Source organism: Musa acuminata, chromosome BXJ1-11, assembly GCF_036884655.1.
Source record: "Musa acuminata AAA Group cultivar baxijiao chromosome BXJ1-11, Cavendish_Baxijiao_AAA, whole genome shotgun sequence".
Taxonomy (NCBI): Eukaryota; Viridiplantae; Streptophyta; class Magnoliopsida; order Zingiberales; family Musaceae; genus Musa; species Musa acuminata.
In genome coordinates, this window is record NC_088337.1 from 14,158,804 (window position 1) to 14,230,892 (window position 72,089).

General features: G+C 39.8%; 1 protein-coding gene across 1 annotated transcript; it reads left to right on the forward strand.

Moving 5' to 3' along the window:
• The first annotated feature begins 12,611 nt into the window (after positions 1 to 12,611).
• Positions 12,612 to 45,120, forward strand: LOC135597222 (zinc finger protein BRUTUS-like). Its single transcript, XM_065089888.1, has 14 exons — positions 12,612 to 12,969; positions 20,294 to 20,599; positions 35,543 to 35,737; positions 35,848 to 36,203; positions 36,567 to 36,795; positions 36,874 to 37,042; positions 37,138 to 38,391; positions 38,518 to 38,689; positions 38,765 to 38,986; positions 41,068 to 41,205; positions 41,982 to 42,216; positions 42,340 to 42,399; positions 44,501 to 44,572; positions 44,638 to 45,120. Exons 1-14 carry the CDS (start codon positions 12,685 to 12,687, stop codon positions 44,764 to 44,766), a joined length of 3,822 nt encoding a protein of 1,273 aa, XP_064945960.1. The 5' UTR covers positions 12,612 to 12,684; the 3' UTR covers positions 44,767 to 45,120.
• The last annotated feature ends 26,969 nt before the right edge of the window (positions 45,121 to 72,089 follow it).

The following is a 72,089-nucleotide window of genomic DNA, read 5'->3' on the forward strand; positions in this document are numbered from 1 at the left end:
GGTAATAAGGAACTAAAGCATGTAAGAAGGTTTGCAGTAATGTAAATAGCAATAATAAAATGCAAACCAGAGATTACGCCGATTTTAGAGTGGTTCGGTCAAATGACCTACATCCACTTGCGAGGCCCCTCTTCGATGAGGCTCCCAACTTCCACTAGCAAATCTCTTGAAATGGAAGGGTAAATACCCCTCTTACAACCTTTTACAAACAGTTCAACCTCTTACAAATTTTCAATAAGAAAGAAGGAGGAGAACTCTCTAGCAAATTGAACACAAGACTTGCTAAGACTTTCTAAGACTTTTCTCTCAATCAAAATGCTTCTCAAAAGTTGTAATCTCAGCTGAGATTTGAGGGGTATTTATAGGCCTCAAGAGGATTCAAATTTGGGCTCCAAAATTTGAATTCTCTTTGGGTGCTGGACGGTGCAACCGCCTAGCCCAGGACATGTCACCGCCCAGCTCTCGGGTGCTGGGCGGTGCCACCGCCTGGCTCTCCGGTTCACTGGTTTGGCTTAATTTTAGCCCAAACCAAATCTGACTTTGGGCCCAGTTGGCCCCTAACCAGGATATAGGATTATCTCTTAATCCTAATCCTAATTACAAGTGAACTACATAACAAAACACATCCTAAGCAAGTTTTCAACCGCGAACGTCGAGTCTTGTTCCGGCGAGCTTTCCGACGAACTTTCTTCCGACGGACTCCCATCAAGCTCCCGATCTTGTGATGACTTTAACGAGTAGCCGAGCCTTCTCGGTGATCTCCGTGAACCTCCGACGATCTCTTCGGCGAACTTCCGAAAATTCCGATAGGTTCCCGATTTCTTCTCGGTTGGTTCCGACAGCATCTCCGACGATTCTTCGGACTCTTAAACGTCCATCGATCTTGACTCCGGTATTCTTGCTTTGTGTTTTCTGGTTATCGTAGTTAATCCTGCACACTTAACTCAATAATATGGATTAGATCAATTAACCCATCAATTGATTTTATCATCAAAATCCGAGATTCAACAGCAATCAGATCTTATAACTTCATTAAGAACGAAGATGAGCCTTGTGCATACAAAAGGATAAGTGGGAGCGTTATCACCTTTTTGGTGTTATATGTGGATGACATCCTGATCATTGGGAATGACGTAGGAATGCTATCCATAGCAAAGGCTTGGTTATCTAGACATTTCTCCATGAAGGACTTAGGGGAAGCATCCTATACCTTGGGGATTAGAATGTATAGAGATAGATCCAAGAGGATGCTTGGCTTGTCCCAATCCAGATACATAGAAACCATTGTCAAATGGTTTGGCATGGAAAATTCCAAGAGAGGTCTCATACCGATGAGACATGGGATATCGCTTTCTACGAGTATGTCCCCAAAGACTCCAGAAGAAAGGGCGAACATGAATATAATACCTTATGCCTCAGCAATAGGGTCTATCATGTATGCCATGCTATGTACTAGGCCTGATATAGTGCATGCTCTGAGTGTCACGAGCAGGTATCAGGCGGATCCAGGCTTGGAGCACTGGAAAGCAGTAAAGTGTATCCTTAAGTACTTGAGAAAGACTAAGGATCTTTTACTAGTATATGGAGGTAATAGTCTTAAGGTTGAAGGCTACACTGACTCAAGTTTTCAATCTGATGTCGATGATAGCAAGTCGAATTCAGGGTATGTGTACACCTTGAATGGAGGAGCAGTGTGCTGGAAGAGTTCCAAGCAAGATACTACTGCTGACTCGACCACAGAGGCGGAGTACATTGCTGCATCAGATGCAGCAAAGGAGGGAGTCTGGTTGAAGATGTTCATCACAGATTTGGGAGTCGTTCTGGATAGTGAGAAGTCGACTTTCTTATATTGCGACAACTATGGGGCGATTACTCAAATAAGGAAACCCGGGTCTCATCAGAAGTGTTCTGAGGAGGTTCCAGCTTATTAGAGAGATCGTAACCCGAGGAGATGTAGCAGTGGAAAAAGTTCCATCCGAAGATAACATTGCAGATCCACTAACAAAGCCATTGTCTCAGATTGTATTTGAGCATCACAGGGGTCTGATGGGGATCAGACACATAGGTGATTGGCTTTAGGCCATGTGGGAGATTGCTAGTCATAAGTGTCCAGCAAGCCAATCACGTGAGTGATGGCACGTGTGACTTGATACAAAATCTTTTTGCTTATTATATTTTGGTGTATATCATTTTATAACTATTGCATAAATACATATATATATTGTGATGTCCTTGGATTTGTGCAATGGGAATCGGATCGTGATGAGATCACGATAATGAGATCGATTCACCTTTAAACACATATCCTAAATAATCCCGGTCATCGGTTACTCGAGAGGGACATCGTGATAACTGGACAGACTAGTGTGCTATATACCCGTCCATATGATGGATACAATTGGTCTCATAGCTGCTCGTGTAGGGACACTAGGGATACAGTACAGGTGCTCATTGGAGAATGAGTTCACTGATTGATCCGCTTACGGAATGCTAGATAGTTAATGATGCCTTATTGTCAGACAGCGATTCCGTAGTCCTAGTGGTGTATCTAGTCCTTAGACTTGAGACACCAAGGATGTCATGTATGAGTGCTCCACTCTTTGACACCAGACTTATAGGTTTAGTTGTCCCATATCTAGTACAGCTGGTCATTGGGAGTGGTAGTTGACCTTACGAGGGCTATTGAGTGTCGATAGAGGATCATCCACTCTCGGCGTCATGAGAGGAATATCCCATGTGTTCTTACTCAGACAAATCCCTGGCTAGGGTCATTCGGGTTGAGAGAGAAAGAGTTCTCCGAGAGAATCCGATTAGAGCGAGACTCGAGTAGAAACCGTATGGGTCTGACAACACCATGCTCGATATACGGTCTCTAGGATATTAGATGGATGAGAGACTATAGGTACACGGTAACTGAGGACAGACAGGTCCAATGGATTGGATTCCCCTGTATCGTCTGGGGACTACGGCGTAGTGGCATAGTACGTCCGTAGTCGATGAGTCAAGTGAATTATTACAGAGATAATAATTCACTGAGTTAGAAGGAGTTCTGACGGGTATGACTCACGGCCAGCTCGATATTGGGCCTAGAGGGTCACACACATATGGTAGGCATTGCGATGAGTAGAGGTTCGAATATGAGATATTCGACGGAGCCCTTGTCTTATTGGATACAGATCCAATACACACTAGGGGAGGACCCATTAGGGTTTAATAGGGGACCTCTATAAATAGGAGGGATTCAGAGCCTCATATGCTAGAGTCTTTGCTTGCCTTTCCTATTCTCCTCTCCCTCTCCACCTTAGAGCAGGCCTGGAGTTTTGAGGAGCGTCATCGCAACCCTGCTGTGTGGATCACTGCTAGAGAGGAGGACGCTTGACCTCCTTCACCCTCTCCTAAGGATCTGCAAGGAAACAGGGATATATGATCTCCCTAGGTAACACAATCTACTCTATACGCAGTTTTAAGTTTCGTGGATTTTACGCACCAATCTTCGCACGACGACGAACATCTCTTTGGGAATCGGGGATTTTGTTTTCTTGTTCTTCCACTGCGCATATGATGTCGCCCCCAAGATTTCCCAACAATGTGTTTTTCGGTTTTGAATGAGGATGCTTGGCTATGGCATAGAAAATTAGGTCATGCTAGCATGAAACTAATCACTCAAATATCATCTAAAGAACTTGTAAGAGGAATTCCTCGTATTAAGTTCATCAAAGATAATGTATGTGATGCTTGCCAATTAGGTAAACAAATTATGGGTAGTTTCAAATCTAAGAATCAAATAAACACCTCTAGGCCCTTACAATTGATCCATATGGACTTGTTCGGACCAATCTCTACATCAAGCCTAGGAGGTAGCAAATACGCCTTCGTCATTGTGGATGACTATAGCAGATACACATGGACTTACTTCTTAAAATAGAAAAATGAATGCTTTAGATATTTTACCAAGTTTTGTAAACTTGTTCAAAATGAGAAGGGTTTTATGATTTCGTCAATTAGAAGTGATCACGGTGGTGAATTTCAAAATCATGATTTCCAAGAATTTTGTGAACTCAATGGATACAACCATAATTTCTCTACTCCTAGAAATCCTCAACAAAATGGAGTAGTAGAAAGAAAAAATCGAAATTTATAAGAAATGGCAAGAACCATGTTGAATGAACATAGCCTACCCAAATATTTTTGGGCCGAAGCCGTAAACACTACATGCTATATTTTGAATAGAGTTCTAGTAAGACCCTTACTCACCAAAACTCCCTATGAGTTATGGAACAACAAAAAACCCAATGTTTCATATTTTAAAGTCTTTGGGTGTAAGTGTTTTATCTTGAGTGAAAAAGATAACTTAGGAAAATTTGATGCTAAATCCGATGAAGGAATCTTTCTTGGTTATTCTTCGGTTTCTAAAGCTTTTCGTATCTTCAATAAAAGAACTTTAATTATTGAAGAATCCATTCATGTTGTTTTCAATGAGATTTCCGAAATCAGGAAAAACGATTTTGATGATGATGTTAATTTTGATTCCTTGAATTTAAATGAAACCCCATCTCCAACTAGTAACTTGGATGCATCCACTTCCGAAACATCCTTACCCAAGGATTGGAAGTATGTAGATGCTCATCCTAAGGAGCTAATCTTAGGAGACACATCAAAGGGGGTTCAAACACGTTCTTCTCTTAAAAATTTTGGTGCCAACGCCGCTTTTCTCTCCCAAATTGAACCCAAATGTGTTGACGAAGCCATGAAAGATGATTAATTGATTATCGCAATGCAAGATGAATTAAATCAATTTGAGAGAAATGAGGTGTGGAAGCTTGTTCCTAGGCCAACTAACCATTTAGTTATTGGTACTAAATGGGTTTTTAGAAACAAGCAAGATGAATATGGTATCGTGGTTAGAAACAATGCTAGATTAGTGGCCAAAGGTTTCAACCAAGAAGAAGGTATCGATTACCAAGAAACCTTCGCTCTTGTGGCTCGATTAGAAGCCATAAGGATGCTCCTTGCCTACACTAGTAGTAATAATTTTAAGTTGTTTCAATGGATGTTAAAAGCGCTTTTCTTAATGGCTTTATTTCTGAAGAAGTCTATGTTGAACAACCTCTTGGATTTGAAAATAATAGCCTCCCTAATCATGTGTTTAGATTAACTAAAGCTCTCTATGGTTTAAAACAAGCTCCGAGGGCTTGGTACGAGAGACTTAGTTCTTTTCTTATTGAAAATAATTTCACAAAAGGCAAGGTTGATACTACATTGTTCATCAAGAATTTTAAAAATAATTTTCTCATTGTTCAGATTTATGTTGATGATATTATCTTTAGTTCTACGAATGAATCTCTTTGTGAATCTTTTGCTAAAACTATGAGTCTTGAATTCGAAATGAGTTTAATGGGAGAATTAACATTCTTCTTAGGCTTACAAATCAAATAACTAAGCAATGACATATTTATTAGTCAAACTAAATATGCTATGAATTTGCTAAAAAGGTTTAATATGAATAGCTCAAAAGCTATTAACACTCCTATGAGCACCTCCACTAAGTTAGAAATTGATGAAAGTGGAGAAAGCTTTGATCAAAAACCTTATAGGGGCATGATAGGAAGTTTACTTTACCTCACTGCAACTAGACCAGATATCATGTTCAGTGTAGGACTTTGTACTAGATTTCAATCAAACCCTAAGATATCTCATCTCAAAGCAGTTAAAAGAATACTTAGATATCTTAATGGTACCATAAATCTAGGATTATGGTACCCAAAATCAGAGAATCTTAAGTTAATTGCTTATGCTGATGCGGACTTTGCTGGCTGTAGACTAGATAGAAAAAGCACGTCAGGAACATGTCAATTTTTAGGACATGCCCTTGTTTCTTGGTCATCTAAGAAACAAAACTCGGTTGCACTATCAACAACCGAAGCTAAATATATTGCAGCAAGTGCATGCTGTGCACAAGTTGTATGGATGAAAAACACCTTAGAAGATTATAAAGTTCATCTTAAAAATATTCCCATTAAATATGATAACACAAGTGCAATATGCTTAACAAAGAATCATATACAACACTCAAGAACAAAACATATTGATATTAGACATCACTTTATATGAGATCATGTTACTAATCATGATGTAATCATAGAGTTCATTAATACTAAACATCAACTAGCTGATATTTTTACAAAACCTCTAAGTGAAGAACAATTTGATTTCATAAGAAGAGAATTAGAAATGTTGATGTGTCCGAATACATAAACTAGTTAAAATTATTTTTTGGACTTTATTGAATGATCAAATCACTTGATTGTCATTACATGCCTAAATAACATATTGGAAGTTATGTGTTGAATACAAAAATTTCCATAACAATAAGCATGTTTTGTCTTCATGATTGTATTTGAAAATCTATAGCATAGTCTTGTCCGACTGCATGAAAGTGTTAATTTCAATTTCGGATTCACTTAACAATTGGTATCCTAACAATCGGATTTTCTCATACACTTATTATATGAAAAATATTTTTCTGAAATGGATTTGATGAAATGATTCCTGCTTATAAATTCCATCTTGAAATATGGATGATAGTGTTTTTACTTGCAAAGATTTGTTTCACATACATATCTTGATCCTTGTAAAAATGAAGCATGATTTAATCTCTGATCGATTTTAACTTCACTCAAAGTAAACTCACAAATAGCCTTCCTCCTTCATGCAAAAAGATTATAACAAATAAAAAGGAAGAAGTACTCAAAGCGATCTACATATCATGCTTTCCTTTATATCCTTGTATAATTGATTTCCTATCACTCACTATTGGAAAATAACATGAACCTAGTAAAGGCATGAACAATTATCACACTTATGCTCAAAATTTGTTTATATTATTCTCCTGGTATCATAATTACCACACTTTTTGTTGATGACAAAGGGGGAGAAATATATGAGTATTAATGCTATGCTATGCCTTGTTTGTATCGTGTTAAGATATCAAACAAAAAACTTGCATCGTAATTTTACGTATTGATATATTACCATGTGATGAAATGCAATAATTGCTAAAACATTTGAAATGTGTGCATCATGTAATGATATCAAAATCTTACTTTGCAGTTTTATATGTTGACATCTTACAATATGATGAATTGCTACTATTACCATCATTCAAACTTGTAATGTAAAATTTGAAAATGAATGTCAAGCCTTGACATCATCTTCAGAGAGAAACATCATGATGGGAATCATGATGGGAGTATTGATAAATTTAAATGATTTTAACTTATCAATATGTCTCTTGAATTCAAAGGTTTTGAATTCAAGAATGACTTATCTCAAGTATGGCATATAGACAGGGGGAGTTAAGGTTAACTCTATTATTAATTGATTGTCATCATCAAAAAGGGGGAGATTGTTGAATCTCGAATTTTGATGATGAAGTCAATTATCATTTGTTATCTAATCTATATGTTGAGATAAGTGTGTAGGATTAACTACGATGAAAGTAAGATATGCAGCAGGAGTTACGTCGGAATCAAGACAATGATCACGTTGGGAGTTCGAGAGTTCGACGGAAGTTCGGACAGTCGTCGGAGGTTCTACGTGAATAAATCCGAGGAGTCCATGAGCTTGCCAAAGAAGCTCATCGGAACTCGCCAAGTGGATCGTCGCAAGTCTAGGAGTTTGCCGGAAGTCCGCAGGAGCATCACCGAGGGTTCATCGGATGATCGACGGAAGTTCGCCGGAAGCTCGCCGGAAGAAGCGATTGACGCACCGAAGCAAGTTGCAGTAAATGTCTTAGGAAATATCGTAGTTAGCACAATGATTAAGTTGGAAATGGGAGGTGATCCCATTAACTTAATCTTGGGGCAATTGGGCCCTTGAAAAACCCAAATTAGGCCGAATGGATCAACCCATTCGGACCCTGATTTCTGCCAGGCGGTTGAACAACCCCAGCCAGGAGGTGGCACCGCCTGAGCTCGATCTTCGAGCTCTGGTAGGAGGTGCAACCGCCTTAGTCAGGCGGTGGCACCGCTTGAGCTCGATCTTCGAGCTCTAGCAGGAGGTGCAACCGCCCCTGACAGGAGGTGGCACTACCTAGAGGCTCAGTCTTCGAGCTCTACCAGGCGGTACAACCGCTTCAGTCAGGAGGTGCAACCGCCAGATCTCGGAATTCTGGGAATTGACAGTTTTGAGCTCCAAATTCAAACTGGGTTGGGGCCTATAAATACCCCACCCTTTCAGCACTGAAAGAACACCAAAAACACACCGAAATCCTGATCTTATTCTGTGATTTTTAGAGCTCAAAATTGTTGTAAAGGCCAAAAGTTCTTCTCCCTCTTTTCTTCCAAGTTATGATCTTTAAAGAGAGGAGAGAAAATTCTGTAAGGGTTGTCTCCTAAGCCCGTCAAAAGGAGTGAAACTGTAAAAGGGTGGTTGGCCTTCGCCTATTGAAGGAAGGCCTCTAGTAGACGTCGGTGACCTCATCGGTGGAGGAAGCCAAAAGTGGATGTAGGTCAAGATTGACCGAACCACTCTAAATCTCGGTTTGCATTTACTTTGAGCATCTTATCCTTACTGCAAACCTCCTCAATAGCTTATTGCCTTCTGCACATTTATGATCGTGTTTTAAAGTTCAGTATTTTCCGAATCGGCGTTTAGACGTAAATCAGTTTTATCGTACGAACATAATATTTCAGTTTGCGCTTACATTTTAACTTTCATCATAACTGCAAACTGCCTTCATAGATTTCCTTTAACTACATCTCGCTTGATTACGAGTTAAAGAGATTTACGAATCGGCTTTTCTACCGAAATCACTTTTATCGTACGAACACCTTTTTAATCGTCGAAAAATTTCCGCTGCACTAATTCACCTCCCCCCTCTTAGTGCTCTTGATCCTAACAATGTCCCCCTTATATTTCCCTACAAAGTTTTCCTAATTCATGCGCTTCGGGCATATCTTACCTTATGACTTTGTTATGATGGATTTCTTCTCACACGGGTCAAGTTTTCCTGATTCATGCATCTCAGATATATTTTACCTTGTGCCTCCTCCATTGTGACAGATTACTCCTTATATGGGTCCAATTTTTTTAAATCATACGTCTTGGACACATTTTACATTATGCCCATGATTTCTCCTCATACGAATTTAAATTAGTTTAATAAAAATTGACTCTATTATATTTGAAATTAAATTAAGTTATACTTAATCATAAAACCTCTCCAATTTTAAATTTTGAATATTTGATTCATAAATTTTTTTATCATTTATAAAAAAATACTTTAGATAAAAATAAATATGAGGGATGTCATTCCATAAAAAATCAATAGTTTGAAGGATCTCTTATCGGGGTTCATGTCTTTTCTAGGTTTCTTTCTGCGGAAGAACTTGGGAAACACATACGAATCTAATGCTTTGGATACAAGTGGCGCGGTGCAACATCTGTGGCCTCACTGGCGACCACATTTCCTGCATCGCTAACTTTGTCTGAGATGAAACAAAAGCAACAATCGTGAAATGGCAATTGGACCATTTAGATGAAATGGAGATGCAAAAGCTTAGTGCATGCAACTATGTAGCATATCCAGCGCAAGGTGGTGCTTGGACCAACAATGTCACCGAAGGAACCCTCGAAAGTTATCCTCCTTTGAGAATGACCGTCAAACACCTCACTTTGAGTTCAAGAAAACATAAAAGAAGTTCTGTATGCTTACTGAAATGCATTAATTGGTCACAATTTTATTTATCTTTAACTAATAATAAAACAGAAATCCAGAAAAACAAACTTTGATTGACACTCCTTTCTTGTATTTATATAGGAAATTAAAATTTTCATCATACCAATATATCATATTAATATACATCTTTGTTTGGAAAAGAAGAAAACTGAGATGACAATAAGATTAAAATCCAAAAAAGTGTATATAAGATTTACATAAGAAACAGATTAATTTATTATTACACGAGAAAAAATTTAAAAGCTTCCGAATGTTAACTCAAACTTAGATAAAAACATCTTTTTATACCTTCTTACATACGTATTAAAGATTTTTCCATATATTTCTCTCGTTCTCTCTATATATACCAAAGAGAAATTTTATGAACGCTCAAAATATTTTTCATATCTTTTCTAAAGATATACTATGCATTTATAGAAGAATAAAAACCTTATTTTTATGAATATTTTCTTCATTTTTTATCCTTTAAATATCGTAGTTTCATAGATCTAAAGATACTTGTCATCCCCAATAATGTCAACTATATGACACTGATTATAATGATCTTTTTCTATTCATTTTCTTAATCAAACTTAGAATGGTCTCAAATATTAATTTAAAGATAAAATGGATATCATGGATCTTTCATTCGCTTCACTCCACTCAGATATTACAATGTAAAGGCAAAAGTCCAGATATATAAAAATTCTGTTCTATGTTGATCCATTCATGTGAAGATAGAAGAGTGGCTGAGAATTACGTAGCTCCAAAGGTGCAGGTGGGTTCTGAGGCAGCAACAACACTTTCCATGCACAGGGAAACACAGATCAGTGGCCATATTTGGTGAATGGAATGTGGCCTTTAGGACACCCAAATGCTCACTGCAGAAAACAATAACAAGTGCTGCAAAGCTGCTGCCTTTAGTGGCCTTCTTTCAATCATCATTGTGATGTTTCTTCCCATTGATTTGGGTGGCAGACCTACCCATGCTGAAAAGCTGTGGTTGCGATCCCTTGCCAAAGCACATACAAAACAATTAATTAGTTCAGACGATAAAGATTTTATGACAATATCTTAAATTTAAAGATTCATCATTGTTGTTTAATTTTTTCATTAAAGAAAACCTTATATGAGTGATGTATTTTCGTCATTGGCCATCTATGTTATCCTGAAGTCCTTCAGATAATAAAATAAAGCTTGGATCAGCTGACATTGAAGCTGAGTTCTTGTGTTCTTGTCCATAAAATTATGTAGTCATGTCAGTGAAATTCTTCAGCAAAAAGAAAAAAAAAGGAATTATGGTGTTATCTGGAGAACTTATATTATAATAATATATGTTTTCCCACTGAAACTTTTTAGTATATATATGTGCCACTTTAATTTTAATATTTGGAAATATATGTCAGTCGAGTAGGTTTTGCCTACACTATTAACACAATCGTACTTAATTTTTGGTTTGACATCTCTATATATTCCCAATTGAGTATATGGATTGTTTTTTTTTTTTCGGAGAAAGCAAAAGCACTAAATGGTAGACAAAGATTAAAAAATTTCAAATACAAATGTATTTCTCATATATATATATATATATATATATATATATATATATATATATATATAAAGATACGTGAGATAGACGAAAATTGATATTAGGACTTTGCTATCAATTACACAAGCTAAACTTATTGTTATTTTCTAAATTTTATTCGATGAGATAAACAATTTATGAGATGACATTTCAGACCCTCAGCTTTAAATTTTAAATAAATCAATCATGATTTAATTTTTCTAAAAAAATAATATAAAAAATCTGAAATAAAAGTATTATTATAGATTTTAATAAAATGTTGATTGAAATTAATATCCAAGATTTCTAAACCAACAGTAATAATAAAATAAATAAAAAAGGTCGGAAAGGCTTCGGCAGTACGTGCTGAATACGGTCCCACAAAGCGGGGCCCAGCGAATTTGACTCCATGTCAACGTACCAAAACCGCGCACTACCTTCGGCCCCACGACGGACCGCCGCGTGGGAACGCCACGTGTCTTCCCGGACTCGGCACGCTCTCCGGCCCCCGCCGCGCGTGCCCCGTCCGTGCTCGCCTATGCGTGAAAAAGGAGAGTTCTTTTTACATATTTATCCTTATATAGTTTGGAAATGCATTCTTACGCCCAACATTTTAATATTATACTAAAAGGAAAATATCAATACCATGATACATAATAATCGACACCAATAAAAGGCTTCCACATGGAGCAACTTTCATAAGCTGAAGCTCCTATCGCAAAGTCGATACAACTTAGCATAGGTAGTGCTCTCTCATTCGAGAAGCACGTGGGAGACCTTAATATAGAGTAAAAATTATGTGGACTCCGATCCTCCACTCGAGACGGACGGTCGAGATCTGATCTCACGGCCTATGATTTAGTACTATTTATGATGAGCTACGCATGCAAACTAACATTTAGAGGTACCAATGTGAAAATAAGTGATTTCGGAGGGATATTTATGCGATTAATAATCATGCTTCGTGTCATGGGTTTCTGAGGTCCACTTGGAAGACAATCGGGCCCATTCACTTGACACGGTCGCTTAACAAAGTTGATCAGCAGCTGACGAGGACGTAACCGCGAAACCTCTCACACAACAGGGGCGTTTTGGTAAGTGGACTCGCTGAGTATCGTGGTCTCAAAAGAATTCCCGCGGCGGGGAGGGGTGGAAGTGAACGAAACTGAGGACTTGAAATGTCCATAGTGCCCCAACATGAGCCAAAGTGGAGCACTCGGTGGGAAACACGTGCGATGCCTACGCTGCCCACTCGGTGGCCACTTCGCACGTGCCACGCTTTCCTTATCAACGATGGTAGTGCTCGACGCGAATGGGACGTTCTAAATCTCATACGAGAGAGAGAGAGAGAGAGAGAAGAGAGAGACAGAGAGAGTAGGCTGAACCGGGGTCGGTTGCCATGGCGACGCCGGTGGCGGGGGACGGGGTGCTCGCCCTGATGCCGCAGGAGGTGGTGAACTCGATCGATCCGTCGCTGTCGCCGTCGCCGTTCAATGGCTCGTCGGAGAAGTCCCCCATCCTGATCTTCGTCTACTTCCAGAAGGCCATCCGGACGGAGCTCAACCGCCTCCACCACGACGCTGTCGAGCTCGCCACCGCCGGCAGTGGCGACGTGCGTTTCCTCGCCGAGCGCTGCATCTTTCTCTTCGACATCTACCAGCACCATTGCAACGCCGAGGACGTGGTACGGAGTAATGTGTTATGCATACATATATATATGTAGTTGCCCGTTCTTTCTATCTTGAAATTATCGTGGTTTGGGGGCTTGGTAAGTGGTCCGATATCGAGTCAATTAAAGGGTTTGGGGTGAAAGGTTTTGATCCGTGGCAGAAACCTCTGAATTGGGTGGTGGGTCCTGGCAGGAATGAAAACGATGTAGATAACTCGAATACGACAAATTAGTGCGTGTTGACTGTTGTTGTCTCTCAAAGTTTTGGCGAATAGGGGAAGAGTGACGTTTCTGATTTATTCGACTGATCTCTTGAGGCATACTAAAACGTAGTGCTGATAGGTCATTGATTGCATACTTGCAGAAATGCTTTTCCTGTTTGCATCATTCTTTTCCTGCTATGCTGAAAGAATTATTTCTCATAAGATTGAAGATTTGCCACTACAAGCTATTCTCTGTTGCTAATTGTGTATTTTATTCAGCAAGAGGGGTCCATTTCATGTTGTCATTATTGCGACTTCCTTCACGTAGAGAAAGACGAGTAGCTGAAGTTTAGTCACAAAATCTTGACGTAAGTTAGTTATGTGATTGCTTCCAGCAAACTAGATTTTTCGTTGGTATTGTGACAGGGATCCATGAATGCTGAGTCAAGTCTTGTCAGTCTAATACAATCACGTTGCTATGATATCAAATTGATGCAATTACCAAACTGAAGTAAGCACAAACGGTGTTGTTAAACAAAAAATGAAAGGCAAGGGAGATGACAGCTGTGGTAGTGTAGATGGGATGAGAGCTAGGAGGGAGTCTCACAAGAGGTAGGGGCCAGAAGATAAACATGGCCATGAAACTCAAACTAAGAAATTCTTGTAACTCAAGACATTATCCAAGGCCAAGGTTCTACATATTGCATGGACCAGTTCGTACCAAGCGAACCAAGACACAGACTACCTCGTTCAAGTGGTTCACTGGCAGGACAAGCCTATCCCACCTTGTCCCTCTTTTTAATATGGAATGTACCAGTCCGCTCGTGAATTGAGATGTAGATTGCTCGGATCAGGGCAGTCCATTGGTAGGACCAGCCTATCCCACCTTGTCCCCCTTTAAATGTCTCTTGAGCTATATAACAGCTTCATAGAGACTCTTTTGAGCTTATGTCCTCCCTTAAAGCTCATGGCAACACACAACACATTCATGCATCTGGTTATCATGACAAGGGAAATGATTAGGCTCGTACTTGGTTGTTCTACTTGATGCAATTGACGAGCTACAAGTTCATTTCGGTGATGAGACATCTTCTCCCTCACACTCAGCTCTTGGTGGGATTCATGGAGAGAGTAGCAATATGGATAGTATTGCTCCAACTAATGATGGTGGCCAGGGCTCTTGCTACTCAGACACAGGTGGGTGATGCATGGACCAAAGAGGAGTCTTTTATTCATGCCATCTAAGATCATAAAATATGAGGATCTACACGACTTGTTTATGGTCATAATGGAATAGGAAATTCTGCCGATGATTCGTACAAGGATATGAGACCAAGCCTATATGATGCCGAGTCATATAACAAATCCTCATCCTCAGCATTCCGATTATCCTGGATCTTATGGCCAACTGATGCAGAATTATAGTTAGTCATTATTTTTGGTGTCGGATACATTCTACAACACACAAAAATAATATAATGATGAGAGCCACAATCCAGGTGCACTACATCTTACACAATCGTATTTGCCATGATCGTACTTGGTCGAGGAGCCTCCTACCATATGAGTGATTCACTGCTGTGACATTGATGCATCAATGGCATAGTATGTTACCAATATCAAATGTCATGGGTGAGGCATACAAATGTACTGTGTCGCAAATTTTCTTGTAGTTTTATGTACTTTTGATGAGAAATGAGTTTCCCATATTGGTTTCCATGTAAATTGAAGTTGTTTGGTTTACCTAAATAAGGAGGTATGATCAATGTCTTGTTTTTTGGTGGCACCTTCATGCTTCTCAGCACTAGTCCTTGTGCTGGGCACACTAAAAAGAAATAAAAAATGAAAGGATTGTATATCCATAAGAGTACATTTTATTCAAGAGAAAAGTAGGTGGATTTGTTAGGTCTTCCTATTACATAAAAGATAAAAATAAAAACAAATCATCCTAGACTCTTACCCTAATAATATTAAGAATTTCACCTCTTGTCAATATATGTGAGAAAATGCACGAGTGTATATTTTAATATTATGTACTAACAAATTAGCCCAATACAAGTGATTTTTAGGTTTGGTTTCTCATCGGAATGACACATGCTACTTAATATTAGCATAGTATGCACCGAAACATAAAATCTTGAAAATTATTTCTTGTACATTAGGGCTGCATTTGTTTTAGGGTTAAGGCAACTTAAGGCATTTGTAACCCCCCAAATTTCTAGAGTTGAGAAAAAATAAATCAACCTGATCAAAGGATTTAATATGGCCGATTAGAGATGAGATAACCTATCGAAAAATCAATTCTAGTGATTTCAAAAGGTGCTCGGGCGAGGTGAGGCCTGAGCGCCTCATAACAGGGTCGAGTGAGGCGCTTGAAGAAGGCGTCGCTCGAGTGTGTGCCTGGGCCCAGGCGTTGCTCGAATCAAGTGAGCACCCGAACAAGTCCAAATTAGGTTAATTTCACATAGGTGGCTCAACCGAACTGACTAGACACAACACTTACCCTCCTTCCCCCCTACGTGCTTGATCCATTGTAAGGACTAGAAACCCTATCGTGAGCCGCCTTCTTCCTATGCTGTCGGATGCTATGAGCCTCATCGTCCTATGCTGCTTAATCGCAAGTGTACATCGTCAGACCACAAGCCCCCTTTGCCCTACGCTGCTAGACCACGAGCCTCCTCCCCTTACGCCACCATCTGCAACTTTGTTTCTTCGTCGTGTGTACTTATATGATCGACCAAATTTGTTTTCTGTTGGTTGCCAATATCCTCTGCCCTAACCACCACCTTCCTCCATTGGTTACTACTCCATCTCCTCCTCTTTCTCAGTGTATAGGTAACAGAAGCTTTGTTAAATGATCTCTTTCCTGCACTATTAATGATCTATTTCCTATTTGTATTTCCTACACTTTGTTAAATTTCCAACATTAACTTGAGGGGGGTACCTTATTAGGAGTTAGAAGTTAGAACATAACAGAACATATACTGTTAGGTAGGAACATCGCAGATATCTGCTCTTATTTCCTGCAATGTAACTTTACTTTATATGATTGTGTCATTTTTAATTTTATGATCATATTTATTAATCATAATATATATTTTTTAAATTTTAATATATGGGAGTGTCTTGCTTCACTCAGGTGGGCGCCTAGCACCTCAGGCGTTTTGGCACCTAGCACTTTTGAAAACACTGATCAATTCTATATTGATCAATATGATATCATAATTATGTTGGTATGTGTCGGTTTTGATTGGTATCACCTGAACCGCTATAAGCATAGAGAGAGAGCAATATGTGTCAAGGAGGAGGTGGCAACATGGACAAAGGGTGGCAATGCGGATGAGAAGAAGAAGATGAGAAGGTGGTGTTGAAGCAAATGAAGTGGAGGGTGGAGAGTAGAAAGAGAGCAGGCGAAGAAGAAGAAAAAAGACAAGGAAAAGGTGGAGAAGAAGGTGGTAGTGGAGGAGGAGAAAAATAGGAAGAGAAGGTTGAGAAGAAGAGAAGGCAAAGGAGGAGAGAGGCAAGTAGAAAAGAGAACAACTAGTGACGACTAATCTTTAAATATTTGACCAATATCATTGTATCTAAAAGCATAAGTCGGCAAATTGACCAAAGCCTAACAAGTGAAACATGTTACTTAGGGATTATATATATTTTAATGTGTGACCTAGAGAAGATTTGAAGACAAAATCTTTTGTTCTAATACCGTTTAAAATTTTTGAGCAATGCCATATTTTTATTTCCTTAACACCATCGAACATTTATATTTTTATTTCCTTAAGCTAATAAATAAAACATAATCTAAAAGTTTAAGCTTATAAGTAAAACATAATCTATATTTTTGTTTCGTTAACATCATTGAACATTTGTAAATAGAAAAAAAATGGGGACTCAATAGCAATATTGGGTGGTAGGTTTGTTGCATAATACAATTTTGATACTTACTGTGTGGAAAGTTTGATTTCGAGTTGGACTTGGAAAAGTTGTCCATCACACAAGCCGATCAATGGCCGGACCAATAAATATCAATCTGCACTGACTGATATAGTTAAAACAAAAAATGAAATTAGTTTTATTAAGATATCTTAACCAACTAATTTTGATCTCAAACGAAACACAACTTATCAAATGCATATACACATTATGGAGACATTATTTTATTTGCTTGTTAGTGTTTTGATATTTACAGAGAGAGAAGGTGAAAAGAAAAGAAGAAGATCTTACCATTTTTGGGACATTTTCTTTTTATATTCTTGGAAATGGTTTGTAAAATTAGCATGGATTTGATATCACCATATTTGCCATCTAAATTGAGTTATCTAGAAAAATGAGTGTATGAATGGTTATTTGATATCATCATTCTAGTAGTCGATTTTGTTATATCTAATTTCTTTTATTAGGATGGTGGTGTCCAATGTTTATAATGGTCAAGAGGAATAAAAGAAGAAGAAGAAAGTAAGAAGAAAAGGAGAGGATTATAAGAGAAAGGGGGAGAGTAGGGGAAAAATAAAAAATCCATCAAATGCTTTCTACAGTGCCATTGCTCGTCAAAAGTTGTTGTTGCTCATACTAATGTAGCACTTGTCACGCACTTCTTGAGACTAATTTGGATACATCAAAACAAACAAGGGTCTATATGTAGGGCAGAATTTCTTTTTTCCCCTAGGGTTAGAAAGAGAGGAAGAGAATGATAATAATGATAAGATAATAGTAAAAAAGAAAACTATTAGATTCGCTTCATCTTATAGAAAAAACTCCCAAGATGAATGCCTCACACCTCTGTATGTCTTGCACGTAAAAGTTGAAATCATTCTATCAAAAAAATAATTGTAGTCTTGCGCTACTCACATATAACATTAAAAAAAAAAGCTCAATTCATTAATTTATTCTCTGATGATGTATTACAATATTTAGCCCCTTTTGTAGGCCCAAGTACAAGAAAAAAAAAAAAAAGGATCAAATAAAATATATTCTTGATTTAGTATTCCAGATGTAATAAAAAAAAATATTTCTGGCTTAATTTGAAAAATAATCTTCTCTTTTGATGATATTCTTAATTGATAAGCTTCCTTTGATGAATAATTAAGGAATTCAATCAAGATTTGTAATCTTCTATCAGAATCAAATCTGATTTCTTTCTTTTTTATATTTATTTCCTTTTTCTCCTCCTTGAGTAGATGTTGCCATTTGTCCACTTATGACATATTCAAAATACCACTAAACTAATTAAATTTATTTAATAAGAGAGTAACTAAATTGGTTCCACATCAATATGCATCATGTGCATATGCTAATGCTAATATATGGTACCATTATAGGGCACGATATACTATTTACATATAGAATCCAGATGTCAAACATGGATGATGTGTACCTTGACCTTTTTAAATTATTATGTGTGATGTATTTGAGGTATTTTCTGATTGGATTTTAGATTTTTATGCTTCTTGTAACATATATTTAAAAAGAATGCATATCGTATGAAATACATCTTCATATTTAAGATTATCATTGTATAAAGTATATAAAATATAAACTATATTGTACTATAAACCAAGGTATTCAATTTCGAATAATACCGTCCGGTACGTACCGGTCTGTCAATTGATCGGTACATGGACCGCCCGTTACCAGACGGAAAAAAAAAAAAGAAAGATATATATATATATATATATTAATATATATATTAATATATATATATTAATATATATAAATATTTATATATAAATATTTTTTTAAAAGGTGACGTCACGTCACCTTTTTCAGCGACGTCGCCTTTTATAAAAATATTTATAAATAAATAAATAAATAAATAAATAAAATAAAAAAAATAAATAAATAAATATATACATATATATATATACATATATATATATACATATATATATATACCGAGTGGTATACCGAACGGTATATCGCTCGGTATTCAATATCGTACCGTTTCGAACGAACGTCAAAACTCCGGTATGGTATGATATTGCATACCTTGCTATAAACTATATACTTACTAGTTTGTCCCTATGTTACCTCATGTCATTCTTGAAGATAAGCCATGTACCATGTCCGTGTTTGTGCTTGCTAAATGTGATGAAGGATTTGAATATTAGTATGATATTGGTCTCCATAACCTGTTGACCGATACTCTACAAATAGACCAACCTGTACCATCAAGTATCATTGAATGAAATAATTAAAAAACATAAAACAATGAAAAATAGATCGATACACACTAGTGTCGAGCTATATGTTTCGACACCAGTACTTGGTTGACAAGTATATACCAATCATGTACTGATCCGACTAGTATTTGAAACCTTGGATGCAACCTTCTTTCTCATGTTTGTTACTGCCATACCTGTAATAACTAGCCTATTGCTAAGACTCCTAGGCTGATTGTTTTATCTCTATGGTAGTTGAAAGTTGAAACATATTTTCAAGATCATGGCAATAGTGAGGGCCTAGATGATTTTACGTTGCTTTGATGCTACAGATGCCTAAGAGACCTTACATGTCATTCTTTACATGATTCTTCTCTTAAGAGAAAAGGCAAAAATGCATTGTGCATTGCATCTCGTAAAGCTCCTGTTTCAAGAAGTTGAAATTCATGTTAAGTGACTATTCTTAGGTCCATTTTGGAAAATTTTGGAGTTTCTTTTTAACCTTTTGCAAGATTGTTGGTTGCTATTATTTGGATATAGAAGGAATTATTCTTATTTGTTTAATCTTTATTTATAACCTAACTTGAGATATCTAAAGCCTGGATTAACATACCTATCCATTTGGTATGTATAGACCTTGGCTTACCAATTCAATCAAGGACTATGATCTGGTAATGGTCAATAGTATTATTTTTATCACTTTTTAATTGATACAATACGATATGGGTAGGTATTTATTGCTTGGAGTTGGTGTGCTAGTGCCACACTGGTTTGGTAGATTACTGAAACTGATATCTGATCGAGATTTAATCCTTGATCTGAATTGGGTGTCAATTGGAATATTTCTTGGATTCCAAAATCTCCTTCTTAGAAATTACTTGTATTTTACTTAATAAATACATGATAAATATCTATTCTCAATAATGGTAATTTTGAAGAAGGCTGATATGATGTAACATGTTTTTATCTATATTTTAGGTCATCTTTCCAGCTCTTGATGTACATGTCAAGAATGTGGCTAGAACATATTCTCTCGAGCATAAAGGGGAGAGCCATCTCTTCTATTATGTGTTTATCCTGTTGGTATCACATGTGACAAATGAGGAATCTCTTCGGAGAGAACTTGCTGTTCGTATTGCAGCAATAACATCATTTAGCCATCATATGCCTAAGGAAGAAAAGCAAGCATTTGTTTCAGAGGATCATTTCCTAAGAGAACTGGCTTCCCACATTGGAGTCATAAAAACATCACTTAGCCAGCATATGTCTAAGGAAGAAGAGCAGGTCTGTGTTACTGAGATTTTCTTCTTTAGATTGTTTTTATAACAAAGCAAATTGTTTTATCAATTTTTCTTGAACATGATCAACACTAGCAATTTATTGAACTTCTACAAATTTACTTACAGTTTAACAAGAATTTAACAGACAAAGTTCTTGACTTGGTTATAATTATTAACACCTCAGACACATAGATGTTTAAATTTATGAAGTTTAGCATTAGGAAGCTTTTTCTTGTATTCAGTAGTGTTATAAAGTAAGTAATTGAGAGATATTTGTCTTCGGTTCCATGATTTTTTATTTCAGTTGAACCATTATGGTAATAGTCACAGGATACATCCAGCAACAATGAGATCATCATGTTTTCATAGCATTATTGCTAGAATATGTTCTTCCATGGAAAAATTTCTTTTTTCCTTTCTGAAAATCATCAAAAAATAAAATATAACAAGCTCTTTAATGTACCTATTATGACTATTGGTCACATCATGAAACTCGTACAACTGGACCAAAAAATATTCTATAAACATGGCAGATCACAAAAACCTAATAGATGTTCTAATGGAAGGACAGAATTGTAGTATTGTAACTTGTAAGAAAGATGACTGGTTTTATGTTTTCGCCCTGAGCCACTTGATCTTCCAACTGCAGTGAAAGCCATTCTGAGAAATTTGGTCAGATGATGGTCATTTGTGGAAGGTGTTTATGCATGTAAATTTAAAATAATGAGGCCATTTGCTTTCTCCTTTCAATTTCTTTGCTATAAATTTACTGTTCAAATATTGTTGACTGTGACCAACATGAACCAATTTCATGGCCTTGACATGCAGTACATTGATGCACTCTATAGGTGGCTTCATTTTACAGTTTTTGTGCAATTTGAAGCCAAAATCGCCAATCAGCATATTTTTACATGATTTAGAACCAACATCAAATACAAATGGTTCGATGATATACCTGAAATAGCTTCTTTCCCTAGGTTAAAGAGAACTGAGATTTTTGGCAATTGTGTGGTCTCATATTATCAATTTTTCTTTGATATAGAATTATCCTCCTTTTCATGCATACCAAGTTTGTTCTTGGGGATTGAACCGCACATAGAATAAGCATTTTTGAGTTTGTTATTGCATAGTGCAAGTGTTTAGTGCCTTTAAATGTGAATATCTCTTTAAAATAATGCAAGACATCAATATTAAATCCACAGTTGTGTGATCTAGAAGTATATATTCAACTTAGTGGTCTGTGGTAAAATACAGTTGATTAGAAGCAAAAATTTGACAGCTAAGATTATTGAAGTACTTGGGGAGTTGTGGAAACATGGAGATTGATGATGCTTTAATATAATATATTATCTATAAACTAAGGTGACACGTCGTGTTGTCACGGTCTTAGCTGGAATTGCCTAAGCCGTGAGGCACCCTTGCAGCCAAGTCGCGAACTTAGCTTGAGTTGCCTAAGTTGCGAAGCACTCTTGCGCTAACTTCTCGGACTTAGTTAGGATTGCCTAAGTTGTGACGCGCCCTTGCGTTATGCGTCCGCAAAGGGTCAGCTAGTTTGCAACCTCACTCAGGTCCCGAAGGACTTGTAAAAGAGAAAGTTGATTAGTTCGAAGAACGAGCGACAGACAAGTCCCGACGTCTCGCGGAAAGGGGAAGCTTTACAAGCAATTCAGCAAGCACCTTGAGTGCAAGAGATAAAAGAGAGGAAGGAGAAAACAAGGACTTTAGAAGGTAGAACGAACAGTTGCAAGTCCACAAACAACTGCTCATCGGGTGCCGGGCGCGAAGGCAAGTTCCCGTCAAGTTAACGTTCGAACTTGTGAAGATTTTTCAACTCCCGATAATACACCGAAGCCCCATCTAGTCCTGTGCCACCCAGGGGGTTCCAGGGTGCTGAGATGACTGACGGTTTGGGTGCTGCAGCGGTCTGCAAAAAACAGCCCGTGGCACACGAAAACGGAGCCATTTTGCGGCTTTTTGGCCTGGCGCGGTGACCTGTTCGAACATGTAATTTTACGAGCAAAAGCACACAAAACCAAGGCAAAACAGGGTGCCATGTCTCTGTACAAGCATGCAAAAGCGACGAATGGTTCGTTGAACGAAGTTACTTGATATGATATGCCCAAGATATTCCACCTTCTGTTGAAGAAAGCAAAAATTCGTAGTGGTTGTTGTGTGTTCAAAAGGTGGTTTTCGGTATGTCTTCTACGCACACTCATATTTGATGATACCCGGATCAAAGGTCCAGCTTTGTGAAGATTTGTGCTCCCTTTCATCTAGCAATTCATCTGCTATTGGAATAAGGTATTTGCCCTTGATGGTTATGCCATTGAGAGCTCGGTAATCAACGCATATTCGCCATGTTCCGTCCTTCTTGCGTACAAGTAGCACCGGTGAAGAGTAGAGGTTGCAACTTGGCCGAATAACTCCTGTTTCGAGCATCTCTTTTACAATCCTTTCTATTTCATCCTTCTGGAGATGTAGATATTGATATGGCCGAGTATTTGCTGGAGGTTTGCCTGAAAGAATCGTTATATAATGATCATGCCGACAGGTAAGAGGTAGGTTGTATGGTTCGTCAAATATATCTGAAAATTCAGCAAACAAAGGAAGTAGGTTTGGATCTTCAAATTCTATTGGCTCTCCCTTAGGTTGCTGCTCAAGTTGTACCAAAAATCTGCTGCATGCTTTATGCAAAACCTTCTCCATTTATTGTATGCAAATCGTTGTTACGTCGCCCCCACGTTTGTCGTTCAGTATCACCTGTTTCTCCTTACTGTAAAATTTCATAATTAGTTGTATAAAATTCCAAGAAATATCACATAATGTCGTCAACCATTTAATTATGAGCATGGCCTCATGATCATCAAGAGGGAGAAGGAAGAAATATGCAATTATCTCTTGGTAAGGCCTCATAATCAGCAACAGTTTCACTTGTGGGCGCCTACGATCATACTTCAAAATCCATCCATCGGCGACCTTAACGTCAAACCTGTTGCAATTCTCGATAGGTAAGGCCATCTGGATAGTAACCTTACTGTTTAGAAAGTTATTAGTACTGCCCATGTCGATGAGAACAGTGATCGGTTATTGTTTGAGAAGGCCTCCAACTTTCATCGTTTGCGGGTTTGAGTAGCCGGCTAGTGTATGTACCGTAACTTCGGTCGGTTGTGGCTCTTCTTCTGCATTTTCTTCTTCATGTTCAAGGCTCTCTTCTGGATGTTCAATGACCTCTTCTTCTATTGGTTCAATCATAAGAAGTCTCCCTTTACTACAGCGATGCTCACGGCTCCACGGCTCGTCACGGCTCCCTTCGCATATCGCTCCCGAAGCTCTTCTCTTGTTAACCTCTTTGGTGTAGGGACTTGGTCGATAGTAGGGGGGGCTGAGGGCTTCAATATTACTGGTTGAGGAGCGACCCTAGTCTCTGAGCTTCATGGTTCAAGTGCTCCTCTTGATGTTGTGCGAAAGAGATGGCTGCCATAAGCGTGTATGGTTGTCGCGTCTTAACTTCCCCCCGGATCTCCGGCTTGAAGCCCTCAATAAAGGTCCCCAATAGCTGTTTTTCAGACCAATCACGAGTTTGATTAGATAACCTTTCAAACCTGGTTTGGTACTCCTGAATGGTGGAGGTTTGTCGGATCTTTGCTAGTTGTTCGTCAATGTTCTCGTAATAAGTTGGTCCGAAGCGGTTCAGCAGTTCTTCTTTGAATTGTCGCCATGAAAGGACTCCATAAGTATGTTCAAACCAGTCAAACCACTGTATGACATCCCCTTCAAGATGTATAGCTGCAATTTCCACCATGGATGCATCCGCAGTTTTATGGTACTGAAAATATCGCTCGGCGCACGAGATCCAACCAATTGGGTCTCCTTCTTCCCATCTAGGGAAGTCTACTCTCATGCGGGAATAGTTGGGGTTGGTCATAGAGCCTCCTCTCTCTTGGAAGTCATCTCTTTGGGCATGATGTAATTGGTTAGAGCTCTCTCCTTGATGTGATTTCTTCGGGCTTGGTGGTCGGCCCAAACTGAATTCGGTAAGGAGTCCAAATCTTATCCTCCATTCGTGCCTCGAAGGCTTCAAATTTAGCATTGATTGCCTCGTCAGATGCCATAGTATATGACTCCAAATCTGTGATGTTAAGATCTCTCTTTTGTTGACGGGTTAAAGGCATGTATAGGTTGAGAGAAGTGATGGTTGAAAGGGTTGGTGGATTGGTAGATGTAGGCTGCGGTTTAGGTTTGTTTTGTGGCTTTTTTGGGTGCAGTTTGAGGGTGTGGTTTGGTGCAGTTTTAGGGCTGTGGATGAAAGTTTTCGATCTGTGGTGGATGGCAGCAAAGGTTTGATAGAAATCAGTGAAAGTTTGCTGCAGAATTGTGTTGTCTTGTAAGAGCAGAATTGTCGTCGAAGAAACAACGGTTTCTTGACGAAATCTCCACAAAAAATTTGAGAGATTTGAGGAGGGAATTGACAGTAATATCTTAGTTTATATGACAACAACGATTTCCAATTTAATCAAGAAAATTTTGTAGAGGTTTGGACAGAGAAAATATAGTATCAAGATCAAACAAACAGTGCTATGCGGCTGAAATTCTGCAATGTATCTTTCGTTGTAGAGATGAAAATTTTATAACTAAAAGTTTATGCAGCAATATAGGAACAATTTTTTCTTTTTTTTTTGGATTTTCGGATAGGTATAACTAAATTGTAGCAGCAGTAAAGTAGAAAACCAGAACCTGTTGCAATTCACGAGGAGATCAAAGGATGATCCGCGGTGGTGGAGATGATGGCGGAATTTGGCGACGATATTTTAAGCAATTGTGGGAATTGCTTTGGCGGCTGTGGAGGGCTGATGGATGGCTATGGAAGGGCAGCGAGATGCCAAGAACGCTGCTCTGATACCAGGTGTTAGAACCCTTGCAGATTCTAAACTTGGGGTTGATCTCTTTAGGGGATCGGCCTCCTTGGAACTCTATAGGGGTTCCTCCCTCCAAGTTGCTGCTCAAAGGCTGTAGAAAAGATTCATCTATTGCTTATCAAAAGAGGAGGAATACATGGCTCTTTATAGGGTTTCTAAACCCTAACTCCTAATAGGACTCCTACTCAAGACTCCTACTTCTAACCAACTCCTAATAGGACTTCTACTCAAGGCTCCTATTCCTTTACAACTCCTAATTCATCTCTAAGAAACAACCTCCTAACCCTAGTCGGCCTCTTCACCTCTTTAATAGGGGTCGACTTAGGTAGGTTTTACATGAATGTCCCTCTCAATTAGGACTCTCCTAGCTAGAGTCCTAACACATCTGTATGGACTTCGAAGGGCTCCCCGTAGTCCGGCAATTTGAGCACCTGTTTTTCCAACACAACAGCTTTCAGATCTTGGAATGCAGCTTCACATTTATCAGACCACCTCCAAGGCTGCTCCTTCAGCAACTCCGTCAGTGGAGTTTCACGCTTCGAATACCCCGTTATGAAGCATTAATAGTAGTTGACGAAACCAAGGAAGGATCTCAGCTTTGGCACCTTCTTTGGAGTTTGTCATTTCGCAATAGCTTGCACCTTTAATTTGTCCATCCGAACGCAGCCATCACCGATTCGATGCCCTAAGAATAAGATCTCCGTTTGAGCAAAGTAGCACTTCTCCCTTTTCATGAACAAAGTGTTCTCCCTGAGAACCTTGTAAATTGTTCAAAGGTGCTCGACATGCTCCTCGAGCGTTTGGCTGTAGACGATGATATCGTTCAAGTAGACGACCACAAACTTATCCAAATACTCCTTGAATAGTTAGTTCATTAGAGTGCAGAACGTGGCCAGAGCGTTGGTTAAGCCGAAAGGCATCATCACTAAGAACTCAAACGCTCCATACCTGGTCACACAGGTAGTCTTCGCTTCGTTGCCTTCAGCAATGCGCACCTGCTAGTACCCTGACCGGATGTCAAGTTTGGAGAAATACTTGGCTTTGCCCAATTGGTCGAACAAGTCCGCGACGAGTGGGATGGGATACTTGTTCTTCATCGTCACTTTGTTGAGGGCTCGATAATCGACGCATAGTCGGAGGCTCCCATCTTGTTTCTTTTAGAATAGAACTGGAGCTCCGAAGGGTGCTTTAGAATTGCGGATGAGACCACCGCTTAGCAGTTCACCTAATTGCTTTTGGAGCTCTGCCAACTCTAGAGGGGGCATGCGGTAGGGTGGTTTCATTGGAGGCTTCACTCCTGGCTCCAACTCGATATGATGATCTACGCCTCTACGTTGCGGTAGAGTCTTCGACAACTCGGGTGGCATAACGTTTATGAACTCCTTCAGAACGTTCGCCACCACAGCAGGTTTATGAATGACCTTCTCGTCGAGTGGCTCTAGTTTCATAGCAGTCACGAATGTTAATTCACCTTTTCGTACCCCTTTCATCAGTTGTACTGTCGATATCTATTGGGGTCCTTGGTTCCTCTCCGAGAGACGGGAACCACACAGGGGTCGTCACCTCCCATTATACATAGGGAGTTTAGGAACGACATTGGCACCAACTTTGTTGCCTGTATGAACTCCATTCCAAGAATCACTTGGAAGTCTTCCAATGGCATCGCCATCATGTTCGTGCTCCCGCTTCATGTTTCGATCTTGATGGGGACTCCCTTTGCCAACTCGGAGACCCGCTTGGCCTCTGAGTTCACGACCTTCATCCGGCTTGGGTTCTTCTCCAAGATTAGCCCAAGTCGCTTTGCTTCTCGATCGATAATAAAGTTATGGGTTGCACCCGTGTCCACCATTGCACGGGTTGTTTGGCCATTGAGCTTAATGTCTACATACATCTCGCTACTCCCTGCTTTCAATGGCTTTGCTTTGATGTTCTTCCCCACTTGACCTCGCAATGCATTTAACAAACGCATTGCTCTCATTCGGGGACCTTGCGACTCTTTATCGTCGTTGTTAGATTCTGAACTGCTTGAATTGAGGGCGACGACTTTGCCCTTGTCTGATTTGGGGGGATGGATGGAAGTTGTTAAAGCATTGAGTGCTTATTTCTATAGGCACTCCCTCACCATGTGCGGCTCTCCGCGCAAGAAGCATCCGTCAGGTTTCGAGGCCTTGCCTTTTGAGCTTGGCCCTTTGTGGGAACTCTTCTTCCTTTGTTCGCCTCCGGGCTCCTTCCCTCGAGAATATTTTGGAGGGCAATTTCCTGAAGATTGTTTCCTTTTTCCTGGGTCCTCAAAGGAAACAAAGTCGGTGAGCCTTTCTGCGGCAGCAATTGCCCTGATCACATCGGTGACATTCCTTCGATGTAGTTTTTATTGAGCCCATGACTTCAAACCATCGAGGAAGCTGAATAGCTTATCTTTTTCGGACATGTCTTGTATGTCCAGCATTAGTGCAGAAAATTGCTTCATGTAGTTTCAAATGAAAGTACTTTGGCATAGTTATCTTAGTTTCCTCCTTGCGACGAACTCGGTGTTCTCAGGTAGAAACTGAGTTCTCAACTCTCGCTTTAAGTCCTCCCATGTGTCCACCCGACACCGACCTTGTTGGATCTCCTCCCAACGGGTTCGCCACCAAAGTTTTGCATCCCCATTTCAAATACATGGTTGCCATCAAAACTTTAGTTTCTTCAGAATCAGGCCTCATAGCTCGAAAGTATTGTTCCATGTCGAACAAGGAATTCTCGAGCTCTTTAGCATCTCTGGCACCCCCATAACAATGTGGCTCAGGTGCCCTAAAGTTTTGTGGCGGCGCAACGCGAGTGTTGCTCCCTCCCGCATTTAGTGCCCTTGTGAGCATTGTCGCTTTGGAAGTGAGTTCCGCCACGACTTCGTGCAGATGTTGCACGGAGTCTTTGGTGTCGTCCGACAGTCGATCGACTAGGGCCTCCACCTTGTCGATTCGGGATTCAGCTTCTTCTTATGAGCTCTCTACCCCAAGAAGCCTTCTTTGGCTATGGTAAAGTTCCTCCAAGCTCGCTTCAAGAACATCCAGGCGGGTTTCCGCCGTTGTGAACCTCTCCTTATGGCTTTTTTTCTCGGTTGGTGCTCCAGATTGTGCCTCCTCCGCTCGCGGAGAGTAGCCAACTTCTCGCTCATCATATTCGCTGCCATGCTACTCTTGAGCAGCTCCAACAACATGAGAGCGAGTTTGCACTTGCAGCCCACCTGCGGCTGCTTGGGGCAAGGGTCCGGCTTGCCCCGTCTTGCTCGATTTGCCACGATGCTTTGCCATGGCGAGATTGCGAAGTTTCTTCGCTGCTTGCTCGAATTGCTTGCCCGCTCTGATACCATAATGTCATGGACTTAGCTGGAATTGCCTAAGACGTGAGGCACCATTGCGGCCAAGTTGCAAACTTTTCTTGAGTTGCCTAAGTCGCGAAGCACCCTTGCGCTAACTTCTTGGACTTAGCTGGGATTGCCTAAGTCGTGACGTGCCCTTGCGTTATACGTCCGCAAAGGGTCAGCTAGTTTGTAACCTCACTCTAGTCCCAAAGGACCTGTAAAAGAGAAAGTTGATTAGTTCGAAGAACGAGCGACAGACAAGTCTCGATGTCTCGTGGAAAGGGGAAGCTTTACAAGCAATTCAGCAAGCACCTTGAGTGCAAGAGAGAAAAGAGAGGAAGGAGAAAACAAGGACTTTAGAAGGTAGAACGAACAGTTGCAAGTCCATAAACAACTGCTCACCTAGTGCCGGGCGTGAAGGCAAGTTCTCATCAAGTTAACGTGCGAACTTGTGAAGATTTTTTAATGCCCGACAATATACCGAAGCCCCATCCAGCCCTGTGCCACCCGGGGGGTTCCAGGGTGCTGCAGGGGTCTGCAGAAAACAGCTCGCGACACGCGAAAACAAAGCCATTTTGGGGTTTTTTGGCCTTGCGCGGTGAGCAGTCGCACTGTAGCACTGCAACCTGTTCGAATTTGCATTTTTACAAGTAAAAGCACACAAAACAAAGGCAAAACAGGTTGCCATGTCTCTGTACAAGCATGCAAAAGCGATGAACTATCACCGACTTAGCTAAAATTGCCTAAGTCGTGAGGCACCCTTGTGGCGAAGACGCGAACTTAGCTTGAGTTGCCTAAGTCGCGACGCACCCTTGTGCCAACTTCTCGAACTTAGCTGGGATTGCCTAAGTCATGAGGCGCCCTTGCGACATATGCGTCCGTAAAGTTTCAGCCTAGTTGCAACCTCGTACAGGTCCCGAAGGACCTGTAAAACAGAAAGTTGATTAGATTGAAAACGAGCGACGGACAAGTCCCGGCGTCTCGCGAAGAGGGAAGCTTTACAAGCAATTCAGCAAGCACCTTGAGTGTACAAGAGAAAAGAGAGAAAGGAGGAAAACAAGGACTTTGGAAGGTTAAACGAACAGTTGCAAGTCCACAAACAGCTGCTCACCGGGTGCCAGGCGCGAAGGCAAGTTCTCGTCAAGAAAACGTGTGAACTTGTGAAGAATGATCAACGTCCGACAATATACCGAAGCCCCATCCAGCCTTGTGCCACCCGGTGGGTTCTAGGGTGCTGAGATGGCTGATGTTTTGAGCACTGCAGCGGGCTGCAGAAAACAGCCCGCTGTCACGGACAAACTTCTAAACAAGATGTTTGATGTAATGTTTATGTATGTCTGTGTCTTTTGGTATGTTCATGCCTTGTACAGCATGTAGAGGGACGACCGAAGGCTTAATGGTCTCATTTTAGTTAGGTTAGTGGCCTCTTTAAGCTTGTAAATAAAGGTTGTGTCATGTGGACACGTGTGAGAGATTTTCGGTCTGTAATGGACCATTTTACCCTTTGTTGTGCAACTGTTCAGAGCTTGTAAAGTCTGTTTGTAATTTGCATTGTCTATGAAGTGTTTTTCGGAGATGTTTGCTTGTGGATCCCGATTGAGGCGTTCTCTTTAACCCGTTCTCTCTTTTGTTGGTCCTAAGGGACAATGAGAGGCTTCGGGGAGGCTGGCATTTGCGGACGGACACGCAAGGGTGCCGTACGACTTAGGCAAAACCAGCTAAGTCCGTGACAGATGGTATCAGAGCGGGACAAGCACTCATAGAAACACTTAGCATGCAAACGTGGGAGACCTAGCGGGGCTACGTTGAGGGCAGTCAGCACACGCGCGACCGTTTGGGGGAAAACGAGCATGGAGATGTAGGGAAAAGGAGTCGCTCAGAGGAGCGGGCATCTGACATTGGCATTCAGAGGAATGACCAACCCTTCGCGCAAGAGGCACCACGAGAACAGACAAGCTTGGAAGAATGAGGAGCGCACAAAGGTTGGGATGGCTGAGTTTGAGCTATGACTCAACGTTGACAACCATACTTGATGGAGCTTAAGGCAAGCGAGGCGCTTGGTAAAGGGTGAGACCATGCAAGGTGGAATGAGTTGCTCAACGACCAAAAGAGTTATGCAAAGCTCACAGAGGTGAGGGGAATTGCTAGCTCGAAGAATTTGGTACTCATACATGGGCTTGTATGCGGACGATGGAATGTTCGTGGCCATCCCAAGGCGACCGAAACTCGGTGCCATGGAGCATTGAAACTTTTTCTTCGGCATGTGAAGGATACGTCCGTGGGAGGCTGAAGTGTGCAACGAGTTCAGCATGTTGCTAGGCCTTGAGTGGTGCAGCGGGGGCTGTATTGACGTGGAGTCACAATCTAGCAAGTGCGTTTGTAGGAGGCAGAACAATGCACAGTTTGTTCAGCAGATCGGAGTAGTCCAAGGGGATGGTGGTCTCCGAAATGAAGAGAGATGTTGCTCAAACGGGACAGTTATCCAGGAGGGATAAGTCTCGGCTCTCCAGATGAAGGAATATGTGGGACGGACCTCACAAGTTGAGAAGGAGTACCTCAACAAACAACAACTCCACGAAGCTCAATGGACTGAGCAAGCGGCGAGGAGTTGTTGCATGATCTCGTTCGAGAGAATGCATTGGTGGATGCATTGCGAGATCAAGTGGGGGAGCGACCCAAAGGGGGAGCGACCCAAAGCAAATCAAATGAAGACACACTTGGAGTCGATATGGAGATCAGACTCAAGGGAGGGCTGACCCGTGGAATGGTGGGCGCGAGGGCCACCATCGACTCAATGCAAAAACGAGGAGCGGAGCAACTTGGGTGTAACTTGGCGAAGTACCCAAGCCGCATGAAGGGAGCCAGCATAGAAGTTGAAACATGGAGCGGAGGCACAGTGCTTTCCTTAGACAGAGGTCAAGGACATGAACTCTTGCAGAGGCAAGAGTAGAATCATGTTGTTCCATGGGTCCTTCATTCTGACGGAGTGGACTCATCTTGCATGGTGCCAAAGACGAAAGGAGCTTCTGGGCACATGCACCTTATCTCGGAGAAGCATTTGATGGAGGAACTAAGGCGACTCAATTTGCGGAGACGAAATTGGGTTCAGAAGGCCTTAGCACGGGGCAAGAGGACTTAGAGGTGGGTACTCTTGAAGAATATGCCACAGTGTTGCCATTCAAGTTGCCATGAAGGAAGCGGTGCGCAGCGGAGATTGTGCTGGTAGGGGCAGAGGCCCAGGATCCAGACAATGGTGCACAAATTACAGTGAAGTCGATGGACTTCGGGAGCTACTAGGCGACGGACTATTCTAGAGCGGTGCTTTATCTAGGTGTGACCCAAGAGTGGGTGAATGAAGGTCGATTGCCAAAGGAGCGAACAAAATCGAAGGTAGAAGAGACCCTGTGATGTATTGGCAGAGGCCACACATGGAGGGTTCACAATTCGAGTTCATCCCACAAGGATCAGAATGCAATAGAGATGTCACCAGGAGTCGACATGGTGCAGCGGATCGTGGTGTAATAGTTGGTGGCAAATGCGATACACACGATCTAGTCCCGTGAGGGACTAGATCATATGGAGGTATGATCGGGAGCTACTGGAAGCTCCACTTCGGTGAACAACACGACGGCAAGAAGGGCTATGGATTCAAGGAGTGAAGGCCATGGTACCGCAGAGGCGGGTCTTCCGTGCGTGCATCGAATTTTGTATCGGATGAAAGCCTTGGTCATCAGCATATGGGGGGTTGTGTTCCACCAAGGGAAAAGTTCGAATGCAAGTACCAGTGAGTCCCATGGGAGGGACTTGATCATGCAGAGGTATGATTAAAGCAGCTGGAGAGTTGGACTGCTCCAGAGCTCATATTCGCTTAAGGGAGCCCGGCAAGTCAGAGGACTAGGTCGAGTAAGCGAACGTTGCTACTAAGGAAGCTAAGGAGAACAGAATCGGTGCAAACCCTACAACGTGATGGCAGAGGCCATGCATGGGAGTTGTAGTCTGTCTTTCCATCGACCAAACAGACTGCTTGGAGAACACAGAGGTGTTGAAGCAGGGGGTCGAAAGGGGCGAGGAAGCGACGACGAGTCCAGAGGGACTTAGCTTCCCAAAATCAAGCATCAGTTAGAATGGAGGTGGACTCGGAGGAGTGCCACAGAGGCATATCTACTGATTGTGAAGAAAAGGGATGCAGATGCGAGGCGACGGATAGTAGTGCCATGGGCATGGCAGCGCCATGGTACCGCAGAGGCGGGACTTCCGTGAAAGTCATTGATCCCTTGCTCTCATGGAGGGAGAGCGCTTGGTCGTGAAAGGGGCCGAGGAGGTAGAGCATGCAAAGGCAATCTCCAAGTACTGAGACAAGGCTGAAGGGCAGAGGCCGAGGAACTTCGTAAGACTGGTGTCAATGAGCTTATCATCAAGATAGCCGAAAGTGAAGGACTTCGGGTCATGCAAGAGTGCATAACTAAGGAACGAAGCAGGCAGTACGCGGTGCTGTACCTTTGCTACTCAGTGGAGTAGGCGACAGGGTTGATGGAGAAGACGGTACAATCCCAGAAGTTCGATGACATTGAGAAGGTGAATCACAGTAACTAACTCAACGCAAGGAGTGCAAACACTTCAAGTGCTTCAGAAGTGTGAGCAAAGAGCAGGAGCTAGTAACCAGCTCGATGCATGGAGTACAACCTCGAGGAGGCGGGCAAAGTCAAGTAACCTTTGCCTTCTCAACCCTTAAGAGAATGGGCGAAACCGAGTACCCCAATTCTCTTATCTATCCAGCAAAGGAGCTCTGCACAAGTTCAAAGACCCTTCGAAGATAATGGAAGACAATAGTTGTCAAATCCTCACCAACGGTGATCAGTGCTACTGAGAGTAGATTGTCCGTTTCATTTCCCAACGAAATGCCAATCGAAAGCGGAAGTGATGCGAACCTATTTGGATGTGACAACTAAGCGAAAGAAGAGTCAATGAGCAAATGTTGTGGAGGAAGGATCCAAAACTTCAGAAGTTTGCGAGACGATGCTCGTTAAAGCTCTAACAAGCATCCACCCAGTTCAAGCAGCATGAGGCATTTGAGAGACTAGCGTAGTAAGAATGGTCTTTTCCTTCATTTGAAGGATCCGCATGAACCAACAGGGATCAATACAACTCAGCCAACCCCATACTAGAGTCAGAGTCATTAGCGAGTTGAAGCAGCATGGCGGATCAAAGGTTCGACTACTCAAAAAACAACAGCGGAGAGTAGCTGGGAGCCAAGAGGCGCATTGTAGCTGGAGCAGAAGATTGAAGACTCAGCAAAGGTGAGGAGTTGCAGTGTCGACAAAGGCTTCAACGAGGACGTCGAAGGAATAAGCAGGGGAGAATGTCACGGACAAACTTCTAAACAAGATGTTTGATGTAATGCTTATATATGTCCGTGTCTTTTGGTATGTTCATGCCTTGTACAGCATGTAGAGGGACGACCGAAGGCTTAATAGTCCTATTTTAGTTAGGTTGGTGGCCTCTTTAGGCTTGTAAATAAAGGTTGTGTCATGTGGACACGTGTGAGAGATTTTCGGTCTGTAATGGACCATTTTACCCTTTGTTGTGCAACTGTTCAGAGCTTGTAAAGTATGTTTGTAATTTGCATTGTCTATGAAGTGTTTTTCGGAGATGTTTGCTTATGGATCCCGATTAAGGCGTTCTCTCTAACCCGTTCTCTCTTTTATTGGTCCTAAGGGACAATGGGAGGCTTCGGGGAGGCTGACCTTTGCGGATGGACACGCAAGGATGCCGCATGACTTAGGCAAAACCAGCTAAGTTCGTGACACCGCGGTACGCGAAAACGGAGCCATTTTAGGGCTTTTTGGCCCGGCGCGGTGAGCGGTCGCACTGCAGCACTGCAACCTGTTCGAACATGTATTTTTATAAACAAAACACACAAAATCAAGGCAAAACAGGCTGCCATGTCTCTGTTCAAGCATGCAAAAGCGACGAACGGTTCGTTGAACGAAGTTGTTGCGAGTGCGCGACGACCGTTCGTGACAGTGTGTCATCTCTTTATTTGGATTCTAGAGGCCAGTATAATTCAAATGTTGAGAAATATATAATATAAAATGCTTAGTTAGTTTTATATGGTCTGGGACAACAGATGCAGGAAAAGATTATAAAGAATTAACTATGGATAGTAAGGATGCAGGACAACAGTGTTTGCCTGATTAGTAAATTTTACACTATGCAGTCAAGCATTCCCTTTGAAATCTCTTTAGTGTCATCTTTGCTTAGTCCTCATTGACAATCTCATTTACATAATCTTAGTCTTGTCTTTGTTGCATTCAACTATAAAAAAATGAATTTGTGAGTTGAATTATACAAAAAAGTCCAAATCTACCATTATTTCTGGACCTAGGAGTCCAATTTGCTTTCTTCATAGAAAGAAACCAAAAAAGTTGCCTGCTTTTAGTAGTGTTTTGGTAAAAACCTCTTACAGATCAAGGTAGAAGCCAAGTTTTGACTACTGTTGTTGGATGGTGGTTCTGATTTGTCACTTAAGCTGATTCGGTAGTGAGATATTTCATGGATTTGTCTTACCAACAAATTGTTAGTAAATGTCTACATAAAATTGCAACATTTTTGTGCTCTTTCTTCAAATCCCATTACGACATGATATTTTCTGCTAAATGTAAGCTGTGGCTAATAGTTGATGGTCGTACAGGTCTTCCCCTTGCTTATAGACAAGTATTCATTTAAAGAACAGGCTGATCTGGTCTGGGAGTTTTTGTGTAGCATCCCTGTGGATATGATGATGAAGTTCCTTCCCTGGCTTTCATTTTCTATTTCGTCCGATGAACACCAGGATATGATCAACTGTTTAAGCAAGATATTACCAAAGGAAAAGCTTCTTAAGCAGGTAATGTTTCTCTTCATGCAGGATTCCTTTGTCTTTAAATCAAGATTCATTCAACTAAAGCTTCTTTTATATTATATTTATATATATATATATATTATTTGTAATTACAGGTCATATTCACTTGGATAGAAGACAAAGGTATGGCCAACATTGGACAAAGTCATGTTGATGATTTTCTATCACAGAGTTCTGCACCTGGCAGGTCTATTGTTCACACTGAGAAGTATGCCTGTGTTTCTGATCTTTCCATGACTGGGAAGAGAAAACACAAAGAATCGGACAGCGAAGGTTTTGATCTTGGGTTGTATCCAATAGATGAGATATTGCATTGGCATAATGCTATTAGAAAAGAATTGAATGATATAGCAGAAAGTGCAAGAAAAATACAACTTTCTGGAGATTTTTTGGATTTGACTGCCTTTAACACAAGGCTTCAATTCATTGCCGATATATGCATCTTTCATAGGTAAGAAAATTCTTTTAAGACTTTTTGTTGAATAGTAGCAGAGAAAATTCATTTGAATTTTGGTTAAGACCTGTTGCTTGGATTTTAATTAGCTGCCTGAGCATTTTTGATATAGTTATAGAACAAAATTTAAACATTAACCATTCCAAGGAAGCGGACTGTGATTTATAGAAAGTCTGAATATATCATAATTTTCATATAACAAGTTGGATCAATGCTTTCACAATAAGAACAGGAACTGCATTTGAGATGATGAGTTACAACATGAGACAACAGTGATCTAGGAATTCTACATACGTTTACCGTGATTCTTTGACTTAGTGCCTTGTATCTATTGACGAGTAGTCATTTTTGCACATGCAGTTATGCTGAGGACCAGGTAATATTTCCGGCAGTATTGGATGGAACGGAATCCCTTTTGCAGGAGCATGCAAATGAAAAAATTCAGTTCAACAAGTTTAGGTGCTTAATTGAAGAAATCCAGAGTGCAGCGGCCACTTCTACTTCTGTAGAATTCTATTCTGAGTTGCAGTCACATGCTGATCAAATAATGGATACTATTCAGAAACATTTCCAAAGTGAGGAAGCTGAGGTAGGCTGATACTGACAACATGAACATTGTGGTTGTCTTTTATGAGTGTCTGAGAATATGTATTATTGTTCTCTTTAGGTTCTTCCTCTTGTCAGGATGCATTTTTCTCCTGAGAAGCAGCGGAAGCTGCTTTTTAGAGGTTTGTGTGTTATGCCCTTGAAATTGTTAGAGCGTGTTCTGCCATGGTTTGTTGCAAACTTAAGCGATAAGGAGGCAAATTCATTTCTCCAGAATATGCATCTAGCAGGTTGGGTTATTCTCGTGTGTATCTGTACTCGTACTTTTTGCTGCATTTTACTGCACTCTTTGAAGGCCATATAAAATTTATGTTTTATGACACAGCCTCGCCATCTGAAGATGGACTTGTCACACTTTTCTCTGGTTGGGCATGCAAGGGTAGGAGCAATGCTATTACCAGTTCTGGCAAGTTCATATGCTTCACTTCAAAAGCATTCAGCTGCTTTCCTTTAGAAGACAATACTGAATCAGAAGAAGATTGCAGTAAAGATTTCTGTGCATATGCTAGTCTAGTTGGTTATAAGAAAGACATAGAAGTTCTGGAAGGTGAGAACATTGCTAGGCCTGTTAAACGAAGCAACTTCACAGAATCATATGGAAATTCTGGCAAGAATAATAGTCTAGAAAGTGATGAATTTGAAGGCATGTCAACTAGCCAAAAGCCCTGCTGTGTGCCAGGGCTAGCAGTCGCTAACAGTTACACTGGATTAAGCTCACCTGAGGCATCGAAGTCCTTGCTTTTCTCATATTACAATCCGTCTGTTCCTTACTTAAAATCCAGTCTCTTTATTTCAGAGATGGAATTGAATTCATATAGTAGAGAGACCACTTTGAGGCCAATCGACAACATATTTAAATTTCATAAGGCCATAAGCAAAGATGTGAAGTATTTGGATGATGAATCAGGAAACCTTATACCTTATGATGAAATCGTTCTTCGGCAGTTTAGTGGAAGATTTCGCTTATTGTGGGGTCTATATAGAGCTCATAGTAATGCTGAGGATGACATTGTTTTCCCGGCTTTAGAATCAAGAGAAACTCTTCATAACGTGAGTCATTCATACACCCTTGACCACAAACAGGAAGAAAAGCTATTTAACGATATTTCAGAAGTACTTGCTGAGCTTTCACAACTGCATGATAGCTTGGGAACAAAAAACAATAAAGATGTTGCAAGTGGAAGTAAGTCCTGCTCTTCTCTTCATGTAATTGATCGGACAAAAAAGTATAATGAGCTTGTGACCAAGCTTCAAGGAATGTGCAAATCTCTACGAGTTACTCTTGATAATCATGTCTTCAGAGAAGAGCTTGAATTATGGCCATTGTTTGACAAACATTTTTCAGTGGATGAGCAAGATAAGATTGTTGGACGAATAATAGGAACAACAGGTGCAGAGGTCCTCCAATCAATGTTACCATGGGTAACTTCTGCTCTCAGTCAAGAGGAACAGAATAAGATGATGGATACATGGAAGCAGGCAACCAAGAATACCATGTTTAATGATTGGCTAAATGAGTGGTGGAAGGACACTTCCTCATTTTCTACAGATGCAACAGGGAGTTCTAGTTTTCAGAAAGGTCTTTTATTTAATCATATCTTTTGCTATTTGTACTTTCTATGGTTCTTAATGTTGTGGAAATTATGCCCCTAGGCCTATGCTGATTTTGTCCCCATATAAATGATTTATTGTTGCATCCACTTAGGGGTTGATTACGAAGAAAGTATCGAGCAAAGTGACCAGATGTTCAAACCTGGTTGGAAAGATATATTTAGGATGAACCAGAATGAGCTGGAATCAGAGATACGAAAGGTTTCACGAGACTTGACGCTTGATCCACGAAGAAAGGCTTATCTTATACAAAACTTAATGACAAGGTTTGTGTTTTTTGAGCTACTTATCATGCTAATGTCGATACATTAAAGTCAGCAACTTCTGGTTGGACATTGCAGTCGTTGGATAGCTGCTCAGCAGAAACTACCTCAGGACAGAACTAAGGAAGCTTTGGATGGAGAAGATGTACCTGGATGCTCTCCATCCTTTCGGGATCCAGAGAAACAAATCTTTGGCTGCGAGCATTACAAGAGGAACTGCAAACTCCTCGCTGCATGTTGTAACAAGTTGTTCACGTGCAGATTTTGCCATGACAAAGTCAGTGATCATTCAATGGACAGGTATCATCTTTAATTATGCTAAAAAGATTTTTCCATGTATAATTTGTCATGAAACTGTGCTTGGCTCTAGTTCCATCATTCCATGTTAATTATTTGTTAATTTGTTTGTAGAAATTTATATAACCAAATTGATTTGCTAAAAATGTTGATACAATGGATTTTGTGCAAGCCTTCATTAAGGCTAAGTTCTTATGTACATTTTATTATTGCATGGAGCACCTAAGATTCCCCATAGAAAAATCACTTCTCAGTTCTCACACATCACGGTTCTCGAGAATCTCTCACCACGTCAGCCCCTCACACTGCCCATCACCGCCAGTCCATCGCTGCCTGTCGCCATCCTCATCCACGGTTACCTGGTACATCTTCTCCTTTCCTCCTTCAGCTCCTCCTCCACGTCGTCTTCTCCTCCTTACCTTCCTTTTTCTTCCTTCTTTCGTCTTCTTCTTCCTTCTACCTCTACCCTGCTCCCTCCCTCAAACCAGCAAATGGTACTGCAGTATATGCCGCCATACCATTTGATGGTACCAGCATGGAGTGGATCTGTATCGGTCCGACAATGGACCGGCCTATATTGGTCTAATACCCAAAATTGAATTCCTTGCATATCAATGTATGCCATACAATTTTGGTTCATGTTCACACATTAGCACTGTGCAACCCTTTGCCGTGCTTCTATATTTACTTGTATGATATATAATATGTTGTAGTCAGTACTTGGCAGCATGGCTAGTTCTATTTTTGAAAACATTGGCACCAATGATTTAAATCTCATTTTGATAACTGTTTCAATAATAACCTATTGAACTAGCAATACATTGGTTTGACCATCTGATTTCATTGAATAAAATAACAAATAAAACATAGAAGAATGATTTTGTTCCAATATCAAGCTATATGTTTCGATGCTGATACTTGTTGGAATGGTAAAAACTAGATGTATGATCGAAATTTGAAACCTTGTTTGGTCCTATCTCTATTGGCTGTTGGTTCATCTTCGCTCATGATGATTGTTACAATTGGATTGTATGTGGATCGAGGGTTGTGGTTTGTTCCATATAGGACATTGTCCACTTGGGCTCTCCAGCTTGCACCAATCAACATGTGGGCCACAAGGTTGTCTTTAGAAACTGTGCCCTATGCCAGAAGGTTGAAACTTGCTTAAGAGCCATATACATCCTTGACTTATTTTTTATGTGCGATCTTTAGACCCCTATGTATGCCATGCTAGATCATGTTTGACTTTTTAAGTGTGTGTAGCTGTTTGCAGTGGCTGATAAAACCTTTTGCTTTATGGTGTCCCAGGCATTTTTCAACTAGTAAAAGGGTGTGTGTGTGTATATACAAATGTATATGTATATATATGTTGTTAGGACTCTAGCTAGGAGAGTCCTAATTGAATTTTATTGAAAGGGGCATTCATGTAAAACCTACCTAGCCGACCCTTATTAAAGAGATGAAGAGGCCGGCTAGGGTTAGGGTTAGTTGGGAGGTTGTTTCTTAGAGTAGGAGTCTTATTAGGAGTTGGTTAGAAGTAGGAGTCTTGAGTAGGAGTCCTATTAGGAGTTGGGGTTTAGAAGCCTTACATGTATTCATCATCTTTTCATAAGTAATAGATGAATCTTTTTAGCAATCTTTGAGCAGCAACTTGGAGGAGGGAATCCCTATAGAGTTTCAAGAAGGCCGATCCCCTAAAGAGATCAACCCCAAGCTTAGAATCCGCTAGGAACATATATATGTATATGTATATGTATATGTATGTGAATTTATATATATATATGTATATATATATACATATATATGTATATATACATGTATACATACATATATATATATACATATACATGTATACATACATATATATAATTTATATACATGTATATATACATATATATGTGTGTGTGTATATATATGCAAGGATTTTTGTTGAAGTTTTCAAATGGTGGAATGCACATCCTGTTATGGTGTTGCTATTTGGAGGACTAACAGTTTTGGATTCCTTAGCTATAACCTTGACATTGCAATGTATTATAATGCCAAAATTTGGTTCTTTATTGATCATCCTTTTTTGTCCTTCGCAGAAAAGCAACAACTGAAATGATGTGTATGCGTTGTTTGAAAGTTCAACCAGTTGGCACATGTTGCAAGACACCTTCCTGTGATGGATTCTTGATGGCAAAGTACTATTGCAATATCTGCAAATTTTTTGATGATGAGAGGTTGATGCTCAATACTGTACTCTTAGTAGCATAATTTGGTATCAGGAAAAGTAAATGCCCCATATTTTATTTTTTCTTTACTATTCCTTGGTTGAATTTCTATAAGTTCTATTTGACTTCTTATGCCTATTGCTGAAGAATCATTTATTATTTTTTGCATCCATCTTGAGCATATAGACATTTTATCTATGCATATATAAAAAAATAATCTTTTAGGTGAATGTATTAATTCAGATACTAAACCACTGCATAGCAACATTTTGCTGTATGATTTGAACTTTAAAGTTCCTCAGAGAGAAACAGAAACGTCCTATACACAACTAAGGGATCAAATACTGATTTACTGGTCTGACCTAGGTCGGTACCAGACCAGACCATATAGGTTGCTAGTCAGCAATTGATTTTTATTATACCTAGTAGTACAGATCAGTACACTGCTTAATATACTGATATCATATGGGTCCAAATGGTCGCAGAAACCAGTATTAGACTGAGATTTAAATCCCTGTTGACTACTGTCTATTTCTGGCAGAAATTGATCTCTCTCTCTCTCTCTCTCTCTTTGCAGAACTATGTTTCCTAGATTGACTGTGTATTGATAAAATACCAATTTGTAGATGCTATTAAGTGACTTCTGCTAGAACAAACCTGAAACATGATGCTGGTACAATTTTGATCTTGCTGCAATAATTTCCTTCACAATTCTCAATGTGAAAACCCCAGCATCACTCGTCACCTATTAACATATAGCTAATGCTGTAATTTCTGTATTTCAGAAGCGTCTACCACTGCCCGTTTTGTAACCTGTGTCGTGTTGGAAAAGGGCTTGGCACAGATTTTTTTCATTGTATGACTTGCAATTGTTGCTTGGGAATGAAATTGAAGGAGCATGAATGCCGGGAGAAAGGTCTAGAGACAAACTGTCCGATTTGTTGTGATTTTTTATTTACATCAAGTGCAGCTGTAAGAGCTCTACCCTGTGGACATTTCATGCATTCAGCATGCTTCCAAGTATGTTCGTATTCCTGTCATTTTTTTCTTTTGAGGATTTTTATTAGCTATGTTGTTGTCTTGCATGTCTTTGATTCAGGAACTTGATTGATAACCAGCATTTTTCTCGTTATTTTTGTCTAGGCGTACACCTGCAGCCATTACACCTGTCCGATTTGTAGCAAATCCTTGGGAGACATGGCTGTAAGATAACATCATGTTTTCCATGATTGAGCAAAGTTCTATTGCATTTGCATTATAGGTCTTTTTGAGGGTTTCATTGTGAATTATAAGTATGTTCATGAAAAAAAGAAGAGTGAACTAAAAGCTGGATATGATCCTTTGATGATTCATAATGCCTTTAATTTCACATCACTGTAATAGAATTAATGGCGAATTTGGTTTCTGGTTGTGAGATGTGTGTGCATGAGCACAGCATGCATTTGAATCAACTTGTATGCATGCCATCATTGTTACCCTTTTTGTGTTGTCAGATGCTATAATAAAAATGATTTATTGTCAGATAGCATTAATTTCTTTCTTTTACAACATATAACATTCTCTAGAAGTTTCATTCTCTAATGTTTTTATTCAATTGTGAAGCTAAATTCATAGCTAATTCAGCTGGAGTTCTGGAATCTTTAAGTTATTTGTTGCATGTCAATATATGAGTCCTTATTTTAAATAAGATAATCGCCATGCCAGAGTAACACTATATTTTTGTCTGCTTCCAAGTAATCAAATGTTCTGCCCAATAAAAAAATGTGTGTTGACAATTAGATGGTAAGATGTGACAGTTAAGAATTCTATACATTGCTTCATTCTAACCTTGAATCCCTGACTTCAATGTAGACCCTGAAAATTTCCATGTAATTTTTCTATATGACCATTGAATCCTCCTAAATGCAAAAGTTCATCACTTACTAGCATTTTTCTAATGATAATTTCCACACTTTTCCAGAATTCCTATTTGATTTCATCATCTAAACTGGCACCTATAACATTATCAATTTCTCTAGCATTCTGTTACTGACTCATTCAGCCTTTCCAACATGAGTTGTGTAACTGATTCCATTTCAGATCAACCACAATCTTGAAAATTTGTCTTTTTACTGATCATCAAAATCCAACATTTTGCCAAGGGAATTACACCTATTCCCTGGTTCCTTGGGAATCTCTTGGGGGACTTTTTGTCTCTAGTTGATGCTCTTGAGGTTGTTAATCTCTCCCATATTCCTAGAGACCTCAATTTTGTAGCACATAAACTTGCTAGAGATCACACACATTTCCCTTCTTCTGGAATATTGCTAATTCTTTGGTAGCGCAATTTTATTCTGACGCTGTAATCTAATACTATGTTCTCTTTTCCTTTCAAAAAAAGAATCAATGACTAATCCCAAGTTGATTATAGCAGCCTGAATGAATATCATCTTATTTTCCATTGATCCTGGCTGATTCAATCATGGCCGATTTTTATTTGATTTCTAGTTGTTTGAAATAAACCCATCCTACAATTGGTTTGAACGATCTAGCTGATTTGAACCTGCCTTCATCCTAAATCCCACAAACAATCTTGGGTCCAATCAGGATCTGCAATTATTGCTGCAATATTTTCTACGACAATGCCCACCCTACTCCCGCAATTTTCTTCTTGTATATCAAGGTTTATATACTTTTAGTTTCTTAAATTTTCACCCATTTGATATGTAAGCATTTTATGCTTATCCTCTTTCTGATTGTTGTATCAACTAATTCTAACACACTTCCTAAAGGTGTTCTGATATTGTGATATTGCATCTTTACCTGCAGTATCAACTAGTTCAAAACAGTGCAAGAATGGTTGCTCATTTTTCACTGCATCTGAGTAACATTCTAATTGCTTCTTTGTTCTACAAAGCATGTGGTCTTAAATATGCTCTTCATCATTTCAAAGCCACAACTTAGCCCCAAATCATCTGGTAGATTGGTAGAGATTCACATTTCATATGTGATAAATCAAAATTTAGCTAAGCAAATAGGACATTCCTCTTCCATTTGGGGCCATTTGATGTAAAGGATTTAGTAGCATGCAACCATAGGCAGAGTTCTATCAGGTCATATGCGTAATAACTACATAAGGACACAGCTGAACCTCCTATTAGTTCTATCAGGTCATATGACATGAGGACACAGCTGAACCTCCTATTACAAGTGCTTAACATGACAGTTGAAACTACACAAATGTTTGCTAGGGCATGCTTGACGACATATTATTCTGCATTATTCTTCATTTATTCTAACTAGAAGTACTTGTGTACTTGTTCAGGTGTACTTTGGCATGCTTGATGCCTTGTTGGCTGCTGAACAACTTCCTGAAGAGTACCGGGATCGATGTCAGGTAACAAAAGACTATCTTTACTCGCCTTGCATGATACTAAACTAATTACTTTATGATAATTCCAGGATATCCTATGTAATGACTGTGGCAAAAAGGGCAAATCTCGCTTCCACTGGCTTTACCACAAATGTAATTCTTGTGGTTCATACAATACAAGGGTGATTAAGATTGACAGTTGCTCTACATCAAATTAATGAAGTAATCACTTGTTTATTCAATGTTTTGTTTTCGGTGTGTGTAAATATACAATTAGTAGCAATTTTTACATCTGTGCTGTAGTGCTCATAGTTCATAGCCTACCAATTTCGCAACAAACATAGAAAATCACAATTATTTGCATTAGTAAGTGCTTCCTTGCTTCCTATGGTTTGTACAAGGAAAATTTCTTTTCCCTGTAACCTCAAAAGACAGAACAGGTTGGATGTGCTTCGTTCCACTGTGTCAAGTTCGGTCAACAAAAAAGTTAAGCTAAATGTTGTTACTTATTTATGTTACGTTATGTTATCATTGCAAGTAGCAATCTCAGACATTTTCAATTCACAGTTTCATCTGGTAACTTTTGTAGCTAAGAACTTTCAATTTATTTTTGAATTCCTGCAATTATTATCTGGTATTTTGTATTCTCCTCTTTAGTTTGTGCTATGGAGAACTAGTGCCCTCTTGGTGTTGGTGTTCTAACTTTGTCATGAACGGTGGATGTTCCTCTGATTAAGCCCTTTGCAAGGCCGGAAAGCTGATGTTGAAAGAAAAAAAAATGATGTTGAAAGATTCAAAATTCCAAATAATACCTGGACTCAAGATTTCAAATAATACTTGTACACATTGATCAGCAGTCCTATCAAGAATTGATACTGGGCCATATAGATTAGTATGAGTCAATTATATTTTTATATTTGGTGATATTGAATGATACAGGTTGACATACCCAGTATATCAGTACCTTCGAAGCAGATGGAGATTTGAGAAAACCTTGCACAGATTATTTTATGTTTTATTCTCCTGGTGACATTTTATGCATGTAAGCTTTCATCTCTGTATATGCTTTACAATTGGCTTTTCACAAGAGAACTCCACAAGTAGTTGCAATGCCAGTAGGTGGTAAACAGATATGCAATGCATTTACTCCAGAGTTTACACAAGAATTCCTTGATGGTTTGCTGAAATTGATGTCTTCATTTGCCATATTCAATAAAATTAGTCTATGATTTTTATGTTCATGCAATAGAAAATGTAGGCAAAAGTTGTTTGTAGCACAAGACAAATGATTGGTGATTGATGAAAAAAATTGATCACACTTACAATTACTTCTATATTTTCCTGATGCATGGGTTGACACAACTTGAAGTCTTCATGTACCATTTTCAAGAAATATATTGCTTTTCTTCTCGTTTCTCTAAAATTATCGCTGTTTTATAGTTGCCAATTTATGTTTCTATTTTCTCCTCTTCCGCCTATTTTGAATTTTCTTGTTTCTATTAACTTGATATCACAATTACAATGCAGAACTCACCAAAACCCCATGTCACTGGCAATGCCGAAAGCTTGAGTCATATTTTGTCCTCTTTTCGTACACGGAGAAGAGTTAGCCCACTAGAGCTATCTAATCTGTTAACACCATCTCTCTCTTTCTCTCTCTCATCAGACATGCAGCTTTACGGAGGACTCAACCATGGGAGGGGATTCCATAGAGCTGCCATCAAGAAACAGTCGCCACCATCATAATCGTGATCATGATCATGATCAAGGAGGCATGCATGATGATGACCCAGAGGACTAGGGATGTTGTGGCAGGTTGTCCGGCGTTAGCACAGCATGAGTTCGTCATCAGCTGATGGCTCACCTCCCACAGTTCATCCTCGTGCCTTAACACAGTGCAGGGACTTCCATCATATGCTCATGTGATACCACCACTTGAGTTGGCATTACCACCATCTTAGGGTAATGTAGGAACATGTGTTTGGCCAGTAAGAATCCAAATCTAGCCCAAATTCAAGCTTAATATTGTAAGTTATCGTAGCAAGTGGCCTCTATCTTAACTTAATTCGGTTGAGAACAACTTCAATAAGATCTTGATATAACAACGACTCTTTCGATAAATCATCAAAACTTTTGGCATTCCATCAAATCTTCTGGTATATCATCCTATCTTCCGATATGATGTTTGATTTTTAGTATGTCAATTAATCTTCCAACTTAATGTCTAATTGCTTAATGATCTTTTAGACATAATGATCAAGTTTTTGGCTCGATATTTGATCTTATAACAATCTAAATCCTTAGTTAAAGTATTTTCTTCAACAGTTATCTCAACATCCTCAAATTCATTAATTAATCTCATCATTAAAATTTAAGATTCAACATATATAAAGCCTAAAATTGATAATAAGATTATCATTTTATGAATGAATTAGAGTTTCAGTTCTCACATTGTGTGTGGTATGAGGCAATGATTTTCCTCCCAATATAAGTTGGAGGACTTAAAGTGAAGTCCAAGATGCATTACTCTTATCTTCTTCACCTCTCCTCTCCCGACAAGTCTATCATTTACATTCCTATTCAAACCTAGTCATTTTGAAGTCAACTTGCAATCAAGATTCAATGTTCTAACTTGTCAACAAAGCAAATTAGCCTGAAGAAGGATTCAAAGCAAATTGTTAAAAACTGAATTAGCAAAACTTTTTTTTATTACAAGAACTGAACTTTTGTGAATTGAATTTAATGGGATAATGACACATTAATTCTAATGTCAGTCATATATGTTCTATTGTGATGACAAGATTATGATATTAACAAATGATAAATGACCAAGGTAAGATGATAAAATTTTAATAACTACGATCTTAACAAATGATTAAGATAATAATGATCCGTGCAATAATTTAAAACCCTAAAAAGTAAATCAACTTTGACTTTTTGGCTCATCTTTTCTAAATTGTTACATGAAATCATATCTCAAAATTTTCATTATAGTGATGTTATGGCATGCAATATGATTCTAACATGTGATCTGCTAGTTACATGTACCTTATACGTCAATCATGTGTGTGATGAAACTTGTGTTCCGTTGTATAATATGTTTAGGTTAATATTAATATTGACTTTTTTTTATTCTATATTGTATGTTGAATATATATTGTGATGCTTTTGAATATATGCTATGAGAATTATATTATGATGAGATCATGATAATAAGACTAGTTCTCTTTAAACATAAATCCTAAATATTCCTGGTCATAGGTTATTCAATAAGGACATTGAGAAAACCAGATAGACCGGTATACTATATATTTGTCCATATGATTGAGGTAGCTGGTCTGATAGTTGCTTGTGTGGGGACATTAGGGATATAGTGCAGGTGCTCATTGGAGAATGAGTTTACTAAATAATTTACTTATGAAATGCTAGATGGTTAATGATATCACATATGTTAGCACCGAAATTGACACTGAGAGGGGAGGGTGAATTAGTGCTTCAATAAAAACCTCAATGATTCGAAAACTTTTGTTCGATGAAAAACCGTATCGGAAATGTTGAAGGTGTGCTTGACTTAGAATAAGTGCAATAAGTAATTAAAGCAATATCAATGACAATGAAAAGCAAAACAGAAATGCAAATCGAATTTTATAATGGTTTGATCGTCGTGACCTATGTCCACTCCTGATTCCTCCTTCGTTGAGGCTACCAGCATCCACTATTGGTCTTCCTTCAATGGGCGAAGACCAACTACTCTCTAGGTGGTACCATAGCCTGCCAGTCTGACACTAGGCGGTACCACCGCCTAGTCTGACGATACTATCACCTAACACACTGACACTAGGCGGTACCATTGCCCAGTCTGGCGGTACCACCGCCTGACATAGTTTGGAAGACTGTGTCTGGGTGGTACCACCGCCTGACCTTGCTACAAGACATTGAATGGGCCAAACAATAGGCCCAATTGGCCCCTAATTGAGTTGACATTATTTTACCCAAATACCGACTCAATTAGACCTAAACTAACTCAATCTAGATAAATTATTACAAAGCATGAATCATATGTTGTCCGACATGTCATTGGTTCTTCCAGCACTTCGTTTGATCCTTCGGCGCATCGTTCTCTCCTTTAGTGTATTGGCCAATCTGTTGAATCTCAAATTTAGATGATGAAACCAATTAATAGTGTTTATGATTTGATCTGTATTTTGAGTGATTCATGAAGCTTCAATCAAGGAAAGACAATTAAAAGTAGGAAGAATCATGTTGGACCGGAGTAGAATATGTTAGAAGATTGGATGTCGAGCCGAAGGATCGATCGACGTATCGGCAGAAGGCTTCGGGCCATGAGTTCGGGCATCGAGCCAAGAAGAGCAGAAATTACACTAAGGATATCAGAGTTGCAGAGGTCAACTGGTTAATTGGGCAATAGGCCGCAACAGAGGATGATGCGCCGAAGATTCAGACGAAGCATCGATGAACCAATGACATGCCGGACAACATTTGATTTGCTTTATAATAATTGTCTATATCAAAGTAGGTTTTAAGTGTACAAGATTAACTATGATAGCGATTAAGGCATAAAGCAAAATGAAGTCCCAAAGTCAAGAACAAAATTTCGTTTGGAGTTTGAGAGTTTATCGGAAGTCCAGACGTTCATCGGAAGTTTTGCCAGAAATGATCAAGAAGTCCAAGAGCTTGCCTAAGAAGCTCATTGGAACTCACCAAGAAGATCATCGTGAAGTCTAGGAGCTTGCTAGGAGTCCGCTGGAACATTATCGAGAGATTGTCGGAAGTTTGTCGGAAGATCGCCGAAAGCTCACCAGAAGAAACCTAGACTTGTCAAACTTATTTAAGCTTAGTATATGCCTTAAAATTCATAATAAGCACATAATTGTATTGGAATTGGGCTAACTCAATTAGGAGCCAATTGGGCCTAAGTTTGGGCTGTATTAGGCCAAGTGAAAAGGTCCAAATAGTGACCCAACTAGTTAAACCATCGTGGCACAGTCTCCGAGACTGTGTCAGGCGGTGGTACCGTCGATCTAGGCAGTGGTACTGCCCAGACATAGTCTTCGAGCGATTGTCAAGCGATGGTATTGCCAGACTCAGCGGTGGTACCGCCTAGTGGCAGGGTGTCAAGCAGTGGTACCATAAGACTGGGCGGTGGTACTGCCCAGCATAGGCGGTGTTAACGCTAGGACTTGGGAAACCCGAGATGAGACCTTTTTAGGCTCCAAGTTTGAATTCAATTGAGGCCTATAAATACTCCTCTCATCCTTGGTTAACAAATACAAGATTTGAGAGCAAAAAAGTAGAAAAACGCTGTTGTAATCTTATGAGAACTCCTCTTAAGCTCTAAGTGTTAGTGTGGTCTAAGAGAGGAGTAAGTGGGGGTGTAAAGGTTCTCTCCTGAACTTGTCAAAAAGAGAATCAAGTTGTAAGGGTAGTTGAAGGAAGATCGTTAGTGGATGCCAATGGCCTCGACGGAAGGGGAATCGACGGAGTGGATGTAGGTCATGATGATCGAACCACTATAACTCGGTTTGTATTTGTGTTCTCATAATTTATCTTTACTGCAAACTGCCTTACCTTCTTACTACTTTCACTATACTTATGAATGAGATTTGAAGTTATCTTTCTGAGATCAGTTTTAATCGGAATGAAGATTTTTCAAACCGACGTAATTTATCCGCTGCACTAATTCACCCTCCCCTCTTAGTGCCGACTCGATCCTAATAGTTGGTATCGGAGCCAAATTTTTCTTCTTTGGTTTAACACCCAAGAGAAATGGCTCTTTTCGGCTTTCAAGAGGGCTTTTCAATCATTCATCCTCCTATGTTCAATGGGACGGATTACACTTATTGGAAAACTCGTATGAGAGTTTTATTGCTTTCCTAGAACCTTGATTTATGAAATATTATTGAAAATGGTTTCAAAAGTCTTCTACTCCAATAAACGAATGTAATGATTTGGAAAAGAAAACTTTTTCTTTAAATGCTAGAGCTTTGAATGCTCTATTTTGTGCCTTAGACAAAAATGAATTCTATCGGGTTTCTACTTATAAAACGACTTTTAACATTTGTAATACACTTGAAATCACACACGAAGGTACTAGTAGAGTTAAAGACTCTAAAATAAATATTTTGATGTTTGATTTTGAATTATTTCGTATGAAACCAAGCGAGACTATTGGAGACATGTATACCCGTTTTACGGATATCGTCAATAGTCTAAACACTTTTGGTAAAAGCTTTTTGAATCTTGAACTTGTTAATAAAGTTTTACGATCACTTTCTAAAAATTGGGATTCAAAAATAACAGCAATACAAGAATTAAAGAACTTAAACCATTTTCTACTCGAAAAACTTATTGGGTCTTTAATGACTGATGAAATGAGTTGTATGGCACATGTTGAACATGATGAACTTGAGGAGAACCTTCCAAAGAACAGGAAGAATTTGATACTTAGAACAAATGAAAGTGATGATGATTTTAAACTCTTAAAAATAAAGCTTATGAAAATTTTAAAATAAAAATAAAAGAATAAAAATAAACTTAAAAAGAAGAGACTGCCATAGAATAAGAAGACACTCAAGGTGACTACGGACAAAACGAGCTCATCCGAAGACGAGGAGCAAACCAACAAGGGTAAGGTGGCGAATTGTGCTTTGACAGCTTTCGTCAACGAGGTAAGCGACTCAATCGAATCTCTTTTTCCTTACCATGAAATTACTTAGTGATTTTCATGATTATATATATATATATATATATATATATATATATATATATATATATATATATATATAATCATGAAAATTATATATTTTATGAAAAAAGGAATAAAATGTTAGATTTAAATCTAATGATTAATCCTATGTATGTTTTTAAAAAGAAATAATGTGTATCATGTTGATTTTCGTATTGCTTTTTGATTTTGATTAAAGATGCCTTATGTTCAATGAAACTATGCTTGATGTTTTAATGAAAATATTAAAAGTTTTAGTATAATACTTGATGATTTTATTCTATGCATAAGATTTTGAAGTTATACATGATGATATTTATGATTTATTGATCTTGATAATTTTTGTAATAATACTTGCACATCAAATAAGACTAATTCCTTGCATGAAACAATTATGTGTATCTTGATGATTTTGTATTTCTTTTCAATTTTAAACATGATGGATGGTTTTATTGAGCATACTTATATGAAATTAATCACATAAAATGAAACTCATAAAAAGGAAAATGTATTATCATTGGAATCAAAATGATAAATCAAATCATTTGTTTAAAATAAGCCTTATGTTTAATGTGATTGGTCGTGATGATTTTGATGATAAAATTTATGTTTCGGTTTTAATCAATGATGAATGGATTTAGCATAAACGAAGAGGGCATCAATCACATAAGTTGAAACAAAAAAGAGAAACGTATTTTTCTTTAAAATTTCTCAATTGCCTTATCGAGTTTTTAAAAAGGGATATTGATGAATCTATTTGTATCATTTTTATGAATCTCTTGGATTATGAAAGTGATTTTAATGATTATGAATTTGAATGAATTTTGTCTATATCATGATCTTGATTTCTTGAAATTATAACTTGGGATTTTCCTTATATGAATCAAGATCTCTCATTTTATCTCTTATGTCTCTTTTTGCTATTTACTAAAGAGAAAAATTATCTAAATTATTCTTTTGATTACAACTTGAAAATTTTCTATGAATCAAATTTTTTCATTAATTTTCCTCTTATAATTCCTCTTGGTATTTTCTTAAGAGGAGATTTTCTATATGAATCTTGAGAATTCTTATGCATGAATCGAGATCATTTATTATTTGTTCTCTTACAATTCTTTTGTTGTTTACTGAAGAGAACATTTTTTTCAGAATTCATGACTTAAAATTTCTTTTGAAGATCTTTTTTATTTGATCTCCTAAGATTTCCTTTGGATTATTTAAGAGGAGATTTGTCAAAATGAATCATGTCTTTTGGTATTCACATGATCTCATCTTTTATGATATGATTTTTCTTTGTATAATTTCTTATATTCATAAAGTATATCTCATCATCAAATTTTTCTTATTATTCTTCATGTGATAATATGAAATTATACAATACTCATGATATTATGTTGATTCATACAAATGAGATGTTATGATCATGCATGGTAGGATATAATGTAATTTAACATTTTGATGCCATCATGATTTGAATTATTTATGATTTGGAATGATGCATGCAATACTATGATTTGTTGCTAAAATGATATATCATGAATGCTTGAGTATCATGTATGATATGCCATAGTGATGATTTATTTTTGGTATCATGCATGAAGTAAGGATGAAACGTAAGGTTTTGAAATTATGCATATTTTAATTTGAAATTATAATGATGTACAAACATATTGAAATAAGATTGATACTTTACCTTTGTCATGATTTAAAAATTATTGTCAAGGGAAAAAGAATTATAAAATTATATTCTTCCCTTCTTTTTGACAATGACAAAGGGGGAGAAAAATTTGTTAGCTTGTATATTTCCAAGATAGAAAAACTTGCTTGCTTTCTTGCACATCTAAAGAGAAGCAAAAATTACAAACATACACATCACAAAGAGAGGCAAAACTATCTTGCAATCTCAAGAGAAGCAAAAGTGCTATCTTGCCTATCTTAAGAAGCAAAACTTGCACATCTAGCAAAATTTACAAACTTGCAAAACTCAAAATTGTTGCTAGATTGCATGTTATAAAATGATATAAAATTTTGTTAGCTTGCACTTTGCAAAGGAAGCAAAAATCGCTAGCTTGCACTTCTCAAAAGAGAAGAAAGAACTCACTAGTTTGCAAATTCTAAAATGATGAAAAATTTGCTAAATAGCTTGTATATTGTAAATCTTGTATATATCTAAAACTTGATAGTTGCGATTTTCCTTTTTGTTGATGACAAAGGGGGAGAAGATATGATGATATAAGAATCATACATGGTAGGATGTAATAATTTTGATATTTTGATACCATGATGATTTGAAATATTTATAATGATGCATGCAAAACTTATGATAATGATGCATGAAATGCAATGATATGCATATAATTTATTGCATATATTTATGATGAAATATTACTTTGACTTGAATTCAAGGTTATATCAATATGGTATATTGATAGGGGGAGTTAAGGTTAACTCTATCATCAATTAGTTGTCATCATAAAAAAAGGGGAGATTGTTGAATCTTAGATTTTGATGATGAAATCAATTAATAATGTTTATGATTTGATATGTGTTTTGAGTGATGCAGGAAACTTCGATCAAAGAAAGATAATTAAAAGCAGGAAAAATCATGTTGGGCTAGAGTAAAATATGTCAAAAGATTGGACGTCGAGCTAGAGGATCGATCGATGTATCGGTAGAAGGCTTCGGGCCATGAGTTTGGGCATCGGGCCAAAAAGAGCAAAAATTATGCCAAGGATATCAGAGTTGTGGTGGTCAACTGATCGATTGGGCAATAGGCCGCAAGAGAGGATGATGCATCGAAGATTCGGACGAAGCTCCGATGAACCAATGACATGTCGGACAACATTTGGTTTACTTTATAATAATTGTATAGATCGAAGTAGGTTTTAAGTGTGTATGATAAACTATGATAGCGATCAAGGCATAAAGTAAAATGAAGTCCTGAAGTCAAGAACGAGATTTCGTTGGGAGTTCGGGTTCGTTGGAAGTTCTGCCGAAAATGACCGAGAAGTCTAAGAGCTTACCAAAGAAGCTCATCGGAACTCGCTAAGAAGATCGTCATGAAGTCCAGCAGCTTGCCGGGAGTCCGCTGGAACATTGCCGAGAGATCATCGGAAGTTCACCGGAAGCTCGCCGGAAGAAACCTAGACTTGTCGGACTTATTTAAGCTTAGTGTATGACTTAAAATTCATAGTTAGTATTGGGGAAATCTTGGGGGCGATATCACATGCGCAGCGGAAGAATTAGAAAAAACAAAATCTCTAATTTTCTAAAAAGATGTTCGTCGTCATGCGAAGATTGGTGCGCAAAAATTCGTGAAACAAACTACGTATAGAATAGATTGTGTTACCTAGGGAGATCTATATCCCTGTTTCCTTGTAGATCTCTAGGCGAGGGTGAAGGAGGTCAAGCGTCCTCCTCTCTAGCGGTGATCCACATAGTATGACTGCAATGACGCTCCTCAAAACTCCAGGCCTACTCTAAGGTGGAGAGGGGGAGGAGAATAGGAGAGGCAAGCAAAGACTCTAGCCTATAAACCACTGAATCCCTCCTATTTATAGAGGTCCCTTGTCATACCCTAATGGATCCTCCCATATTGGGTATTTGATATGCATTCAATTATCCAAGCCTTTTAGATTAATGGATCTCTATTTAATAATCTCTCATGGGCTCTTATTGGATCTCGTCTATGAGATCCAATAATTCAGGAGCTTATTGGATTTCCAATAAGATAGGGGCTCCGGTGGATATCTCATATCTGAACCTCTACTTATCGTAATGCCTACCATATGTGTGTGACCCTCTAGGCCCAATATCGAGCTGGCCGTGAGTCATACCTATCAGAACTCCTTCTAACTTAGTGAATTGTTATCTCTATAATAATTCACTCGACTCATCCGCTACAGACGTACTAGGCCACTACATCGTAGTCCCCAAGTGATATAGGAGAATCTAATCCATTGGACTTATTTATCCTCAGTTATCGTATACCTATAGTCCCTCATTCATCTAATATCCCAGAGACCGTATATCGGGCATGGTGCTATCAAACCCATACGATTTCTTCTCGAGTCTCGCTCTAATCGGATTCTTCTAGAGAACTCTTTCTCTCTCAATCTGAATGACCCTGGCCAAGGATTTGTCTGAGCAAGAACACATGGGATATTCCTCTCATGATGCCGAGAGCGGATGATCCTCTATCGACACTCAATAGCCTCTCGTAAGGTCGAATGCCACTCCCAATGACCAGTTGTACTAGATCTGGGACATCCAAACCTATAAGTCTGGTATCAAAGAGTGGAGCACTCATATAGGACATCTGTGGTATCTCAAGTCTAAGGACCAGATATACCATTAGGACTATGGAATCGCTGTTTGACAATAAGGCATCATCAACCATCCAGTATTCCGTAAGCGGATCAATTAGTGAACTCATTCTCCAATGAGCACCTGTATTGTATCCCTAGTGTCCTCACACGAGCAGTTATGAGACCAACTACATCCATCATATGGACGAGTATATAGAACACCAGTTTGTCCGGTTATCACGGTGTCCCTCTTGAGTAACCTATAATTGGGATTATTTAGGATATGTATTTTAAAGGTAAATTGATCTCATTATCATGATCTCATCATGATCCGATTCCCATTGTACAAATCCAAGGATATCACAATATATACATGCATATATGCAATAGTTAATATAAAGTGATAAATGCCAAAATATAATAAGCAAAAAGATTCCGTGTCAAGTCACATGTGCCATCACTCGCGTGATTGGCTTGTTGGGCACTTATGACTAACAATCTCCCACTTGACCTAAAGCCAATCACCTATGTGTCTTATCCCCATCAGACCCCTATGATGCTCAAAAACAATTTGAGACAACGGCTTTGTCAGTGGATCTACAGTGTTATCTTTGGATGGAACTCTTTCCACTACTACATCTCCTTAGGTCATGATCTCTCTAATAAGTTGGAACCACCTCAGAACACTTCTGATGAGACCCGGGTTCCCTTATTTGTGTAATCGCCCCGTAGTTGTCGTAATATAAGGAATCAACTCATCGCTAGTTGGCCCGACTCCTAGAACTGTGATGAACTTATTCATCCAGACTCCCTCCTTTGTTGCATCTGCTGCACCAATGTACTTCACCTCTGTGGTCGAGTCAACAGTAGTATCTTGCTTGGAACTCTTCCAGTATACTACTCCTCCATTCAAGGTATACACATACCCCGAATTCGACTTGTATCAGTGACATCAGATTGAAAACTTGAGTCCGTGTAGCCTTCAACCCTAAGGTTACTACCTCCATATACTAGTAAAAGATCCTTAGTCCTTCTCAAGTACTTAAGGATACACTTTACTGCTTTCCAATGCTCCAAGCCTAGATTCGCCTGATACCTGCTCGTGACACTGAGAGCATGTGCTATATCAGGCCTAATAGTACATAGCATGGTATACATGATATACCCTATCGCTGAGGCATAAGGTATCATATCCATGTTCGCCCTTTCTTCTGGAGTCTTTGGGGACATACTCCTAGAAAGCGATATCCCATGTCTCATCGGTATGAGACATCTCTTGGAATTTTCCATGCCAAACCTTTTGACAATGGTTTCTATGTACCTGGACTAGGACAAGCCAAGCATCCTCTTGGATCTGTCTCTATAGATCCGAATCCCCAAGATATAGGATGCTTCCCCTAAGTCCTTCATGGAGAAGTGTTTAGATAACCAAGCCTTTACTGTGGGTAGCATTCCTACGTCATTCCCAATGATCAGGATGTCACTCACATATAACACCAAAAAGGTGAAAGCGCTCCCACTTACCTTCCTGTACACACAAGGCTCATCTTCGTTCTTAACGAAGTCATAAGATCTGATTGCCTCATCAAATCTTATGTTCCAACTTCAGGAAGTTTGCTTTAGTCCATAAATGGATCTAAGCAACTTGCACACCTTATCTAGGCAGTTTTTGGACACAAATTCCTCAGGTTGTATCATATACATCTCCTCCTCGAGGTTCCCATTGAGGAATGTAGTTTTCACATCCATCTGCAAGATCTCTTAATCATAGTGTGCTGCAATAGCCAATAGAATTTGGATAGATTTTAGCATTGCTACGAGTGAGAAGGTTTCATCATAGTCAACACCTTGCCTTTGACGATACCCCTTAGCCACTAGCCTTGCTTTATAGGTCTCTACCTTTCCATCTACTCTGATATTTTTCTTAAAGATCCACTTGCATCCAATGGGTATAATATCCTCGGGCACATCAACTAGGTTCCAAACCTTATTGGAGTACATGGAGTCCATTTCTGAATTCATGGCTTCTTGCCACTTCCCGGAGTCTATACTCATAATAGCCTCCTCGTAGGTTTGAGGATTAATGTCCTCAACATCCTCTCCTCTAATATGTCCCACATATCTCTCAAGAGGATGGGATACTCTGCCAAACCTACGTAAAGTTGAAACTTGTGTGTTATGTACCTGAACAGACTCGGGCTGTAGAGTGGTGCTCGAGCTTGGTTCTCCAACCTCGCTCAACTCTATCATGCTCCCACTATCTCCGCCAAGAATGTGTTCCTTCTCAAGGAACACTGCTCTCTTGGCTACAAAGACATTTTGATCCTCGAGATGATAGAAATAATACCCACAACTTTCCTTGGGGTATCCCACGAACTTGCACCGCTCTATCCTCGATTCTAACTTATCGGGATTGTGTCTTTTAACATGGGCAAGGCAGCCCCAAATCTTAACAACCTTAAGATTGGGCTTCTTCCCTTTCCATATCTCATATGGCGTAGACACTACCGACTTAGTTGGAACTCTGTTCAGAAGGTAAGTTGCGGTCTCTAGGGCATATCTTTAGAATGAGATGGGTAGGTCAGCGAAACTCATCATGGACCGTACCATGTCTAATAGCATACGATTTCTCCTTTCAGAGACACCATTGAGCTGAGATGTATAAGGAGGTGTCCATTGGGATAATATCCCATGGTCCTTGAGGAACTGAGTAAACTTTGTACTTAAGTACTCACCTCCTCAATCTGATCGAAGCATCTTGATACTCTTTCCAGTCGGGTTCTCCACTTCATTCTTATACTCTCTGAATTTCTCAAAGGCCTTAGACTTCTACTTTATTAAGTACACATATCCATACCTTAAGAAATCATTAGTAAAGGTAATAAAGTAGGAGTAACCACCAATGGCATGAGTTAACATGGGTCCACATATATCACTATGTATGAGTTCCAACAACTCAGTGGCTCTCTCTCCAGTTCCACTAAATGGAGAGTTGGTCAGTTTTCTAGAAGGCAAGGCTCGCAAGTTGCATATGACTCATAATCGAATGGATCTAGATATCCATAATTTAGTAACTTTTGAATCCTTCCCTCATGGATGTGACGTAGCCTACAATGCCACAGGTATGCATTGTTCACCTCATCTCGTTTCTTCTTAGACACACTTACATTCATGATATGTGGAGTAGTGTCTAGCATAAACAAACCTTTATGCAATATTCCTCTCGCCAATCTCCTCGACTTTGCTAGAATCTACAACAAATTGTAGATATGATAAGTAATACCAATATCCAATACCAATGCACTATCACAAAAATTTGACAATTGAAGATTGATCATGAATGTACCTGAAGATTCTCCAAGCTTCTGTTTCACCCTCTCTATAAGGTACTCTTTGCAGTTCCTCTTCCAATGCCCATCTTTGCCACAGTGGAAGTATTGGCCTTTGTCATTTGTTGGGTCTTTCTTAGCAACCTTTGCTTTACCTGGTCTACCCTTGCCCTTGCCCTTCTTAAGGGACTTTTCTGCTTTCCATTTCTTTCTGGTCTCACTAGTGTAGAAAACTAGCTTCTCTTTCTTGATAGTACTCTCTGCCTCCCTCAACATATTGAGGAGCTCTGAGAGAGTCACCTCAAGCTTGTTCATAGTAAAATTCAATATGAAATGTGAAAAGGAATCTAGTAGGGACTGAAGCACAATGTCCACACATAAGTTATCCTCTATGACCATTCCTAGTCCTATGAGTTGCTAGTCATAGGTGCCCAGCAAGCCAATCACGCGAGTGATGACACGTGTGACTTGATACATAATCTTTTTGCTTATTATATTTTGGCGTATATCACTTTATATATATATATATATATATATATATATATTGTGATGTCCTTGGATTTGTGCAATGGGAATTGGATCGTGACGAGATCACGATAATGAGATCGATTCACCTTTAAACACATATCATAAATAATCCCGGTCATAGGTTACTCGAGAGGGATATCGTGATAACTAGACAGACTAGTGTGCTATATACCCGTCCATATGATGGATGAAGCTGGTCTCATAGCTGCTCATGTAGGGACACTAGGGATACAGTATAGGTGCTCATTGGAGAATGAGTTCACTGATTAATCCACTTACGGAATACTGGATGGTTGATGATGCCTTATTGTCAGACAGTGATTCCGTAGTCCTAGTAGTGTATCTGGTCCTTAGACTTGAGACACTAAGGATGTCCTGTATGAGTGCTCCACTCTTTGATACCAAACTTATAGGTTTGGCTGTCCCAGATCTAGTACAGCTGGTCATTGGGAGTGGTAGTCGACCTTACGAGGGCTATTGAGTGTCGATAGAGGATCATCCACTCTCGGCGTCATGAGAGGAATATCCCATGTGTTCTTGCTTAGACAAATCCCTGGCTAGGGTTATTCGGGTTGAGAGAGAAAGAGTTCTCTGGGAGAATCCAATTAGAGCGAGACTCGAGTAGAAACCGTATGGGTCTGACAACACCATGCTTGATATACAATCTCTGGGATATTAGAGGGATGAGGGACTATAGGTACATGGTAACTGAGGACAGACAGGTCCAATGGATTGGATTCCCCTATATCGTCTGGGGACTACGGCGTAGTGGCCTAGTACGTCCGTAGTCGATGAGTCAAGTGAATTATTACAAAGATAATAATTTACTGAGTTAGAAGGAGTTCTGACAGGTATAACTCACGGCCAGCTCGATATTGGGCCTAGAGGGTCACACACATATGGTAGGCATTGCGATGAGTAGAGGTTCGGAGATGAGATATCCGATGGAGCCCTTATCTTATTGGATGCAGATCCAATACCCACTAGGGGAGGACACATTAGGGTTTGACAGGGGACTCTATAAATAGGAGGGATTCAGAGCCTCAAAGGCTAAAGCCTTTGCTTGCCTTTCCTATTCTCCTCTCCCTCTCCACCTCAGAGCAGGCCTAGAGTTTTGCGGAGCATTGTCGCAACCCTGCTGTGTAGATCACCGCTAGAGAGGTGGACGCTTGACCTCCTTCACCATCTCCTAAGGATCTGCAAGGAAATAGGGATATACGATCTCCCTAGGTAACACAATCTACTCTATTCACAGTTTTAAGTTTTGTGGATTTTGCGCACAAATCTTCGCACGACGATGAACATCTCTTTGGGAATCGAGGATTTTGTTTTCTTGTTCTTCCGCTGCGCATGTGATGTCGCCCCCAAGATTTCCCAACAGTGGTATCAGAGCCAGGTTGTTCGTGCGAATGATTGGTTTTGGACTGCGTGTGTTGTGTTTAGGAAAAACTTTTGACGTCAAAATCGTTGACGCAAAAGCGATAAAGGGCAGCAACAATTGCTGCCCTTGATCTTCGTGCGTGCAGCGCAACTGCAGGCAGGTAGCACAGGGGCTACGTCTGCAGTAGTCGGCCGGCGGCCTGCTTGCAGCAGGCTTGCGTCCGACGGGGCTAGCAGCCCGCGGGTAGAGATGCCTGCGGTCGCTTCTCCCGCGGGGTGAGGCGCCTGCCGCCACTACTCCCGCGGGCGAAACCCCCCCACAAGGGCGGCCGCCCGGCGGGACAGCACCGCCTGCGGGCGTTGCCCCGCCGGCAGAATCGCCCGCGGGGGCGCGCACCTGCAGCGGCAGCGCCGCCAGCGGGCGTGCCGCCTATAGGCGAGGGCAGCGCCCTCGCCCCGTCGCACAGGCCGCCGCCACCCTGCCCTCGCCCCGCCGCACAGGCCGCCGCCAGTAGGGTGGCGGCGGTGGCAGCAGCAAAGGGAGTTTTGCCCCTCGAAATTTGAGAAATTTCAGTTTATGTCTTTTGTCCAAATTACTAAAATACCCCTATGAATTCAAAAATTTCCTATATGTCCCTGATTTCATAAAATACTAATTAATTAAAAGGTTTAGTTGATTATTATTTTTATCATTATCTTGTAGTCCTACATGATGATGATTATTTATACATGTTATGTATGATGTGTGGACGGATGATCATGGACCGTGTGATATGTGTACTTATGATTATTATTATTGAGGTCTACGAGCCTCCATTATATTTCTCGTTTATTGCCGGGCCTGCGTGCCTATGATTAAGTTGTAATCCAATGAGGAGGCGCAGCGGGAGTGTGGATGCGATAGCGGAACCCACGAGATGGATGATCGCGATGCATGAAGTGTTGAATCTCGGATTTTGATGATGAAGTCAATTGTCATTTGCTGTCTAACCTATATCAAGAGTTGCGCCGGAGTCATGACAATAATCACGTTGGGAGTTCGAGAGCTCGACGGAAGTTCGGACAGTCGTCGGAGGTTCTGCGGGAACAAATCCGAGAAGTCCATAAGCCTGCCAAAGAAGCTCGTCGGAACTCGCCAAGTGTATCGTCGCAAGTCTAGGAGTTTGCCGGAAGTCCGCAAGAGAATCACCGAGGGTTCATCGGATGATCGACGGAAGTTCGCCGGAAACTCGCCGGAAGAAGCGATTGACGCACCGGAGCAAGCTGTAGAAATTATCTTAGAATTTATCATAGTTAGCACAATGATTAAGTTGGAAATGGGAGGTGATCCCATTAGCTTAATCTTGGGGCAATTGGGCCCTTGAAAAACCCAATTTGGGCCGAATGGATCTACCCATTCGGACCCTGATTGTTGTGGGAGGTGCAACCGCCCAAGCCAGGAGGTAGCACCGCCTGGGCTAAGTCTCCCAGGGAGACTGGGCGGTGCAACTGCCCCTGCCAGGAGGTGCAACCGCCTGGGCTCAGTCTCCAAGCGAGACTGGGCGGTGCAACCTCTCTTGATAGGAGGTAGCACCGCTTGAGCTCGGTCTTCGAGCTCTGGCAGGCGGTGCAACCGCCCTAGTCAGGAGGTGCAACCGCCTGAGCTCGGTCTTCGAGCTTTGGCAGAGAGGTGCAACCGCCCCTGACAGAGGTGGCACCACCCAGAGGCTCCGTCTTCGAGCTTTGCCAGGCGGTGCAACCGCTCTAGTCAGGAGGTGCAACCGCCTGATCCCGGAATTCCGGGAATTGACAGTTTTGAGCCCCAAATTTGAACTGGGTTGGGGCCTATAAATACCCCACCCATTAAGCATTGAAAGGAGTAACTAATACTCGAAATCTTGATATCTTTCTGTGATTCTTAGAGCTCAAAATTGTTGTAAAGGCCAAAAGTTCTCCTCCCTTTGTTCTTCAAAGTTTTGAGTTGTAAAGAGAGGAGAGAAAATTTCTGTAAGGGTTGTCTCCTAAGCCCGTCAAAAGGAGTGAAACTGTAAAAGGGTGGTTGGCCTTCGCCTATTGAAAGAAGGCCTCTAGTTGACGTCGGTGACCTCGTCGGTGGAGGAAGCCAAAAGTGGAGTAGGTCAAGATTGACCAAACCACTCTAAATCTCGGTTTGCATTTACTTTGAGCATTTTATCTTTACTGCAAACCTCCTAAATAGCTACTGCCTTCTGCGCTTTTACGAACGAGTTTCTAAGTTCAGAGCTTTCCGAATCTGCGTTTAGACGTAAATCGACTTTTTTGTACGATCATTACATTTCAGTTTATGTTTACGTTTTGATTTCAATCATAACTGCAAACTGCCTTCTGCGCATTGATAAAACATATGTCAAAGTTCAGTGTCTTCAAAATTGACATTTAGACGTAAACCGGTTTTATCGTACGAACGTCGCATTTCAGTTTACGCTTGCATTCTGATTTTCATCATAAACTGCAAACTGCCTTTGTAGATTTACTTTAAGATCATCTCGCATAATCTTAAGTTAAAGTAATCTTAGAATCGGCTTTTACATCAAAATCGTTTTTATCAAACGAACGCAGCTTTCGTTCTTAATCGCTGAAATATTTCCGCTGCACTAATTCACCCCCCCCTCTTAGTGCTCTTGATCCTAACAATTGGTATCAGAGCGGGGGTTAACTCTCAAACGGATTAAAACCCAAGAGAGATGGCTTACGCCGGAAACCAAGAGGGCCATTCTATTACACGTCCACCCATGTTCAATGGGACGGACTACACCTATTGGAAGACCCGAATGAGGATCTTTCTTATTTCTATGGATTTTGAACTTTGGAATCTTTTCGAAAATGGATTTTCGAAGCCTTCTCTTCCAATGATCGATTGGAATGAATTTGAGAAGAAGGCTTTCGCTATTAATGCAAAGGCTATGAATGCCTTATTTTGTGCACTTGATAAAAACGAGTTTAACCGTGTTTCGACTTGTGAAACCGCATTTGATATTTGGCACACACTCGAAGTGACTCACGAAGGCACAAGTTGAGTGAAAGAGTCAAAAATCAATCTTCTGTTACATTCTTTCGAACTTTTCCGGATGAAGCCGAGTGAAACCATTGGCTACTTTTTTACCGGTTTCACAGATGTCGTCAACGGTCTAAAAGGACTCAGAAAAAGTTTTTCGGATTTTGAGCTCGTAAATAAGATTCTAAGATCCCTTCCTAAAAGTTGGGATCCTAAAGTCACTGCTATTCAAGAGGCAAAAGATCTGCGCAACTTTCCTCTTGAAGAACTAATCGGGTCATTAATGACCAACGAGATGACTTGTAAAGTTCATGAAGAGCAAGAAGACATCCTTCCAAAGAACAGGAAGGATATGGCACTTAAAACTTCAGAAGACCACTTGAGAGAAAACTCAAGTGATGAGGACTGTGATGATGACTTGGCACTTCTAACATGAAAATTTAAAAAGTTCATTAAAAGAAACAAGTTTAAGAATGACACAAAAAACAAACTTGAACCCAAGAAGGATCAAGTTATTTGCTACGAGTGCAAAAGGCCAAGACACTACAAGAGTGATTGTCCCCAGGTCAAAAAGAGAACATCAAAGAAGAAGGCGCTCAAAGCAACATGGGATGATTCGAGCGCGTCCGAAGAAGAGGAGTCCAACACCGAGCAAGTTGCTCATTACGCCTTAATGGCCATCGGAGAGGAGGTAACGAATTTAATAGATGCAGATTTATCTTTCGATGAATTATTAAATGCCTTCCATGACTTATTTGATGAATGCAAGATTATCAATAGAAAATACAAATTGCTAAAAAAGGAGCATGATAGTCTTACTTGTGATTTTGATAAGTTAAAAACTGAATATCATGATAGTTTAAATTCATGCATCAAATGCTATGATCTAGAAACTCTCCAAAAAGAAAACTTGCTACTTAAGGACACCTTGAAGAAATTCGAGATTGGTAGCAAGTCATTGAACATGATCCTTGCAAACAAGGGTCACATTCTCAAAAGAAGTGGAATTGGATTTGTGAGAAGTTCTCACCAAAATCCAACCACCTTCATGAAAGGCACCATCCTACATGTTCGACACCAAAACAAATGCAACTTTTGTTGCAAATTTGGACACAAGACGCATTATTGTCCATTCAGGAAAATTAGTCCAAACAAATTGGTTTGGGTTCCTAAAGGAACCATGATAAATTCTATGTAACATGATAGACAATGTAGATCCATTTGTGAGGCACCCAAAAGCAAATGGGTACCTAAAAATCATCCCTTCCTGTAAAAACATTAAAAACATAAAAATTTTAGGCTGGAGCAAGAAATAATATTCTGCTCCTTGATTCTCGATATTCATAACCCAAGATCCAAAAAGGAACTCGCAATGCTCTCTAGCCTAAATTACAGACGGAGATTATAAATTTAAAATCACAAATGCGACTTAGATACAACCTTATTTGACTTTTCAGAATTAGAAACTTATGATTCCCAAATTCACATATCCCCTGGATTTTCGAACCCATCAATTTCATCCATTCATAACCTTCGAATCTAACTCTGTATCATGAAGTGACTAAGTTTGTCATGAACTTGCAAGACTTACCAACTTGAAGAAACTATTACAAACATGTGTACGACATTGAGAGTATGCACGTTAAAAATCTATCTTGATCGTGCAAAAGTCCTTATCTTAAAATGAAAATTCTTACGTAATTATGTAAGTAAAGTTGATTGCTCTGAATGAAAATTCTCCTCAAGACAGAAAAACTCTCAGATCAGATCACACTGATCAGAACAAGTGCTCACCGCCCCAATTGGAGGTAGCACCTCCAGCTGTCACGTGTTGCAAGCGGTTGCACCGCTCCAGCCAGAGGTGCAACCGCCCGCAACTCTGCCCCTTTTTAACCCAAGCTAGGGCCGGCGGTGAAACCGACCCCAACTCACTCCCTTCCCTCCTCTGCTCTTCCAAGCCTCCTCCATCCCCATTTCTCCCATCTTAGCATCCCAAATACCCCTCATTTCGAAGCAAAGCATCAACAATCCTTCCCTCTCTTGAAGATCTCACTAAGGTACTCTCTAAGAAGCCCTTAAACTCTGTTTTTTGATTCATTTACTCTTGCTCATCACTATTGTTCTAAACAGCAGTAGTTATGGGATCTAGAAGATCCTCAAGGGACAAAGGAAAGAGGAGATTAGTAGAAGATTTTGATCTCACCCTTTTCGATTCAAAATACCATGCTGAAAAATTTTCCTCTTTCGAACCGAGGAGTGTCAATAAGGGAAAATACGTAGACTTAAATGAACTAAGAGACTTAGAGACAATCCAATGGTTTGCAAACTTAAATCTACTTCCAATTTTGCAAATTAACGAACCCATCTATCCAAGACTTATTAGATTGTTTTACAACAACATACAAGTAGATGAAGAAGAAAGAATGTCCACCTATCTTTTAGGACAACACATCTCAATTACGGATAGATTCATTTGCGACATGATAGGCATTCCCATGAAAAGTAGAGGACTTTACTTTAGAGGATCATGGGATGATGAAACTATTGGAACAACATACGTTGAAGCCCTAGGAACAATTTTTGCCAATCCAAACTTAGCATTTGTTCCTAAAAGTTATGAACATCTACTATCTACTGCCTCTAAACACTAAGGTACTTCATCATATCCTAACTAGCATCACTCTCCCTAAACAATACCATCATGATGAAGTAAGCCAATTAGAATTAGGAACTATGTATTTGATCATGAAAGGATATAACATCTGTCTTGGTTATCTTATCCAACAAAACATGTTAGAACTATCTAAGAAAGACATGATGCTCCCATATGGTGGTATAATAACTAGAATAATGAAAGCCTATGATATTCTAATACCACCGGAAGAAGAAGTAATAAAAGTAGATAGATTTAGCATAATTAATAAAAATCTACTTCACCGATTAAGATGTTTTTATAGAAACGATAACTGGGTTAGAATGCCAAGAAGAACTGATCCCCCTCAACCTGAACCAGAACCGGAAACACCAGTATTTAGGGGTACCCAATCTCCTCCGATCTGTCCCTTTGAGGAAACACATCCATTTGAGCAAACTCATACATCATCTATCGAAGATATTGGGATTCGGATGGACCGATTCGAACAAAGACAAGAACGGCTTGAATAACGACAAGATCAAATCCTATCTGAGCTGCATCAAATTCATCGTCAATTTGACTCCTTATTTAGGCACTTTAATTTTTCACCTCATGAATGAGCTTGTATGAACACAATCATCTGTTGTTATTGTAAACTCCTTATGTTACTCACCATGATGTGCTTTGACTTGATCTTTGATATGGTTACCTGATATATTTTGAGCATATGTAGAGTTGTAAACATCTATCGTGATAAATATATGCCCTGTGCCTTGTGATAAATATAAACTAAATGGTTATCTCGGATTTTATATTGAAACTAAAAGTTTTGAAAACCTTGTGCTTTGATTTCCATGATAAATATAGTTTGAAAAAGTGATATACCAATGCAGTTGATAAGTCATTGTCATTAATACTAAACATCAATTAGCTGACATGTTTTGATTTCATAAGAATAATTTGATTTCATAAGAAGAGAATTAGGAATGTTGATGTGTCCAAATAGATAAACTAGTCAAAATCATTTTTCTGACTTTATTGAATGATCAAATCACTTGATTGCCATATGTTGAAATGTTTTAATTTTTGAAAAACGGTAGCATAATCTTATCCGAATGCATGAAAGAATTCATCTCATTTTCGGATTTGCTTAACAGTTGGAATGACAAAAATCAAATACACTCTTATGAAAAATATTTTGAAATGGATTTGATAAAATGACTTTCCTCCTTCATGCACAAAGGATCATAACAAAAAAAGGAGAAGAAGTATTCAAAGCATTATACGTATCATGCCTTCCTTTATATGCTTGATAACTTGCTTATATTGTTCTCCTAGTATCACATCTACCATGCTTTTTGTTGATGACAAAGGGGGAGAAATATATGAATTGATGCTATAAACACTGATGCTATGATTATGCCATGCCTGCATCATCAAGAGATATATGAACAGATGCCATATATATAAACACTGATGCTATGATTATGCCATGCCTGCATCATCAAGAGATATATGAACAGATGCCATATATAGAAATGCAACACTTGCTAAAATATTTGAAATGTGTACATCTGCTAAAATATTTGAAATGTGTACATCATGTAATGATATCAATATCTTACTTCACAGCTTTACATGTTGATATCTTACAATATGATGAATTGCTTCAATTACCATCATTCAAAATTGTTATGTAAGAATGAATGTCAAGCCTTGACATCATCTTCAGAAATGTCACTTGAATTCTTAGGTCTCGAATTCAAGAATGACTTATCTCAAGTATGGCATGTAGACAGGGAGAGTTAAGGTTAACTCCATTATCAATTGATTGTCATCATCAAAAAGGGGGAGATTATTGAATCTCGGATTTTGATGATGAAGTCAATTGTCATTTGTTGTCTAACCTATATGTTGAGATAAGTGTACAGGATTAACTACGATGAAAGTAAGACATGCAGCAGGAGTTGCTCCGGAGTCATGACAATGATCACGTTGGGTGTTCGAGAGCTCGACGGAAGTTCGGACAGTCGTCGGAGGTTCTGCGGGAACAAATCCAAGAAGTTCATAAGCTTGCCAAAGAAGCTCGTCGGAACTCGCCAAGTGTATCATCGCAAGTCCGGGAGTTTGCCGGAAGTCCGCAGGAGAATCACCGAGGGTTCATCGGATAATCGACGGAAGTTCGCCGGAAACTCGCCGGAAGAAGCGATTGACGCACCGGAGTAAGCTGCAGAAATTGTCTTAGAATTTATCGTAGTTAGCACAATGATTAAGTTGGAAATGGGAGGTGATCCCATTAACTTAATCTTGGGGCAATTGGGCCCTTGAAAAATCCAATTTGGGCCGAATGGATCTACCCATTCGGACCCTGATTATTGTGGGAGGTGCAACCGCCCAAGCTAGGAGGTAGCACCGCTTGGGCTAAGTCTCCCAGGGAGACTGGGCGGTGCAACCACCCCAGCCAGGAGGTGCAACCGCCTGGGCTCAGTCTCCAAGCGAGAATGGGCGGTGCAACCTCTCCTGACAGGAGGTAGCACCGCTTGAGCTCGGTCTTCGAGCTCTAGCAAGCGGTGCAACCGCCCCTGTCAAGAGGTGCAACCGCCTGAGCTCGGTCTTCGAGCTCTAGCAGAGAGGTGCAACCGCCCCTGACAGAGGTGGCACCGCCCAGAGGCTCAGTCTTCGAGCTTTGCCAGGCGGTGCAACCGCTCCAGTCAGGAGGTGCAGCCGCCTGATCCCGGAATTCCGGGAATTGACAGTTTTGAGCTTCAAATTTGAACTGGGTTGGGGCCTATAAATACCCCACCCATTCAGCACTGAAAGGAGTAACTAATACTCGAAATCTTGATATCTTTCTGTGATTCTTAGAGCTCAAAATTGTTGTAAAGACCAAAAGTTCTCCTCCCTCTGTTCTTCAAAGTTTTGAGTTGTAAAGAGAGGAGAGAAAATTTCTGTAAGGGTTGTCTCCTAAGCCCATCAAAAGGAGTGAAACTGTAAAAGGGTGGTTGGCCTTCGCCTATTGAAAGAAGGCCTCTAGTTGACGTCGGTGACCTCGTCGGTGGAGGAAGCCAAAAGCGGAGTAGGTCAAGATTGACCGAACCACTCTAAATCTCGGTTTGCATTTACTTTGAGCATTTTATCTTTACTGCAAACCTCCTAAATAGCTACTGCCTTCTGCGCTTTTACGAACGAGTTTCTAAGTTCAGAGCTTTCCGAATCTGCGTTTAGACGTAAATCGACTTTTTCGTACGATCATTACATTTCAGTTTACGTTTACGTTTTGATTTCAATCATAACTGCAAACTGCCTTCTGCGCATTTATAAAACATATCTCAAAGTTTAGTATCTTCAAAATTGACATTTAGACGTAAACCGGTTTTATCGCTTAATCTTAAGTTAAAGATTAAACTGCAAACTGCCTTTGTAGATTTACTTTAACGTCATCTCGCTTAATCTTAAGTTAAAGTAATCTTAGAATCGACTTTTACATCGAAATCATTTTTATCAAACGAACGCAGCTTTCGGTTTTAATCGCTGAAATATTTCCGCTGCACTAATTCACCCCCCCCCCCCACTCTTAGTGCTCTTGATCCTAACATGAAGATGCATCAAGATGTCGACGGAACCGACGAGGACGAGATGGACAATCACAGGGCATGGAGATGCACCATTGCACACATAGATATTGATGTGAGTGATTAGGCCTACTGGCTCGGGCCTAATCACATTAGGTTGTGGTCCATGATCATCTGGTGTGATTGCTTATACACATACTAGATATGTATAAATATGTGCATGCGATGTAGATATATATTAAATATGTGTATATGTGACATGTCATATTAGGAGACCAAATCATAGAAACATCTCTCGATAATATTAAGTCGGTAAACGTGAGGCAATTAGATTGACCCACGTGGCCTTCCATCGTTATAAGTAGGAACCGACTCCCGGTGTAGGTTGAGTTGGTCGAGTCCCTCGAGACTCACCTATATCGCGATTCGCTATCTTGCTTGCGACATAGAGATGTCACCGGTGACCTGAGGGCATGGTATGCTTGGTCAAGTCCCTCAAGGGTATATCATCAAATCAGACTCATCTTATAACGAAGGTGTTGACTTAACCGAGCATCATGGTTGGTCGCGTCCCTCGAGGCCATGGTGATTCAGAGGCCGAACAGGACGGGAATCACAAGGAGTTGTGATCGGCAAGAGTTGCCTACCTTTTAGGCTTAGTGTGATTGGTCGAGTCCCTCGAGGTTACACTAAGACGAAGATTGGATCCTGATCCCCACTAGAAGTTTGCCGGAGACTTTCGTTTCACATGCTGAGGGAGTCGCGTGACTCGTTAGTAAAATAGTGGGAGCATATTAAGATAGAAGTCCATATCTTGATAATTTATTTTTTGCAAAATCTGCATGTTATTCATTTCTGCTGCATCTTTATTTTTTGGAAAATATCGCTTTCAAATCCCTTATGTGGCATTGATGTCAACCGCCTCACTGGTCCAAATTATACGGATTGGCTCCGTAACTTGAGAATTATTCTCACGGCGGAGAAAATCGTGTATGTCCTTGATACAGTGATGCCTACGCCCGAAGAAGGGGCAAGCGAGGATGAGATCGCTCGCTACATGAAGTACATTGATGACTCCACTCTTGCTCAGTGCTATATGTTGGGCTCTATGACTCCTGAGTTACAGAGACAACATGAAAAGATGGATGCCAAATCCATTCTCCTATATGTCAGTAAATTGTTTGAGGAACAGGGAAGAACTCAGCGATATGAGATATCCAAGAGTCTCTTCCGCGCTAGGATGCCTGAGGGGACACCGGTTCAGAACCATGTCTTAAAGGTGATTGAGTGGATAGAGAAACTCACAGGTCTAGGAATGGTCCTAGAGGATAACTTGTGTGTGGACATTGTGCTTCAGTCCCTACCAAATTCCTTTTCACAGTTCATAATGAATTTTAATATGAACAAGCTTGAGGTGACTCTCCCAGAGCTCCTCAATATGTTGAGGGAGGCAGAGAGTACTATTAAGAAAGAGAAGCCAATTCTCTATACTGGTGAGACCAGAAAGAAAAGGAAAGCAGAAAGGTCCCTTAAGAAGGGAAAGGGCAAGGGCAAACCAGGTAAAGCAAAGGTTGCTAAGAAAGACCCAGCAAAGGACAAAGGCCAGTGCTTCCACTGTGGTAAAGATGGGCACTGGAAGAGGAACTGCAAAGAGTACCTTGCAGAAAGGGCGAAATAGAAGCTTGGAGAAGCTTCAGGTACATTCATGATCAATCTCCAATTGTCAGATTTTTGTGATAGTGCATTGGTATCGGATACCAGTATTGCTTATCACATCTACAATTTATTGTAAATTCTAGCAAAGCTACGGGGAGATTGACGAGAGGAATATTGCATAAAGGTTTGTTTATGCAAGACACTACTCCACATATCATGAATATAAGTGTCTAAGAGGAAACGAGATGAGGTGAACAGTACATATCTATTGCATTGTAGGCTAGGTCATATCCATAAGGGAATGATTCAAAAGTTGCTAAATGATGGATTTCTAGATCCATTCGACTATGTGTCATATACAACTTGCGAGCCTTGC

What these genes read in the sequence shown, in the direction of transcription:
- LOC135597222 (XM_065089888.1), top strand. Translation starts at nt 12,685, where the DNA reads ATGGCGACGCCGGTGGCGGGGGACGGGGTGCTCGCCCTGATGCCGCAG. An exon ending in CCAGAATATGCATCTAGCAG is followed by an intron (nt 37,043 to 37,137) that starts GTTGGGTTATTC and finishes TTTATGACACAG; the next exon opens with CCTCGCCATCTGAAGATGGA. An exon ending in TGCATTCAGCATGCTTCCAA is followed by an intron (nt 42,217 to 42,339) that starts GTATGTTCGTAT and finishes ATTTTTGTCTAG; the next exon opens with GCGTACACCTGCAGCCATTA.